This window comes from Dreissena polymorpha, chromosome 12 (assembly GCF_020536995.1).
Source record: "Dreissena polymorpha isolate Duluth1 chromosome 12, UMN_Dpol_1.0, whole genome shotgun sequence".
In the NCBI taxonomy this organism is placed as follows: Eukaryota; Metazoa; Mollusca; class Bivalvia; order Myida; family Dreissenidae; genus Dreissena; species Dreissena polymorpha.
The window spans coordinates 64,495,764-64,567,852 of NC_068366.1; the positions used below are offsets into that span (position 1 = coordinate 64,495,764).

The 72,089-nt window shown below is 33.5% G+C and overlaps 1 protein-coding gene across 1 annotated transcript; it reads left to right on the forward strand.

Moving 5' to 3' along the window:
• The first annotated feature begins 11,259 nt into the window (after positions 1–11,259).
• LOC127852935 (heat shock 70 kDa protein 12A-like) lies at positions 11,260–41,639 on the forward strand. Its single transcript, XM_052387015.1, has 6 exons — positions 11,260–11,633; positions 11,973–12,091; positions 12,241–12,340; positions 12,586–12,757; positions 40,104–40,238; positions 40,335–41,639. Exons 1-6 carry the CDS (start codon positions 11,292–11,294, stop codon positions 41,252–41,254), a joined length of 1,788 nt encoding a protein of 595 aa, XP_052242975.1. The 5' UTR covers positions 11,260–11,291; the 3' UTR covers positions 41,255–41,639.
• Positions 41,640–72,089: the final 30,450 nt, after the last annotated feature.

Here is a 72,089-nt window from a genome sequence, read left to right on the forward strand (position 1 = left end):
GCATTTGGTTATGTAATATCCCATATTTCTACAAATTCACTGATGGTATTGACACAACTTACATGTAACTGTAACAATAATAAATATTAATAATAATTATAATGCGAAAAAGTTTCCATCGTTGATTTTCATTTACAAGTAATTGATCGCCTGATAATAAAGGCCAATTTGGTGCAGTCACACCAGCAACAAGTATTTGATTTCCATTCTGGGACCAGGGTCCATGTAAATTGTTTCGGAGGTAACAATACAATATAGGTGGAGCTAAAATTAGGTACTCTGGTTGATCCACATGGCACATGACCATGTCAACTTTAAAATATGTTTTTCAGTGAGTCAGAGATTAATGCATAGAATTAAGCTCTTAATATTGAAAATTCTTCCCACATTTTGAGTCTTAACTGCAGGAGCTCCAGGTCAACACATTGTCATAAGCATGATAATACATATTCATCATCACACACTGTCATGTAATTATTCAGGTGAGGAAGGAACTAAGAAATAAAATATATGCACACATGCACACATTTGTTCACAACCTGTGGCTTTCAAGCCTAAAAGATGCAGCAGACGTAAACATCCTCAGGTGTGAAAAAATGATGTTCAATAAATTAAAAATAATCTACAGTAGATACACTTGATTAACCACACAGACGAAATCTACAGTACTGTAACGACACTTAAGCATGTGAATAATTTCATCATTGTTCAATTAATGGATTTTTTTCAACATTTGACCAACAAAATTTTTGTTGTAGTAAATACATTCAATACCAACAACAAAAAAATCAATTATAAAAGTGGATAACATTCATTAACCCTTTCAGTGCGGGAAAAGAATTTTAAAGGCCTATGCAAAACGTGGCGTCTCATCAGGATCCAAACTGTTTGCTATTCTGATAGTATTCTTTGAAAAAAATCAAAGAAAATCCTAATATTAGAAATTCAGCAGACGACGTTTTAGCAGACAACAAATTTCCCAGCATGCAAAAGGTTAAGGGGGCAGGGGATATATTTTTGCCCAAATTTCAAGTTCCGAAAGGCAGCAAACAGTCAAATCCATTTCATCAAAACAGAAAGTGACACAAGAACGCCTATTTGTGTCAGTGTCATAACATAGCGCTAAGGCAACATGCATTGAAAATAAAACCAAAGAAAAGGCCAGCTTCTTCACTTGTGAAACTATTGCCCTTGATCTTCCCCCTGGAAGCGAGACAATTCACCCCCAAGACAATTGACATGACGCCTTATCTATGATCGCTCCGCCCACTAGAATTGATCCACCAATCATCGATCGATTAATCGGGCGCACTCGTTAGCAACGACCTGTCCGCCATTTTCTAGACTAGCTACATGTTTAGGTTCACTTTTATTCCAACGAGTTTCTTTTGTTTTCCTTTTAAAAAAAACGATTAAAAATGGTTAAACGGTGTCAATGGGGATTATGTAACTCGGACAATCGATATCCTGACAGATTAGTTGGTGACATTGAATTTATTTCGTTTCCAAAGCGGAAATTTCCAACGAGGCAATGCGGTCTTGACAAGAGCGAGTGGAAGCTTCAAGAATTACCGAGATCCCCTTTATAGAACATTAATTTATTTCACAAACTTGAAATGTCATATAAGCAATAACTAAGCATTATTAAGTATGTATTATGTCACGTGTGCATGTAAAATAATTGAGAATTTTGGTACCCAATTCGTGTTACTTTACTACCAAATCCCCGTTAAAAATCGCGTTTCTGTGTGTGTCAGAAACAAGTGAAAACCATTTTGTTATTATTTTAATAAAGACGTATCGATAAATGCTATTGTAAAAGAGTTATTATTACTGATATTAGTTAACCAATAAATGAGGTAACTTCGGGGAAGTCGGTACCTGCGCGAGCGTCTGATATTGGTAGCCTTATTAATTTATAATAGCCTGACCGTATTCCATTTCGTACAACGCTAATTTTATATCAGACAATGTCCAAACTTACTGTGTTGTTTTTGCGCTTTAAATTATACTGATTGATAAATGTCCCATAAGCAATGTTTAATATGATTAATATCACTTTATACGCAATAACATGTGGGATTGAGGTACCCACCTGGCGTCAGAAAGCGCATAAAAACTTCACCAAATTCCCAGTTATAAAGCGCTATTTCGTGTCAAATACACGGGTAGGGGGGAATATTTCAGTAAAAATTTTGTTAATAACACGGGTAAATACCGGTGAAGTGTTAATTTATTGCAAATTCCACCATTACACGTAATAACGGGTTCGATTTCGGTAAGCGTGCAAGTGTTTGGGAACGTGTTTAATGTACCGATTTACCCATTATAAATAGCTGATGTTCTCTTTAATCGTATATTTTTTTGCATTTGCAGAATAACTAAATTGCATCAACCCCTTTACAAGTGTAATATGGTGTTAAACAAGTCCATAAAATCATCCGGAATATCGCGTAAATCTATATGCAGTCTATAGGCAAAGAAGCCATTTTGGTGAAAGCTTGTCTAGGTTTTCTTCCCGCTGAGCCACGTGATTAAGTGGGCGGAGCAATCACTGATAAGGCGTCATGTCAATTCACCCCTAGGAGACAATTCACCCCCTAGACAATTCACCCCTGCTCCTGGACAATTTTTTTTATCTTTTGCTGTTTGTTTAGGATTTAGTAATTACAAATATCTTTTTTCTTAGGATAGTTATTTGTATTCTTTTTTATTTTTATGAAGTTCTAATAAAAGCATATTAAGATGTTCTCAGAATTTCTTTCTTTTTTTCATAAAATTACTTGCAATTGAAACATAACTGTGCTTTTATCTATTGATGTTTGTTTTTGTTATTAACAATATCTTATTATTAACAATATCTTATTATTGTTTTTATGTCATTAAATAATTTATTATGTGTTTATGTTTTATTTAAGATTGATTTTATTCATTAAAACAGTTTATATTTGTAAAAAGTGTATAAATAAATAATAATGGTATTGGATACATTATTTGGAAATAATCTAATTGTTTTATTTGATAAGTTATGCAAGATTTCGAAATTTTTATAAAATTACTATATTTATTTTTAAATGGGAAATATAATATAAAATATTTGTCACATAATCAGTCAACAAAGTAACAACACCTAAAAAACAACCTTTTTCACACCCATAAAGGTATCAATAAACAGATAATCTGTCAGGCATTTAGAGCTGATGAGGGTACTGATTATCTAATGGTAGATAAGGCTATTACTGATTGGGGTTGCTTAGAGATAAGGCTGTAGTATGGAATGAGTTAACATACTGTATGATTGAAGTGGACTTGAATTGAGTACAATTTTTGTAAAAAGTTCATTACATTTCAAAACATTTTTAAGAGGAGCATACTAGCGGTATTATAGTAGATTTAATAAATCATGAGGTATTGGTGTATAAGTAGCATTTAAAAAAATTATAACATAAAATGGTGTGAATTTGATACTGGCTTTGAAAAGAATACTGATAATTGCAGACTAAAATATGTTTCAATACACAACATTACCAAACACAACTTCTATCACTAATCCTTCAATGAGAGAAAATCCAACAACTTAATGGATAATAAGAATAAAAATATTAATTTTTTTAATGAAACACTTTTGTTTATAGGCAGTTAAATAAAAATAATAACCAAAATATCAGATGAACAACAATGGAATTTTTTAATACAATACCAGGTCTTAGAATTGCCCAGTCCAACATAATTATTTGTCAATGTGTGTAACTGAAGTCTTTGTTTATCTGTGTTGACACTTTGATAAAGCCTTGTCAGGTGTGTGAATGCTTGATTGTAATACCCATTAATAGCACGCTTCCAACCAGATTAAATTTCCTTTCTTTAATTAAGGTTTTCTTATCAATTAAACCATAATATTTTATTAAATTAATTATCCCATCTAACATGAATAAATAAGTAATTGTCATAATGTAAAATTCTAAGAATTAAATGAAACTAATTAATCTACTTCAATATTTGACAAAGTTCTCAAATAATAAAATAGCAGTTAACCTAATAATATTATTTCAGTCTTCATGATAGTTCATTTTATCCACTAGCCATTCGGGCTACTGGAATGGTAAAGACAAGTAGCCCAGCAGCAAAATTACTAGCCCAAAGTAAATTTGTTAAAATATACACCCTGTTAAAGGGTTTCATCTTTCAATAGCAGTTAATCTATTAAAAGTAAAATTGTATCCAGGGTATGTTAACTGTAAAGCCTATTGCAAAAACAATTGCAACACAATATAACAAGTCAATGTAATTATGTCCTTTATTAATTATAAGTATTTAACATGTGATAAACAACTTCTTCGTTCATCTAATCATCACTGCAATTGACATGACGCCTTATCTATGATCGCTCCGCCCACTAGAATTGATCCACCAATCAGTGATCGATTAATCGGGCGCACTCGTTAGCAACGACCTGTCCGCCATTTTCTAGACAAGCTACATGTTAAGGTTCACTTTTATTCCAATGAGTTTCTTTTGTTTTCCTCTTAAAAAAAAACGATTAAAAATGGTTAAACGGTGTCAATGGGGATTATGTAACTCGGACAATCGATATCCTGAAAGATTAGTTGTCGACATTTAATTTATATCGTTTCCAAAGCCGAAAAGAGATCTTGAGAACTGTAAGAGTTGTATAAATACATGCGGTCGTCACCACAAACAACTGAACGTCAACACTGTCAAAGACAATTATAATATATTTTTATCGGATATACTACCAGATTTAAATAGTTTATGTTATCGATCTGATTATCACATAATATTTCACTTTTTTTAAATAGTTTTATCAGTTACTAGGTCAGAAGCGAGGTTCATCTGAGAATGAAAGAGAAATAAAACCCACCATGAAGCCTAATTCATGCTGTGTTTTATTACTCTGATAGTAATGCACTTAATTGACATCATACATGTTATTTGAAGGTGACATGTGATTTATTATCTTATTAACGGTATCTACACATTTGCGCTCATGTGGTGTCACCAATAAACGCTTTTAATCCACACTAGGAGCTCGAATGCCTAGATCTCATTTTTTAAACAAGTTTCTATATTTTGTTCGGATTAAAAAACGGAAATGAAATATGGCAAAAACGGTGTAAAAAGGGTTAATGCAACTCTGACATTTGGTATCCAGAAAGATAAGTTAGATGAATTAAATTTATACCATTTCCAACGCGGAAATGGGGTCTTGACAAGAGCGAGTGGAAGCTTAAAAAATTATTGAGATCCCCTTTAAAAAACATTTATTTATTTCACAAACTTGAAATGTCATATAAGCAATAACTAAGCATTATTAAGTATGTATTATGTGTGCATGTAAAATAATTGAGAATTTTGGTACCCAATTCGTGTAACTTTACGAAATCCCCGTTAAAAATCGCGTTTCTGTGTGTGTCAGAAAAAAGTGAAAACCATTTTGTTATTATTTTAATAAATACGTATCGATAAATGCTATTGTAAAAGAGTTATTATTACAGATATTAGTTAAACAATAAATGCGGTAACTTCGCGGAAGTTGGTACCTATAGTGATTGATAAATGTCCCATAAGCAATGTTTAATATGATTAATATCACTTTTATACACAATAACATGTGGGATTGAGGTACCCACCCGGCGTCAGAAAGCGCGTAAAACTTCACCGAATTCCCAGTTATAAAGCGCTATTTCGTGTCAAATACACGGGTAGGGGGGAATGTTTCTGTAATAATTTTGTTAATAACACGGGTAAATACCGGTGAAGTGTTAATTTATTGCAAATACCACCATTACACGTAATAACGGGTTCGATTTCGGGAAGCGCGCAAGCGTTTGAGAGCGTGTTTAATGTACCGATTTACCCGTTATAAATAGCTGATGTTCTCTTTAATCTTATATTTTTTGCATTTGCAGAATAACTAAATGGCATCAACCCCTTTACACGTGTAATATGGTGTTAAACAAGTCCATAAAATCATCCGGAATATCGATTAAATCTATATGCAGTCTATAGGCAAAGAAGCCATTTTGGTGTTAGCTTGTCTAGGTTTTCTTCATGCTGAGCCACATGATTAAGTGGGCGGAGCGATCACTGATAAGGCGTCATGTCAATCCTGGAGATTCTCTTAGTCAGAAACCATATCCTGTAAAACAAGCAACCTGATAGTTATTTTCCAGAAGTTTACTTGACAAGTGAAGGCATACTTTTATCATACATTTTGACTTTTTTCTTATGCTGTGTTTTTAAGGGTAGCTTATTAAACTCTGTCTTACAGAAGTAGCTTCTCCTTCATCACTGATTTTTTACCACTTTTCTTGAAATTCACGTTTCCGTGATTTTTCATAGTCATTTGTTGACTTACGATCAGAAGTGGGCAGTTTCTTGCCTGGCTTCGCTCCAGCTACGTATTTAAGCATTATGCAGCCTTATGCGCGTAGGGACTTACAACTTTGGAAATAAACACACAAACAAGGTTACAAAGTAAAACGATGTTTATTCTGGAAATGCAAGCCGCGTACGTTGATAAGTTTACTTCAGCAGAAAACACATTAGCATAACGTGTGCCAATAGTAAATAACCAGTCTAAATTGTTCACCACGTGGCCTGTGTTAAGACTCGAAAATGACCGTTGAATGTATGGACCAATCGGAACGCGTTTAAATCTCGTATTTTAGGCGAAGATGAACGAAGTTCTGTCGGAAATCTTCGCAAAGTACTCACAAAATAATGACTTTTATCACACTTAAAAATGAAACAATATTGATACACGGAATTTCTACTGGTCCGACGGGCGTACAATATGGCAATTTTAATAGGCCAGAGCTATAATTTACACGCCTAGGCCAACGGGAGTGCGCTTATTTCGCAGTCTGTTATTTAAATCCAATGCACAAATATTATAAATACAAAATACTTAATTTGTTTCAATTTTATATGTTGTTACACAGTTTATAGAAAAAAAAGCATTGGTTGGATTGCATTTGACAAAAAACACTATTTCATCTTTCATTTACATACGACATTTATTATCTTCACATCAAAATTATGCTACAAAGTCAAAATTATAACCCCAAACATCTGTTCACAACTTATTTTAAAATATGACAAAAGCAAATGACAATACAATATCATATAAAAAATATGGCAGTGAATTGTCTTGGGGGTGTATTGTCCAAGGAAATCAAATTCTGGAGTGAATTGTCCAGGGGATGAATTGTCTTGGGGGTGAATTGTCTGAGTCTCTGACACCCTTTCCCCCACCCACCTACTTTTTAATGAAAAATTGAGAAATTTACCCATTTCATGGCATGCAAAGTACATTCAAACAGAATGCAATTCTAGTTTTGGCTACATTACTCATTAATTTCAACCATGTGCTGTGCTTATTTACCTAGAAGTCTTTAGATTTTTCACAATTTACCTTCTAAGTTCTGTTCTGTTTCTGCAGCGTGAAATATTGACATTCGCAAAAACCTCCTTTTTGGAGATCCAAAATATCCTTGCAAGGGAGCTGTCGCTAGTTTCAATTTTCAATGTTTTTTTTACAATATTTTGAGACATTCTTTCTTAAACCTAACACAAGAAATACCTTTTATAAATTCCTAATCGATTTTTAAAGACCATAGGTTACCCATACCTTAAAGATATGTAATTTTTCCCCCTTTCACTGATATGTGCTCGGTACGACTAAAGAGCGTATATTACTATATTCGCGAAAGGGGCGAATATTAACAAATATCGGCTGTTTTAAAATGGTTTTCTAACATTTTTGATATGGAAATTCTTCTATGAATATAATTCTTCCTGATGTATTTATTCTGTTAAGATCGAGTGAACATTTAAGTGGTTTTTCTTGACATTTGTGAAATGTCTATGTAGTCTTTGTAGAGCTCTTTTTCAGCGTTCATGTTTTGTTTTTGTTAATTATTTGTATTCTAATTTCTATTTAATTGTTATAAATTTTATATAAGCTGATATGTTTTACTTTTTTAATAAGCTATGACAGATTTTGAAATGTTCATACGTTAGTATGTTAAAGTGATATTATAGGAATATTACAGTTTATAGGTGTCTATCGCAACCGTTGTTTATTTTTGGTGTTTTCACTTCATATACACTTATATGTGTTAATGCAGCATCAACATACTACAACAATATCCCGGAAAGAGAAAAATAATGCATTTGAATATCAACCGTAGTTTCGTTTTGACAACTGACGACACACAAGATTTGATTTACGAAGTGAATCTAAATCTAGTTTTAGTGCAGATTCGTTCATATACGACACAAATACACTATTTTGTTTTACGGATCATTTCGGCTTAGAGGACTGGGTGAGTCATGTAAAATATCGACTATAATATATACTTTTTATAAACAACTGGCAGCAAGATTAGTTGCAGATAATTCGTCAGTAACCACATTTAAACTAACTCTTTTGACCTGTTAATTATGTTCAGCTCAATTCAACAGTGAAACATGCCCATACTATCACTTTAATTGTTAATTTGGAATTGTAATAATAAACCATATGTCACCTAATCAGTCAAGAAAGTAACAATACCTGAAAACACCATATCCTATTTCCCACCCCTAAAATTACAATAAACAGATAATCTGTCAGTCATTCAGAGCTGATGAGGGTACTGATAATCGAGGGGTAGATAAGGCTATTACTGATAGGGGTTGCCTAGAAATAAGGCTGTAGTATGGAATACTTAAATAAATATTTTAATTTGTCATGCTTTACAATTTAATATTTAATTAATTAATGTAGAACTGTAACTCATGTTCAAATTTTAATAATGCTGGGCAATTTTATTAAATTATTAATTAAATACACATTTGATTCTGTAAAATTGTATTATGACTGATTATTATTGTAAAGTTAATAATCTTTGCGTACAAAAATGTTTCAATACATGTAGGTATGATAATCATATATACTCGGTTTATATGATACTAAGCTAAACGTATTTGTACTCACGTTAACATTATTGTTATACGTTTTTTACTTATAATTGTGTGCGCAATAAGTTTTCCATAGGTAACGGGATCTTCATTAATAGTTTTATGACAAATATTAAATTCTTAATAATTCATATTTCTATCAGTCTTTATGTCCTATTCATTAAATTACAATATTAGTGTACATATTGTAAATCTTTGATAATGTGTGTAAATATTGAAATAAATATTAAAATAAAAGTATATAGATGTATGTCTACTTGTGTACATATTGTACAGCTTTGATACTGTATGTAAATATTGAAATAAATATTAAAATAAAAGTATATAGATGAATGTCTACTTGTGTACATGATAAAGCTTTGACAATGTGTGTTTCAAATATTTTAATAAAAATAATAGTTTAAAAAATATATTTTAAAAAGTACGTTTACTGTCTGTTATAATGTGCCGATAATGTAACCTGGTGTAAACACAATTTGTTAAAAAAATGTGTTATTTTGTGAAAATATTGCAATAAAAAGTATTGAACTAAACTCTGAAAGTATTTCTCATTGTGTTTATGCATAAATAACTCATTCAGAACCCATCAACACATCAATAGTTTCACTACCGTGCGAGTTGACTTTTAGGTACGAGTTGACTGTAAACCTGTGGAGTCGTCGTGGTTATTGTATAGCCTAAAAACAATGTTCATATTCGCGAACATGACTTTAGAGTTCGAAACATGATAATGGCTAGAGAATTGCTCTATTTATGTTAACAGTCTTAATTGTATTTTAAATTAAACTGTAATTTGTTGATAAAAACATTGCAGAAAAAGCATCAATATTGCAAATATTCGATCATATTCGTTCGTTTCGTTCATATTCGCGAAAATGAGTCATATACGCATTATAGACGGACTCAAAATTTCGAGCAAAAAACTTCAAAAACTGTTTAAGGGGAATAAACAACACAATAATACAATTCCGAATGGCAATAAGTATGTTTCCAATGTTATTGTCTTTCTGGATTGTATTTATCATCACAGAAATGGATAAAAGCAACGTTTGGATTATCAAAAGGTAAATGTAATATATTTTCGAGATAAGTCACTATATTATTTATACAGTCTTTCAAAATTATGGAACGTTTTAAATTCATCTTTCCAGAAATAGCAATATGTGGGTCTAATCTCTTTCAAAAAGACATTTTATTCAACGTAACGTACCGAGTTAAGAAAATTCAAAAATTATAAATTGATTTTGACACCTTAAAAAGAAAACATCAATTATTTAATAAAGTTTGGTGTCTTTTACTCTTTATACAATGGAATATATTGCAATGGGTATAAACTGTTTATTGAAGTCTGATCCCCCCCCCCTCCCTTCTCTGGTCAAACTCCCATTGGAGTTCTTTATAAATTGGAGTTAAACGGGGATCCCCCGTCAAACATCCATTGGGGTTTAATTTAAATGGGGGATTGACGGGGTCCCCCGTGAAAACCCCGTTGGAATTTAATGGATATGGGAGATGGACGGGATCCCCCGTCAAAACCCCACGGGGGAAGAAAATCTACAAACACTTTATTTTCTTATTAAAGTACATATTTCTTACAATTATAACTTAAACATGTGTATTTGTAAACATTGAAACAGAAAACAAAGCATTATATTTAAATTACATTTTTTGTAAAATATAGGTAAAATTCTCCCGTCTGGAAAAAAAACCCGTTGGAGAATTGCAATTCTTAACGTGGGAGCCAAAACCCCGTTGGGATCCAACGGGGGATGGCAACTTTATCATCAAATAACTCTACTTTCCAAAAACATTTTAACTCTTTTTTTTCAATTATATGTATGTACTCAATGCCCCCTACAAATATGCAAAATTTCATAACAATTGTTCAATAAATACAAAAAATAGGTTTGCAAATAATCTGGATTTGCAAACTTAATCTGGATACTGTTATTTGCCACATAGGGATATTTTCCACAATCTCGCATTTCCCGGTATAAACACGCGTGTTGCGCATGCTCGGTGTAGCATGTTATTCAATTTGCATTCTCACAATTCTTTCAACAGATGATAACATTTAAGTGTTTGTGATAATAGAAACGATAAATATTTAAACACATTCATATTTGTACACACGAGTTTTCGTCTATTTTAACTACCGGTAATCCCTACATATTCCAGCTCATCATTTAACAACGATCAAAATAGGTGTTAAATTAGCGAATGCCCTTCTTATATATATCTTAACAATTTAAGTTATAGTTTGTAAAGACTTTTTTGCGATCTTTTATTTCTATATTTAGAGGATGGCTGGCGCTCGAGCACATGCTCATGGCTCAATCAAATCAAAGTCGAAAAAGTTGGTGGTGGCGGCGATAGACTTTGGCACTACCTTCTCTGGGTATGCCTGGGCATCTAAACATGACTTCGAAACAGATCCTCCAAAGATCCACGCATTTTCGAATTGGGTAGGAGGGGGCAACTTAATATCTTGCAAAACCCCTACCGTGCTCCTTTTAAATGAGAAGCAACAGTTTGAGGCATTTGGGTTCGAAGCTGAAGACAAATATTCAGAATTAGCTGCTGAAGAGGATCATAAAAAATACTTTTATTTCCGGCGATTCAAGATGAGACTATACCAGCAAAAAGTAAGATTTTAATAACAGATTTTTACGTTTAGACTTAGACTATATCACAACAAAAATGAAAAATAAACACAAACCAATTTTAACTTCTTCAATGTACTTATTGGCATTTGTTTGACTATGTATGACTACAATTAAAATTTCATCACAATACAGTATTTCTCTGATTTGATACAGTGTGAATGAGTCAATCATAATTAATGAAAGCACACATTCCAACAAACTAATGGTTGACTTTAGGGAAGAAGTTTTAGGAAACTGGTCGCTTGCATTTAATTAAACCATGTGACTTGCAAACTAGAATTTTTCTCATAATATTGGTAGTAATTTCATTATTTTCAGAACCTGAAACGAGATACCGTGATAGAAGACGAACAAAACAAGAAGATGAATGCAATCAAAGTGTTTAGCATATGCATAAAATTTCTGGTTGACCATTGCTGGACTTTTATTCGACGCAGGTGTGCATTTTCACTCGCGCGTATGCTAACAATAATTTCTGTTCTGATTATGTTTCTTGAGTGTTGTGGATAAATAATATTTTATAAACATGTGAATGTACAACAAACTTGTCATTCATTATCACTTAACGTGTTTCCATCTTGTTTAGATCAAGCGAAATAAAGGAAAGTGACATTGAGTGGGTATTGACAGTTCCAGCGATATGGAGTGATAGTTCGAAACAGTTTATGAGAGAAGCAGCTAAAGCGGTAACTTTTTAATAAGCATTTACCTTAGTATTTAAATTAGTTTTAAGACATTCGAGCTAAATACATTTCGCTAAAATTGAATTACTTATTTGATCTCAGTTTATTTGAAAATCAACTGTGTTACTTTTCTTTATTCTATGTCAGTAAATATTCACACATTGTACAAATCAATGACAATCTGATTACTGAATAAAGAACGAAATCGATTGTGACAAGTTGATGATATATAAATGATTATGTCTTAGGCTGGGCTCAGGATGGATGCGTTGACCATTGCACTTGAACCCGAGGCTGCCTCGCTGTTTTGTATGCATCTTCCGATAGAGAACCTGGTCGTCAGCGGCGCGAAACAGACAGATGTACAACATATTTCTCCCTTTTCCGTTGGACAACGATACATGGTTGTTGACATTGGCGGTAGGTATTTGAGATTGAACAGTATCCAGATTAAGTTTGCAAATCCAGATTATTTGCAAACTTATTTTTTTTATTTATTGAACAAATGTAATGAAATTTAGCATATTTGTAGGAGGCAATTAGTACATACATATAATTAAAAAAAGAGTTAAAATGTTTTTGGAAAGTAGAGTTATTTGATGATAAAGTTGTCATCCCCCGTGGGATCCCAACGGGGTATTGTCTCCCCCGTTAAGAATTGCAATTCTCCAACGGGAATTTTTTTCCAGACTGGAGAATTTTACCTATATTTTACAAAAAATGTAATTTAAATATTATGTTTTGTTTTCTCTTTCAATGTTTACAAATACACATGTTTAAGTTATAATTGTAAGAAATATGTACTTTAATAAGAAAATAAAGTCTTTGTAGATTTTCTTCCACCCCGTGGGATTTTGACGGGAGATCCCGTCAATCTCCCATATCCATTAAACTCAAACGGGGTTTTCACGGGAGACCCCGTCAATCCCCCATTTAAAATAAACCCCAATGGGAGTTTGACGGGGGCCCCCCGTCTAACTCCAATTTATAAAGAACTCCAGTTTATAAAGAACTCTAGAAGGGAGGGGGGATCAGACTTCAATAAACAGTTTATGCCCATTGCAATATATTCCATTGTATGAAGAGTAAAAGACACCAAACTTTATTAAATAATTGATGTTTTCTTTTTAAGGTGTCAAAATCAATTTATAATTATGGAATTTTCTTAACTCAGTACGGTGCGTTGAATAAAATGTCTTTTTGTAAGAGATTAAACCCACATATTGATATTTCTGGAAAGATGAATTTAAAACGCTCCATAATTTTAAAGACTCAATGTATAAATAATAAAGTGACTTATCTCGAAAATATATTACATTTACCTTTTGATAATCCAAACGTTGCTTTTATCAATTACTGTGATGATAAATACAATCCAGAAAGACAATAACATTGGAAGCATACTTATTGTCATTCGGAATTGTATTTCTTTTGTTGTTTACTCCCGTGTAACAGTTTTGGAGGTTTTTTTCCTAGAAATTTAGCTTGCAAACATTTTCGGTGCACTGTCGTACCTTAGTGTACCGGTTACACTCCACAAGTTTTTGTTACACAAAGTGCCTGAATAGGGCAGTGTGTTAGGTTCATTGTTTTGTTATTGTAGTTGTTGGTTTTTTATCTTTAACAACACCGTGCACTAGTAGCGTTATTAGCAGAGACATGCGGGAGTCTTCTTGAAACAACTGTACTGGCTAGTTTCAATTATGGGACACAACACCACTTCTCCAATAGAATGGATGATGTTTAAATACATTTGAGTTATATTTGCAGTTTCAGTTATTAACTGTTTTGTTTTCTGATAAGGATATGATATCCCAGACGTTAGTTCCTGTGCTGTCTTTTTCCCTCTAAACGAACAGACATATTACATCAAGGACTTATACTTTATACAAAATACCACCCACAACTGAAATATTTGATATAACCCATATAAGCAGCATGATTTCCTTTCTAAATGTAATAAAAACTTAATTTTCAATCATAAACTAGTAGTTTCAGGAAAACTGGAAACCAAGAAAAAATGTGAAACCAACAAAGGCATAGAATTGTGAAATATGCAAGCCAAGGTTCTCGACTTATGATTGTTAAACGCTGCACTTCTATACACCACAACCTACCTTTGTTCGAAGTTTGATGTCAATGGGCCTTATTGTAATTACGTTATGACCCGGACAATAATAAAGTGAGATAAATAAAGTAATGCAGGGGCTATAGCTATAGTTCCTGAGATATTAACTCCATGATTCTATATTCTTAAATCTTTTCTATAAAGAAGGAATGTAGTTGACAATTGTTCATAGTTTTATTTGATCGTTCGTCAAAAAGTTGTAATTCTGTTACTATTGTATCTTTAATGCAATTGAGTAATTAAATAGTAATTAAATTGAATGCGTTTTAATTGCCTTTTATTATTGTTTAATTTGAGTTACAATGCTATGACGTTAAATTTTATTTACACTTAAATGTATTATGAATATTGCTGGGCCAATTGTGAGGTTGAGCGCTCTATAACCAGGTTTAAACCCCCAATGCTTTGCATTGACCGTTTCAAGGCGGTGACCCCAGCTTTATTCATATTTTGTGTTTATGTTGGTTTGTATTGTGCTGCATTGTGCTGTTTTGCACTGTTTGGGCAATCGGTCACTTGCCTTAAATAAAGGACCAACTAATTGTTTTTAATGAAAATTCAATACTGCTCCAGCAGCTGGAGTTTCACTTCTTTATATTATATTGTGCACTGAACTTCTCATCAGTGAGATCTATCCATATATGAAGTTTCATGTGAATAGGTGTTATAGTTAAAGACTTATACTCCGGACAAAGTACTGGAAGCTGCCCGACCCCAGGCATGACATAGGTAATCCCTTAATATGCCCTGTATTTGACAGACATATAAAAAAGACAAATGGAAAGGATGAAAAAACAACACAGCAGTAATTAGTTTTATCAGAGACGTAGATAACAGAGATAGGCAGCTCGCCAAATATCGGCAAACTCTCGCACTTCCAGTGGTTTTTGCGAGATAGGTTTAAACGCGCAACTGTTTGACGGTTGCAACAGTAGTAAACACGCTTATCAACATTTTTAAAGCACGCTTTCGCATTCCAGTTTTTGTGATTTGAAACAAATATGTTATGTATTATTAAAATGAGAATGTATGCGGTATTTTCACTCAACGGTAATGTGTCAATTAAAATAAATCCCATGCCGCATTGTTTTATTAAGCGATTTTATCTGGCTCCAGTTTGATAAAAACAATGATTACCGGTATATAAAGATGGCCTTTGTAATGAGATAAAGGAGCGATACGAATCTTACGACAAACAACTAATAATAGGTTGTTTTAATTAGATTTTTGTTTTTCATTTTAATTGCATTGTTCAAATTTGAATAATCCGAATGCCATTTACCTGTAGTATAATTTGAATAAAGCTCTGAACAAGTTTTTCTTCTTATGGAGAGAATCTGTTCATGGTCTGCTCTAATCTGCTGTTTGTGTTCTTTGCTCTCTTAAATTACCGCTAAATTCAATGCACAATTTTACCAATAATAAATAACATTACCACCTAGAGTATATGTATATAAATCTTCCGACCCGTATACTGTGCCATTCTCCGATATTTAGCATATCGATCAAGTTATTAAGTGACTTTTCTGTGTTTCTTCAACATGTCTTAGGCGGATTTTGTATCATGGGATGACGAGGATGAACATTGTGATAGTGATTTTGTTTAGGACATTAATCAGTCAGTTGTGTATGAGTGCCCAGAATGCAAAAAGTTAATGAAAAGAACATATGGATTCCATGTGTTGTTAAAAAGCACAATCTAAACTTTAAAAGTATGTCCCCTTATGTACATAATGATAAACTAAATGAAATGTGTTCCGGTTTCTACAGGGGAGCTTATGCAACCATTTATGTGATACAGTCTCTAAATAAACCTCTGTAGTAACAATTTTAGTCAGTGCAATAAAAGAATGCATAGTTTTTGCAATTTAATGATATTTCATCAAAACTTCATCATTCATGAACACATATCAATACACCTGGCATAAAAAATAAGCAATTTATTACACGTATTAAGCAAGTTGTTGATATTACAAAATTTATAACATATTGGGAGAAAACAGCTAATATTCTGCAGTTATTCAGGCAACAAACATTTAAGCATAAGGGCCATTATCGTATGGGGCAGGGTATTAATGTTGCTGAAGAAAAATCATAATCACATAAGAATTTTTCATCATGGAGATTGGACTATAAATGCGAATGAGAGTGTTCACATGTTTTTACCATAGTCATTTAAGGGGAAAAAAGCCCCGCCGCTTGGTGGCCATGTTTTTCATGATATCATTGGGACACTCTATAGAGTGTTAAAAAGGTTTTCTATAGCTATATATAGACATATAAGGAAAAATGCCCCGCCCCCTGGTGCCCATGTTTTTGAACCAACCGGAACCATTTTTGAAACTTGCCCAAGATATCATTGGGACAAATCTTCTGACCAAGTTTCATGATGACGGACAATAAACCGGAACAATTTTTTAACTTGTCCAAGATTTCATTTGGAAAAATGTTCTGACCAAATTTCATGAAGTTTGGACTATTAATGTGGCCTCAAGATTGTTTACAAGGCAAATGTTGACGTCACACAACACACACCGCACGACTGACAAAAGGCGATCAAAAAAGCTCACCATTAGCACATTGTGCTCAGGTGAGCTAAAGGGCAAAAAGATAATCACTAGAAATTTGTTCCCATAAAAAATGGGGCTGGGCAACTTCCTAACCATGAACATATTCAGTAGTGTGTCCTGCTTCATTAACACATACTTTCATCCTGAAATATGTTTTGCCATGCTTTGATCTGAATGTAAACAGCGACTGTCCAGATCTCTAGCGTGCGTATTGACAATACATGGCTTTGGATCACTTTGTTCAGTATGTAACACTCAACCCTGATAGGCACAGTGATCTCAACTTGACAGTCTCCAACGTCAGCTGAGTCTGGTTCTGTTGTTGACGATGACTAACCACACTGAGTTGCTTTGTATTGATACAATGCAGTGTTGAGAGAAGTATCATCCTCAGTTCTCAGTGATGGATTCATCCTCATCGAGCAGGAAACCATCGTCAAGCGCTGTTGGGGATGATTCATCATATCGAGATGGCTTGTGCTTCTTCTGCAACCCATAACTCAGTCACTCCCTCCTGGGCATGGCAAAACTGAAAATACAAATGAGCATATCAGATGAACACCAAATAATATGAAATGTATTATATGCTATTCTAAATTTAGATAAAACAAGAGATGTGTTCATCAGAAACACAATGCCCCCTACTGCGCCGCAATTTGACCTTTGACCTTGAAGGATGACCTTGACCTTGAACTTCCACCACTCAAAATGTGCGGATTCATGAGATACACATGCATGCCAAATATCAAGTTGCTATCTTCAATATTGCAAAAGTTACGGCCAACGTTAATTTTTTTTTCGAACGGACGACTAGACTGACATACTGACAGACAGTTAAACTGCTATATGCCACCCTACCGGGGGCATAAAATATAAAGGCCTCATGGAATTTATAAAGAAGGCACATAAGCATGCAATTTATAATGTTTCATATGTGAATTCTTTTTCTTTCTATCAGCACTTTAACCATTTTAACCCAACAACATTCAGGCTGTTGAGTTGACTTGTTACTGCATATTGTAATAATGGCAATTCCTCCATAAGATATAATAACAGACTACTGCAGTTGACGGCCAGTTACCTTTAAAATAGTATTTATGTGTGTTACATGAATATTGTAACTTAAAAACTCTTTCATTATACAAAATTCCTTTTCTTGTAATAGAATGAGCTTCATTTTTATAAATTCATTGTCATATTTCAGCAAATGAACACCGAAAGACAATAAACAACCAATCCACCATTTACACCACAAAATAATTATCTTCCTATATTATAAATTGATCAACAAGCACCTGTTTTAAATTAAATTCTTAGATTTAATATTCCTTGATCAATGGATTAAAATTAAATTATTAATTAAATTCTTATCTTAATTATTAAATGACTCTTGTTTCAAAACTAAATTTATAAATTAAATCATATATTAAATGATCAATTTATTAAAACTTTCCTTAACTTATAAAACTGAAGCACTTTTTTTTAATTAAGCACATTCTTCGATGGTTTTAACTACACAAAATAAACAAACCATTATTTATACTAATTTACACAAAGTAAGATTGTGGATGAGAATGAAGTCAAATTATAAATGTTTAAATTATTATAAAAAGTTGATTTAATTGGGGAGGGCTAATATCTTATCTGGCACCATACTGTGTCTGCCATTATAAATTTGAGAAACATCAACTGATAAAGCGCATCTCAACACCCGTATGCCCATAAACTAGATGACAAAATTGGCAGTTCTGTATGAAATGTTTCACAACATAAGTAACTGTTATTAATTTGACTTCTTTCTTTGGTGGTTTTATGGATATTAGGGACAGTAAAAAAAAGGAGAAATCCATCTCTGTATTGAATCCAGATACTGAGATATGCTCAGTTGTTCATTGTTTAAAAAATCAATACTTATGAACCATAATCATACTATACTTAAAATTACTTTACTGTAATTAACATTCACAGGTGGAATTTGAGCTTTAATTCCATTGAAATACTAGCCATAACACGTGTCAACTGTAATTTCCTATAATCTCTCTCCGTGTCTTTCCAGCCTGAGTCCATTTCTGTGTAACAAATTTATTTTTTATTCATTTTTGTATAATTTCAATCATCTTGAGATATAATTATTTATAAAAAATCAAGTTTATCGCATTCTTTCAGTTATGATTGCCATTTGCTCTTATTCATGCATCTGCCAATTAGGATAAAAAGTATATAGTACATTTCTTCTGTTAGATAGGAATTTTACTAAGCAAATGTGAGCAAAATACAATAAAATTCGCACTTTAGAGAAAAAGGTTATGATGATTCAAGCACCATTTGTATAGCTTTAATCACTCTAAATAGGAAGGTTTTTTCGAAAGTAAAAATGGCTGATAGCAAGTATGTGCAAAATGGAGTAAATCTTGTACAATTTGATTGTTTCAAGGAACATCATTATAAAATAAAACATGCATGCCCCACCCTATATGGGCTGTCAGTTGTAATGGCAGCCATTGTGTTAATACGTTTTTTGTCACTGTGACCTTCACCTTTTGACCCAGTGACCTGAAAATCAATAGGGGTCATCTGCGAGTCATGATCAATGTACCTATGAAGTTTCATGATCCTAGGCGTAAGCGTTCTCGAGTTATCATCCGGAAATTATTTTACTGGTTCGAGTCACCGAGACCTTGACATTTGACCTAGTGACCTGAAAATCAATAGGCAGAGCTCCAGATAAGGGTCGTATTTTCGTAATTACGAAAGTCCGTTACGTATTTATTTTAGAATCTTGTCGTACCATTAAGAATTACAAAATCAATTTACGAAAATTATTTTTACATCGGTTCGTATCGATTTTTTTAGAGAATTTCGCGTATTCAAGATCTTTTCGGTGCTTATATAGAATAGTTATCGGGTTTGTTTAACGCATTTTTCCCAATAAAAGCGGCGTGTACAGTCTCTCTGTCAAAAACAATGGCGGCGCCCAGAGAGCGTCTTAAAAAACTGCAAAGCGTGCAAAAACACGCTTTAACATATTGTACGCAAAGTGAGCCCAAGTTGAATGTTAAGAAAGACATTATAGAAAAGATCTTATAGTTATACGATGTTGTATGTTCAGTTGCCGACACAGTCGGAAAAAGCCTAAAAAAACGCGACACGACGGGTCAAGACTTAAACAAAAAAACATTGAACGAGTGGAAGGGACAATTCCCGTGGCTAATTGTTGAAAAGATTGATAAGGGGGACCCGTTTTAATTGTGAAATATGTAACAATTCATCGAAGGCATGCAATCTTAGCACAGTTTGGGCATATGAAGGTATTTGAAAAATAAAATTGTATAATATACTGACTAGACACTATTGAACTCGTATAAATAAAGTTGCTAGTATGTTTATTTTGATTTTTTGCATGAAAATAACCATTATTATTTATTTTTAGGTCATTTAGAAAAGTAAAGAATTTTTTTCCAAAACTTAGTAGTAACGTTAAGAATAAAATTTCAGAGTTAAGAATTATTTTTGAAGATCTGGTAGTAACGTTAAGAATTTCACAAAACCTTATCTGGAGCTCTGAATAGGGGTCATCTGCGAGTCATGATCAATGTACCTATGACGTTTCATGATCCTAGGCATAAGCGTTCTTGAACTATCATCCAGAAACCGTTCGGTGGACGGACGGACCGACCGACCGACGGACCGACCGACATATACAAAACAATATGCCCACTCTTCTTCGAAGGGGGCATAAATATGGGAAACCATAAAACACAATCAGCACATAAAATAATACTATTTATTTTTTGATTTTTTTTATTCAATAAAAGACATAAAATGTGTACATGTACATGTATATGATCATAAGACAAAATGATACCATGCATCAGCCATTATGTTCAACCATGTTATACAATATATGCTAATATATACTTTTTTGTTTTTGTGGTTTCTTTTTGATAAAAAAAAGATTAATATGTATTTATTATTTTTTTGTTGGTTGTAAAGAAAAACAGAATAGTTATGAATAAGGATGAGTTGCATAAACTGGGTAGAAAGCATACTGGACTTGTTTATGAAAGTTTAATGTGTTTCAATTGTTGTTCAAATATATGAAGTGTATCATTGTTTAGGGCAATTTCCTTTTCAATTTGAATCTTCAGTTTTAAATAATTGATGAAAAAGTTCATTATAGGTTTTTGTTTTCTGTATTTCATGCTGAATATAAAATATTTCATTAATATAATTATGTTATTCACAGCATTATTAATCTCTTGTAATTTGAAGGTATTTACCCCTAAACTGATGTCTAAGAGGGATAGTTTAACATTTAATTGTTGTTTCTCTAGAAAGGTTGTCAATTGATTCCATAGAGATTGAATATGTTTACACTCCCAGAAAAGGTGTTCTATTGTTTAATATGTTCACTACACATATCACATAGATTTGTGTTAGATAGGTTGTTTATTTGTAGCTATGATTCTCTGGATGTATTTATATTGAAAGTTTCTCAGTGTGCTATCAGTAGTTGATTTATATGGCATGACAAATATTTGTTTCCAATTATATCCTTTTTCTCCAAGAAGGTTTTGCCATTTAATTTGAGCTTTAGAGATTTCGAAAGGTTTTTTAATTTGAAGTGTGTAAAATATTTTGTTCGTTTTGTTTTGTTTCGCAATTATGTTTTCTACGAATGTTTTTTGAGTACATGGTGTGTTATTTGTATTGGTTACAGATTTAATATGTATGGGTATACTTTTGATCAATGTGTAGTACATCAGGAAATTATTTGTAGGTATTCCGAATATGTAGCATAAGTTATCAAACGAATAGAAGTCGTTTATTCTGTAGTCGTACAATTGATCTACATATTTTATGTTTCGTTCGAACCAATGTTTATAGAAAAACGTTTTATTGTTTGTAGTTATGTCTTTATTGTTCCATAGAATGATTTTACTGTTTATTTTGGTTTCTAAATTATGAGTACCTTTACACCATGCCGATAGAACATTCGATAGAAATAAGTTTTTGGTTGATATTTCATCTAGGATATAATTGTCGATATAACATTCAAAAAGTAAGGAGTCACCATATGTTTAAAGAATTTTCTGGTAGAATAATTTCCATTTACTCGTATTGTTATTACATAAATATATTTTAACCCAACTGCATTTGATTGCATTCAGGAAAGAATCTATATCCGTTAGTCTGATACCTCCATATTCTACTGATTGAATTAATTGAGTTCGTTTAATTTTATCAGGTTTACCGTCCAATATGAAATAAAATATATCTGATTTTATATCTTCAATAATATCATTTGGTCAAATTTGACCCCAGGGGCATAATTTGAACAAAGTAGAGAACTATTAAATGTCACTACATACCAAATGTGGTAGCACTAGGCCAAATTGTTATGGGCAGAAATATTTTTAAACTTTGCACAAAATAGGCTTTATATAAGCATATGTTCAATTTATTGACCCCTGAGGCGGGGTCAAATTTGACCCCAGGGGCATAATTTGAACAAATTGGAAAGAGGTTCACCCCAGGAACATTTGTGAGAAGTTTTATCAGAATTTGACTTGTAGTATAGGAGATGATGTTTAAAGAAAAAGTTAACGCAGGCACGCACGCACGACGGACACAGGATCATGACATAAGCCCCGCTGGTGTCTGGCCAGTGGAGCTAAAAAGGATGCATTGCATCATTGATGCAATTCATCCTTTTTTAGCTTAAGTCACTCAAAATATGCTTTTTTTGGGAGAAAATAAAAATGGCTGAATGCAAATATCTGAAAAACTGTAAAAGTTAAAACTTGCATAATTTCATAATTTAAAGGAATATCACAATGTAAATAAGGGCAGCCATAAAACTCAATTTGCACTTTTAAATAATACCAGTAATGATACAAGCCATTGTATATGTTTTCAGTTTTAGTCAGTACAACTATGAAGAATTTAGATGAAAGCTTCTTTTTGGCTTTAACATGTACCTGCAATATGGGCTGTATAACATATTGTGTAATTTTCTTAAGCAAATGAATATCACTATGAAACTGTGGAGCTAAATGAAGTACAATGAGCACTTTAGAAACATATCAGTTATTACCGGTATATGATGTATTATGCACCCTTCTATTAGCTTTGGTCACTCAAAATATGCAAGGTTTTTGCGGAAAATCAAAACGGATGAATGCAAATATCTGAAATACAGGATAAATTAAAACTCGCATACTTTCATTATTTAAAGGAATATCAAAATTAAAATATTGGCAGCCTTTAAACTCAATTGGCACTTTGAATGCTACCATATGTGATACAATCCATAGTTTATATTCGAAGTTCAATAATAAGTCGCTACAACTATTAAGAATTTGAATTGTTTAACTCTTCATAGTTGTAGCGACTTATACTTCAAATATAAACTTTGGCTTAAAGAATCACCTGCAAAAGGGGGTAAATGCAATCTGTTGTTATTTTCTTATGCAAAGGAATATCACAATGAAAATGTTTGACTAAATAATTTACAATTACCACTTTATGATACTTTTTTTCTTTTGTAGCTTTGGTCATTCAAAATATATTAAGCTTTAATGTCCCGGGGGGGGATAACTTCCTATATACGGGTATATAGGGGTGTGCCGATTTTATGGGGTGTGTTTTTCGACTAAAATTATAGATAGGGGTATGGTTTTGAGCATCTAAATATAGATATGGGTATTGAAATCAGAAATTTGCTTATATATAAATGCATATAGATTTGAAAGTATCAGTATCAAAATGGGTATGATAAATGTCATTCTTGTATATATGAATGGGTATCAAAAAGTAAATTTCAGTAGCGGGAAATATATAATAGCAAATTCAATAAGTATACTGTATTGATATGACAGAAATGAAAATTCTAGTATGAAATGTGTCCACTTTATCAAATTTTAGTATTTAAATGGGTCCAGTTTATAAAACTTCTTGTATTGAAATGGGTCCACGTTCTCAATGGTATCGTATACAAATGGGTATGCATTAAAAAAATCTTGTATCAAAATGGGTCTACTTTATCAGAGTTCTGGTATAAAAATGGGTCACATTTCGCAAGTCTCAGCGGGACACCTCTACCCTAAAATGTGGGAAGTTACCCCCCCCCCCTGGGTTTAATGTCCAGGTGTTTTTACCCCTCACAGCAATTGCTAGGGAGGGGAGGGGGCTATAATATAGTAGTCATTTTGTCAGGACCATAGCTATGTCATTCATTGTGTGATTTTACATCTGGTCTGGTCTTGTATATATCTTGTTCGGATTTTTAATAATGTTTAAGTGGTAAGCCATACAAATTATGTATCCTATAATGACAAACAGTGTCAAATGTGTTATTTTCTATTGATGCAAAGAAATACTAAAATTACTTCCCAAAATGTATTATATATTATAATATTATTATTTTCTTGCAAGCATTCCCCACAAATTTGGCAATGTCAATATAGTGAAATAATTCTTGTTAAAATAATCAAAAATAATATTTTTCATGATATTGTTGAAAACACAATAAGAATGTTTTATTGACATACCATATATATATCGCTCAAATCAGCCAATGGAATAAATGAAGTGTCTTTATTTGTGTCTAGCCGCAGGAAATTTTATTGGACAGTCTGTCTTACAAAGGTCAGGTAAGGTGAAAAGCTGGCTTGGACAGCTTCCACGAGAAAGTACAATTGAAACATATACATGTAACTGTTGAGCATGTGCTAATTATAGCAAAACACAAAACCTGCATATTTAATTGGCTCTGGAGATAATCTGTCTACTGGGGCAGGTGTTGTCCCCAATAGCTTATCTTATCAGTTAATTTATAAACTGCAGTGTGATAGCTCTTATAATGAAATGAAGCAAAAGGTCTATGTCACAAAATAATGTTACTCTCAGTTGCAACTGGGCAGACATGTGGTCAATAACTCGAAAAAAAATCAATGAAATTAATGATTTTAACTTATTTTTCAGCATGATTAATGTTTTTTTTCATTGATACATTATTAATTTGTAATCTCAACCAAAGTGACCAAATTGATTACAAATGTATTAATTCATCCATTTAATAATATTTGGGCTTCTGGACCCTTTATCAACCATTGTTTATCTATAAAAAAATCCTATTCTTATTAAGAGTGTCACGATACGCCCCCCTTACGATACTATACGTATCGCGGTACAGTGTGTACGATACAATACGTACCGCGATACGTATTGTCAGATGGAAACAACATACACACCATTTTAAACCATTTTTCAATTTTATTTAAAGACCTCTACATACATCATTTCTTTAATTTGTAAAAAAATGTAATTTTATTTTAAATTCATGATTACAAAATTTGTCATTTAAAAATGTGATATGAGATGATATTGGGAGAATTTCCGTTAACATTGATCCAATTACTGTGTCACATATTTTATTGATTGCGCCAATAGAATCTTTCTTGCCGCGTATTGTTACAACATCCAAACATTGAAAATTTACTTGGCGCGTAGGCGCATATGAAAAATGCCGTACCGTACCATACGCACTCGGAGGCGTATCGTGCACCGTACTTAGGGGAGACTATTACGATATACCGTCCCACAGAGTACCGTGACACCCTTAATTCTTATCCTATTAATTTTCACAAACAAAATATGTATCGTACTGCATGATAATTACATTTGATGTTCATGGGCATTTGAAAAGTGCGGTCACTCATTCAACTTCTATCAGGAAGGAAAGAAAATGCCAGAGTCTCTCCACTGGTGCAGAAGTTGCATGAATTGCTTTTTCACAAAGTAACTTTTATACATGGGTTAACACGGTTCACTAAAATTCTCATGAAATCAATTATTTGACTGATTACTCAACTGTTCCCACACCTAATTAAGCCCCAACACTTATTTTTTTGCATAAATGCAGATCATCAATGCAATAGACTGTATTCGGAACTCCACTAATCGTTAGGTACAATAAACCGTTTACCATTATGACCCTAGTGTCATATGAATATTTGAGTACCGTACTTACTTAGTTTGAACAAGACTATTTCCAAGCAATATAAGTCCAATACCGATGAAACTCCACCATTTTCAGCAATATTTCTAGTCTATTTGTTTCCATACCAATCAGAATTATTGACATTGGAACACAATGAAATGACATGCATAATCTCCATGTTGACTTCTATCCATGTTTCAAGTTTCATGAAAAAATATGTAGAACTTTTAAAATTATCGCAGGATCCACTATTTTCAGCAATATTTCTAATCTAGTTGTTGCCATAGCAACCAGAATTCTTGACGTAGAAACAAAATGAAATGACGTGCATATTCTCCATATTGCCATCTATCCATATTTTCAAGTTTCATGAAAAAATATGAAGAACTTTTAAAGTTATCACAGGATCCAGAAAAGTGTGACTGACTGACTGACTGACTGACTGACTGACTGACTGACTGACTGACTGACAGACAGAGCGAAAACCATAAGTCCCCTCCATTTGCACCTGTAGGGGGAATAACAATACGCATTCCCGTGGATCTATGTCAATTTTATTTGTACCTCATGTAAATTAGCGGAAAAACCAGTTGTAGGCAAGTTCCAAATAAGAAATATTGTTCAGACTTAATCACTTGAAATACCCCTCGGGCCGAGAGCTATCAGAGATCTACACCACTTGAGTAATTAACTACATGATAAGTTGGCAAGTATCTGATGTTGTTAATGTGTCATTTGTCTTCATGAATTGAAATTGAATCTGCTTTTTGGTCAAAAGTAATCATAATCATAAAACAAGGACTGTTTGTAAAACATGCATGTCCCCCATATGGGCTGTCAGTTGTAGTGGCAGCCATTGTGTGAATAAGTTTTTTGTCACTGTGACCTTGACCTTTGACCTAATGTAAGTTATCATCCGGAAACCATTGTACTAATTCGAATCACTGTGACCTTGACCTTTGACCAAGTGACCTGAAAATCAATAGGGGTCATCTGCCAGTCATGATCAAGGGGGGACTGACAGGGGGGTATAATGTAAGGTGTGGTAATTTATAAATTAAAAAAATATATAAAAATATTGGGGTGGGGGTGGGGGGGTGTGGGGTAAGAGGGGGGGTATAATGTGGGGTGTTGTAATTTATAAGATTGTTTAAAAAAAATTGGGAGGGGGTGGGGGTTGGGGAGTGAGAGGGGGGTACTCAATGTGGGGTGTGGTCCTTCCTCCGACTCTTCCCCGACCCCTGGGGGGGGGGTTTGGGGGCGTTGGGGGGCCGGGGCTCGGGTGGTGTCGAGGGAGTGTTCATGGTGGGGTGCGGGTTCTTACATCCGCTGTTCCTTCCCCCCCACTTGGGGGGTTGGGGGTGGGGGGTGCGGGGGTAGGGGGTCTGGGGGGGGGGTGGGAGGGGGGGGTTATAATGTGGGGGGGTGTGTTATTTATAAGATGTTTAAAAAAATTTTTTTTGGGGGGACGGGGGGGTAGGGGGGCTGGGGGGTGAGAGGGGGTGGGTAATAATGTGGGTGGGGGCTTTTCTTAGATGTTTTATAAAAATAAATAGGGGGGTGGGGGGGGTGAGGGGGGAGGGGGGGAGGGGGTATAATGTGAGGTGTGGTAATTTATAGATATTAAAAAAAATGGGGGTGTTGAGAGGGGGTGGTATAATGTGGGGTGGGGTGGGGTTAATTTATTAGATGTTTAAAAATATAAATATTTTTTTTTGGGGGGTGGGGGGTAGGGGGTGTGGGGGGGGTGCAGGGGGATGAGAGGGTGTATAAGTGGGGGTGTGGTAATTTATAAGATGTTTAAAAAAAAAAAATTGGGGGGGTGGGGGGGGTGGGGGGATGGGGGTTAGGGGGTGAGGTGGGGTTTAATGTGGGGTGTGGTAATTAAAGATGTTTAAAAAAAATTGGGAGGGTGGGTGGATGGTGGGTTAGGGGGGTGGGGGGGTAGGCGAGGCGGTGGGTGTGGGGGATGAGAGGGGGTAAGTAAATGTGGGGGTGGGTAATTTTATTAGCTGTTTAAAAAAAAATAATATTTTTTTTGGGGGGAGGTAGTGGGGGGTAGGGGGGGTGGGGAGTGAGAGGGGGTATTATGTGGGGTGTGGTAATTATAAACTGTTAAAAAAAAATAAATTGGGGGGATGGTGCTCGGTAGGGGGTTTTAGGGGTGAGAGGGGGTAAGAATGTGGGGTGGGGTAATTTTATTAGATGTTAAAGAAAAAAAATTGGGGGGGTGGAGGTGCGAGGGTGGGGGGGTAGGGGGAGTGACAGGGGGGTAGGTATCATGTAAGGTGTGGTAATTTTATGAGATGTTTAAAAAAATGGGGGGGTGGTGGGTAGGGGGGGTTAGGGGGAGTGAGAGGGGAGTTATATGTGGGTGGGGTTATTTATTAGATGTTTAAATAAAATGGGGGGTGGGGGTGGGGGGTAGGGGGGTGGGGGGTGAGAGGGGGGTGAGAAGGGGGTTTAATGTGGGGTGTGGTAATTTATTAGATGATGTTTAAAAAAAAATTGGGGGGGCTGATATCCTCTATTCATTAAACATGAAATTTAAACTTATTGCATTTATTTCCCCTGTATATAAGAAAGATATAATAGTGTATTACCTCCCTTGTCCTGCTTATATTTATATAAATCAACAAAATTAAACATTAACACAATTTTTAATATACAAAATATACAAAAAATCTCATATTCTGATAATATGTTTACTGATCCACTGTATTTTACTCAAAGGATGATGTTTCATTGGACTGATAATTATAGATTTAGGATTACAGACCAGTTGCTTCAGTAATATTGTTCAGAGTTTGCCCTGTTGGCCGCGTATGTATTCTTGAGTTATCATTCAAAAACCATTCTACTATTTCGGGTCACCGTGACATTGACCTTTGACCTAGTGACCTCAAAATCAATAGGGGTCATCTGCGAGTCATGATCAATGAACCTATGAAGTTTCATGATCCTAGCCCCAAGCGTTCTTGAGTTATCATCTGACAACCACCTGGTGGACGGACCGACAGACCGACAGACCGACCGAAAGACCGACATGAGCAAAGCAATATACCCCCTCTTCTTCGAAGGGGGGCATAATAATAATGAGTAATGACCTCTTGTAGAGGTAATCTATAAAATTATTATTTAAGTAATACAAAAACTATAATTAATGATCAATCCATGATTAATGAAAAAAGTAATCAATTAATAATCATGATGATAACAGATTAACAATTATGATTACCCCATGTCTGCAACTGGCAACTTATTGAAAATATAACCCCATTTCTCAGGTAAAAAGTTTTATCAACTAATCAAATAATTATGTAATGATATTCGTACTAAATACTTCAGGTAAAAATGAAAGTTAGATTTAAAATTTGACATTTGCACAACAGTAGATAGCAACTTGTGCTTCAGTGATGTGAGACACAAAGAAACTATTATCAAGCATGTGCAATACCCTTTATGTTTTGAAGCATATTTAATTTGCATGAAATGTACAACTCTTTTATCTTGAAATAATTAATGAGAAAATCAGAGCTTCCCTTGACATACTTTTTTGTATCTTCATCACACCCTAGGGTGAATTAAAAAGAGACAAAACAAAAACACAATTTATGATAGAATATTGGAAATAGTGTCACAAAGCATTTGGAGAGAATGTTCAAAAGAAATTGTAAATACATTTTAAATGTTTATTTATGGATGATGATGAACAATTTAATGATCAATATAAAAAGTGCTTATGAAATGCTGGGAACAAATTAAAATGAATGTTGCCTGATTGAAATCTCATTGTGGTTTTTCCAGAGACTGTTTATCATCTTTGATGTGAGGTGTGAGCATTTAGAAGCCCTTATATCAATTGTAAGTCTGTCACATTGAATCTTAAATTATGAGTCTGAATATTGAATTGTGTTAAAGGTCTCTTTTTGGGCTGGACTAAATGACTGCCAACTTATGACATTGAACAACAAGTTTTACTGTAAAGTGTCAAATGAGCAGTACAACAATTGGCCCAGTGACACCCCATTTGCACAAATATTTGTTTGGTACCTCTTCAATCACTTTTTGACCCTAGCATTATAACTCCTTAGTAACCTCCTAACAACAAGTATCGTTGAAAACAATGGATGCTCCCCGATGATGCGCTTTGTCAATCTATGTGTTAATAACCACCTAAAAAAATCTATTATTAGCCTCGGTGACCTTAACCCCAAATGACATCAAGCGTCATCAAAAGGTAGAGGTCTATGTAAGGTACCTACATGCCAAATATGTAAGAGATCAGTAAAATATTGAAGGCGCTATGAAAAAACTGTAACAAAAGTGTGACGGAAAAATATATTATAAGCCTCGGTGACCTTGACCTTTAACCCAGTGACCTCAAACCTCATCAAAAGGTAGAGGTCCATGCAAGGTACCTACATGCCAAATATGAAAGAGAACGGTAAAGTAGTGAAGGCCCTATGAGAAACTGTAACAAAAGCGTGACGGAAAATCTATTATTAGCCTCGGTGACCTTGACCTTGAACCCAGTGACCTCAAACCTCATCAAAAGGTAGAGGTCCATGCAAGGTACCCACATGCCAAATATGAAAGAGATCAGTAAAGTAGTGAAGGCCCTATGAGAAACTGTAACAAAAGCGTGACAGAAAATATATTATTAGGCCTCGGTGACCTTAACTTTGAACCCAGTGACCTCAAACCTCATCAAAGGTAGAGGTCCATGCAAGGTACCTACATGCCAAATATGAAAGAGATCCGTAAAGTAGTGAAGGCCCTATGATAAACTGTAACACAAGCGTGACGGAAAATCTATTATTAGCCTAGGTGAACTTGACCTTGAACCCAGTGACCTCAAACCTCATCAAAAGGTAGAGGTCCATGCAAGGTACCTACATGTTAAATATGAAAGAGATCGGTAAAGTATTGAAGGCGCTATGAGAAACCGTAACAAAAGTGTGACGGAAAGAAGTAAGGAAGGAACGAAGGAAGGAATGACAAACTGGCCACTATATGCTCCGCCAAAATTTTATTTCGGGAAGCATAAAAATATAACACTTGTTTAACCCTTTCCCACACAAAAGCAAAGTGGAAGTGGCTTTGTGCAAACAGCATAAATTCAGAACAGCCTGTGAGTAACACGCAGGCTGTTCAGGTTTTATGCTGTTTGCTGCTCATCAGTATCTAAGGGTTGGAAATGAAGCCTTTAAAACTTGGATCTAGTAAGAAAGGTCTTGAATTAAATATAACTTTCTAAGGGACTTCAAATGCGTCAAAATACGTATCTAAGGGGTAAAGGGATAAACAAAAAGTAAGGATTTGTAGAAAAAAACTAAGAAGATTGCCAGTAGTATTACAAACAATAAAACTATGTATTTAAAACTGATAATATTGTCTTTGTGAAATTAATCTGCAGATTTATTAGCCCATCATTCTCAATAATTAAATCAAATACAACTGATAGATTTACCATGCCAACACATTGTTTAAAACAATTATTATAATACTTGATTTCCTCAATAAAAAACAACTTATTTCGTATTCATTTAAAATTAATAAGAAAATCCTCAAATCTCAAGATATGACATGGAGATAATAAGATATTTGTGTGGAGTGTGTCCTTCAGCTTATCAGTTACTGTGTTACTGATTGTAATCTAATAAACCGTGGGTGACTGTGCTCTCTAGGGGTCTCAGGTGACAAAATAAGATAAGACTGGATGCATGTATTTAAGAGGGCATAAGGCACTATTTGGATTTTTTATATATTAATAAATGACATTAAATAAAAATGGAAACTAACAAACTAACAGCTCATAGATTATGGGCATTCAATAGTGGTGATATTATATTGTTAGTAAAAAACAACTGCATTAATTTAGCAAAAAGAAACTCAACACATAAAATTGTCTATTTGGTATCTGAAAAATCTTTTCTTGCTGAAATTGTGATGTACACACCATCAGTGCATTCGGTTACGTAATATCCCATATTTCTACGAATTCACTGATGGTATTTACACAACTTACATGTAACGGTAACAATAATAAATATTAATAATAATTATAATGCGAAAAAGTTTCCACCGTAGATTTTCATTTACAAGTAATTGATCGCCTTATAATAAAGGCCAATTTGGTGCAGTCACACCAGCAACCCGTATTCGATACCATTCTGGGACCAGGGTCCATGTAAATTGTTTCGGTGGTGACAATACAATATAGGTGGAGCTTAAATTAGGTACTCCGGTTGACCTACATGGCACAAGACCATGTCAACTTATGTTTTTCAGTAAGTCAGAGATTAATGCATAGGATTAAGCTCTTAATATTGAAAATTCTTCCCACATTTTCAGTCTTAACTGCAGGAGCTCCAGGTCAACACATTGTCATAAGCATGAAAATACATATTCATCATCACACACTGTCATGTAATTATTCAGGTGAGGAAGGAACTAAGAAATAAAATATATGCACACATGCACACAATTGTGCACAACCTGTGGCTTTCAACCCTAAAAGGTGCAGCAGACGTAAACCTCCTCAGGTGTGAAAAAATGATGTTCCATAAATTTAAAATAATCTACAGTAGATATACTTGATTAACCACACAGACGAGATCTACAGTACTGTAACGACACTGAATTGCACTTAAGTATGTGAATACTTTTATCATTGTTCAATTAATGGATTTTTTTTAAACATTTGACCAAAAAAAAAATTGTTGTAGAAAATACATACAATACCAACAACAAAAAATCGATTATAAAAGTGGATAACATTCATTAAGGGCGCAGAGGATATATTTTTGCCGAAATTTCAAGTTCCGAAAGGCCGCAAACCATTTCATCAAAACAGAAAGTGACACAAGAACGCCTATTTGTGTCAGTGTCATAACATAGCCCTAAGGCAACATGCATTGAAAATACAACCAAAGACAAGGCCGGCTTCTTCACTTGTGAAACTATTGCCCTTGATCTTACCCCGGAAGCGAGACAATTCGTCCCAAGACAATTCACCCCCAGGAGACAATTCACCCCCTAGACAATTCACCCCTGCTCCCTAGACAATTTTTTTGTTGTTTTGCTGTTTGTTTAGGATTTAGTAATTACAAATATCTGTTTTCTAAGGATAGTTATTTGTATTCTTTTTTTTATTTTTATGAAGTTCTAATAAAAGCATATTAAGATGTTCTCATAATTTCTTTCTTTTGTCATAAAATTACTTGCAATTGAAACACAACTGTGCTTTTTATCTATTGATGTTTGTTTTTATTATTCACAATATCTTATTATTAACAATATCTTATTATTGTTTTTATGTCATTAAATAATTAATTATGTGTTTTTGTTTTATTTAAGATTGTTTTTATTCATTAAAACAGTTTATATTTGTAAAAAGTTTATAAATAAATAATAATGGTATTGGATACATTATTTGGAAATAATCTTATGTTTTTTATTTTATAAGTTATGCAAGATTTCGAAATTTTCATAAAATTACTATATTTATTTTTAAATGGGAAATATAATAATCAAATATTTGTCACATAATCAGTCAACAAAGTAACAACACCTAAAAACAACCTTTTTCACACCCATAAAGGTATCAATAAACAGATATTCTGTCAGGCATTTAGAGCTGATGAGGGTACTGATTATCTAGTGGTAGATAAAGCTATTACTGATTGGGGTTGATTAGAGATAAGGCTGTAGTATGGAATGAGTTAACATACTGTATGATTGAAGTGGACTTGAATTGAGTACAATTTTTGTAAAAAGTACATTACCTTTCAAAACATTTTTAAGAGGAGCATACTAGCGGTATAAAAGTAGATTTAATAAATCATGAGGTATTAGTGCATAAGTAGCATTTTACAAATTATAACATAAAATGGTGTGAATTACTGGAATTGAAATGAATACTGATAATTGCAGACTAAAATATGTTTCAATACACAACATTACAAAACACAACTTCTATCACTAATCCTTCAATGAGAGAAAATCCAACAACTTAATGGATAATAAGAATACAAATAATACTTTTTTAAATGAATTTTATGTTTATAGGCAGTTAAATAAAAATAATAATCAAAATATCAGGTGAACAAAAATGGAATTTTTTAATACAAAACCAGGTCTTAGAATTACCCAGCCCAACATAATTATTTGTCAATGTGTGTAACTGAAGTCTTTGTTTATCTGTTTTGACACTTTGATAAAGCCTTGTCAGGGATTTGAATGCTTGATTGTAATACCAATAAATAGAACGCTTCCAACCAGATTAACTTTCCTTTCTTTAATTAAGGTTTTCTTATCAATTAAACCATTATATTTTATTAAATTAATTTTCCCATCTAACATGAATAAATAAGTAAATGTCATAATGTAAAATTCTAAGAATTAAATGAAACTAATTAATCAACTTCAATACTTGACAAAGTACTTAAATAATAAAATAGTAACCTAATAATATTATTTAAATCCAATGCACAAATATTATAAATACAAAATACTTAATCTGTTTCAATTTTATATGTTGTAACATAGTTTATAGAAAAAAAACATTGGTTGGATTGCATTTGACAAAAAACACTATGTCATCTTTCGTTTACATACTACATTTATCATCGTCACATCAAAATTGTGCTACAAAGTCAAAATTATAACCCCAAACATCTGTTCACAACTTATGTTAAAATATGACAAAGCAAATGACAATACAATCTCATATAAAAATATGGGGGTGAATTGTCTTGGGGGTGAATTGTCCAAGGAAATCAAATCCTGGAGTGAATTGTCCAGGGGATGAATTGTCTTGGGGGTGAATTGTCTGACACCCTTTCCCCCACCCACCTAATTTTTATTGAAAAATTGAGAAATTTGACCCATTTTATCAGCTATTTTAAGATGTATATTTGCATCACTTCAGAGAGGCATGGGAGTAATGGCATGCAGAGTACATTCAAACAGAATGCAATTCTAGTTTCGGCTACATTACTCATTAATTTCAACCATGTGCTGTGTTTATTTAACTAAAGTCTTTAAATTTTTCATAATTTACCTTCAAAGTTCTGTTCTGTTTCTGCAGCGTGAAATATTGACCTTCGCAAAAAGTGAAAACCTCCTTTTTGAAGATCCAAAATATCCTTGCAAGGGAGCTGTCGCTAGTTCCAATGTGTTTTTTACAATATTTTGATACATTCTTTCTTAAACCTGACACAAGAAATACCTTTTATAAATTCCTAATCGATTTTTAAAGACCATAGGTTACCCATACCCTAAAGATATGTAATTTTCCCCCCTTTCACTGATATGTGCCCGGTACGACTAAAGTGCGTATATTACTCATATTCGCGAAAGGGGCGAATATCAACAGATATCGGCTGTTTTAAAATGGTTTTTTAACATTTTTGATATGGAAATTCTTCTATGAATATAATTCTTCCTAATGTATTTATTCTGTTAAGATCGAGTGAACATTTAAGTGGTTTTTCGTGACATTTGTGAAATGTCTATGTAGTCTTTGTAGAGCTCTTTTTCCGCGTTCATGTTTAGTTTTTGTTAATTATTTGTATTCTAATTTCTAATTTCTATTTAATTGTTATACATTTTATATAAGCTTACATTTTTTACTTTTTTAATAAGCTATGAAAGATTTTGAAATGTTCATACGTTAGTATGTTAAAGTGATATTATAGGAATATTACAGTTTATAGGTGTCTATCGCAACCGTTGTTTATTTTTGGTGTTTTCACTTCATATACACTTATATTTATTAATGCAGCATCAACATACTAAAACAATATCCCGGAAAGAGAAAAATAATGCATTTGAATATCAACCGTAGTTTCGTTTTGACAACTGACGCCACACAAGATTCGATTTACGATGTGAATCTAAATCTAGTTTTAGTGCAGATTTGTTCATACGACACAAATACACTATTTTTTTACGGATCATTTCGGCTTAGAGGACTAGGTGAGCCATGTAAAATATTGATTATAATATATACTTTTTATAAACAACTGGTAGCAAGATGAGTTGCAGATAATTGGTCTGTAACCACATTTAAACTAACTCTTTTGACCTGTTAATTATGTTCAGCTCAATTCAACAGTGAAACATGCCCATAATATCACTTTAATTGTTAATTTTGAATTGTAATAATAAACCATATATCACCTAATCAGTCAACAAAGTAACAATACCTGAAAACACCATATCCTATTTCCCACCCCTAAAATTACAATAAACAGCTAATCTGTCAGTCATTCAGAGCTGACGAGGGTATTGACTATCGAGGGGTAGATAAGGCTATTACTGATAGGGTTGCCTAGGAATAAGGCTGTAGTATGGAATACTAAAATGAATATTTTAATTTGTCATGCTTTACAATTTAATATTTAATTAATAATGAAGAACCGTAACTCATGTTCAAATTTTAATAATGTTGGGCAATTTTATTAAATTATTGATTAAATACACATTTGATTATGTAAAATTGTATTATGACTGATTATTATTGTAAAATTAATAATCTTTTCGTACAACAATGTTTACATACATGTAGGTATGATAATCATATATACGCGGTTTTTATGATACTAAGCTATACGTATTTGTACTCACGTTAACATTATTGTTATACGTTTTTTAATTATAATTTTGTGCGCAATAAGTTTTCCATAGGTAACGGGATCTTCATTAATTGTTTTATGACAAATTATTAAATTCTTAATAATTCATAGTTTTATCAGTCTTAATGTCCTATTCATTAAATTACAATATTAGTGTACATATTGTAAAGCTTTGATAATGTGTGTAAATATTGAAATAAATATTAAAATAAAAGTATATAGATGTATGTCTACTTGTGTACATATTGTAAAGCTTTGATACTGTATGTAAATATTGAAATAAATATTAGAATACACGTATTTCGATGAATATCTACTTGTATACATGATAAAGCTTTTATAATGTGTGTTAATATTTTAATTAAAATTAAAATAATAGTTAAAAAAATATATTTTCAAAAGTACTTTTACTGTCTGTTATAATGTGCCGATAATGTAACCTGGTGTAAACACTATTTGTTAAAAAAATGTGTTATTTTGTGAAAATATTGCAATAAAAAGTATTGAACTAAACTCTGAAAGTATTTCTCATTTGTGTTTATGCATAAATAACTCATTTAGAACCCATTAACACATCAATAGTTTCACTACCGTGCGAGTTGACTTAGGCACGAGTTGACTTCCGTGCGAGTTGACCAAACAACGTGCGAGTTGACTACCGTGCGAGTTGACCTAGGTACGAGTTGACTGTAAACCTTGTATTGTGATGTCGTCGTGGTTATGTTGTTGGTCGTGTATAGCCTAAAAACAATGTTCATATTCTCGAACATGACTTTAGAGTTCGAAACATGATAATGGCTAGAAAATTGCTCTATTTATGTTAACAGTCTTAATTATATTTTACATTAAACTGTAATTTGTTGATAAAAACATTGCAGAAAAAAGCATCAATATTGCCAATATTCGATCATATTCGCTCGTTTCGTTCATATTCGCGAATATGAGTCATATACGCATTATAGACGGACCCAAACTTTCGAGCAAAAAACTTCAAAAACTGTTAAACGGGAATAAACAACACAATAATACAATTCCGAAAGAAAATAAGTATGTTTCCAATGCTATTGTTTTTCTGGATTGTATTTATCATCACAGTAATGGATAAAAGCAACGCTTGGATTATCAAAAGGTAAATGTAATATATTTTTGAGATAAGTCACTTTATTATTTATACATTGAGTCTTTAAAATTATTTAACGTTTTAAATTCATCTTTCCAGAAATATCAATATGTGGGTCTAATCTCTTACAAAAAGACATTTTATTCAACGTAACGTACTGAGTTAAGAAAATTCAATAATTATAAATTGATTTTGACACCTTAAAAAGAAAACATCAATTATTTAATTAAGTTTGGTGTCTGTTACTCTTTATACAATGGAATATATTGCAATGGGTATAAACTGTTTATTGAAGTCTGATCCCCCCCTCCCTTCTCCGGTCAAACTCCCATGGAGGTTCTTTATAAATTGGAGTTAGACGGGAGGCTTCCGTCAAACTCCCATTGGGATTTATTTTAAATGAGAGTTTGACGGGGTCTCCCGTGAACACCCCGTTTGAGTTTAATGGATATGGGAGATTGACGGGATCTCCCGTCAAAATCCCACGGGGTAAGAAAATCTGCAAACACTTTATTTTCTTATTAAAGTACATATTTCTTACAATTATAACTTAAACATGTGTATTTGTAAACATTGAAACAGAAAACAAAACATAATATTTAAATTACATTTTTTTGTAAAATATAGGTGAAATTCTCCCGTCTGGAAAAAAAATTCCCGTTGGAGAATTCTTAACGGGGGATGACAACTTTATCATCAAATAACTCTACTTTCCATAAACATTTTAACTCTTTTTTTTTCAATTATATGTATGTACTCATTGCCTCCTACAAATATGCACAATTTCATAACAATTGTTCAATAAATAAAAAAAATAAGTTTGCAAATAATCTGGATTTGCAAACTTAATCTGGATACTGTTATTTGTTTATTTTGTTTCAAGTAATGAGTATTGCTTTACATTTATTAATAACAGGGTGCATGATAAATGGATATAAACACACCGGTGAATGTTGCTCGTTTTTTTTCAAATAATTTTTTAAAACAATTTTTCTGGAGAAATTAAACTTGTGCATATAACAAAGTTTTTTATGTGGCTTATAACAGCGTGAACAACATCAGAATTACTTTATTTAAAGTTACATCAAAATCAACAAATATTTCGTACAGTATTTCGAAACAATAACGTTAACACATACACAATTATTGTTTCGTATAGCAGTAGCCAAAATTTCAACGCCAGATATGGTCTGGTAACATTTAAAGATTTAAAGAGATCCAAAATGCTCGTTTTTATTTTTGTGTGGCGCGCTTTATTTCATTTTAATTTACCGCATCGATATCTATTCATACGACACACGAACACTAACTTGATACATTAAAATGTGTTAAATATACTGTTTCGCAAAAAGAGCATTTTGTTTCTTGTTAAATCTATGTTACCAGACCACATCTAACGTTGAAATGTTGGCTATTGCACGGAGCGTATATTGACGTAGAGTCCGTGGCTATTGCTAAAAGGAACATCGATTTTTTATGTGTTAACTTTATATTATAGCTATGTTCAACCTTTTTTTCCATAGAAGTCAGCAGTCGGGTATTTAGTGTGATAACTTGAACAAATCGTACACTTACGCATACAATTACACTGGATGCGATCACGAATTTAAATATACATCTTAAAATTATGACTTGATTATGCATGACCTTTTGTTCTGCAGACTCAATATTAATATCAGTTGCCTTTTACCAATACTAGAATTACACTTAATACAGATATAACTACGAATAAAAATAAACGTTTATAAAAAACATTACATACTAATGCATGTGGCGTTAATGCCAACATTGTTTCACAAGGGGTCATATGTCTGATTATGTTTAAACACAAATCAAAATGTCCTGTTACACCAAAAGGCCATTTAAGTGATAATGACACATTCTCGGACTCCTTGCAGAGGTTGCAGAGGTTTCAAGTACGAGGATTAACCCATAATGAAGCTTAAAAGTCACATTAAGTGATAATGTAATTGTAATTGTTTATCATCAGAGTTGGAGTTATTCCTCAACGAAATCATAATAGCATTAACCAGTCAACTATCTAATAGTTTAAATACATGTTCTCAATGTTTTGTTCGACATTTATATCCACACTTTCTCGAATTGTAACAATTTCTTGGACACCATAACGCAAAATTTTCTTGAAACGTTATCTTCTCTTCAACCAATGAGCAAATTTGATGTTCATTATTCGAAATGTTACATTTGGTTGTCATTTGCTAAATTTTATCAAATGCCCCGATCCATTTGGAAATTTTTACGTGTGCGTTTAGATTGGGACTAAGTAAAAATTCATTGTAGGGGGTACAGTTGACATCACTGTGCACGAGGTTGTTGCAAAAAGAAAACTGAAAGAACTGAACCACGCCAGCGGAGATGCTTGGGGTGGAACTAGAGTTTATGCAGCCTTCGAAGAGTTCCTACATAAAATTGTTGGTAAGCACAGTGTGACAGTTTCTGAATACATTGAATGGATACATCTATATCATCGTTACCAATAACGGTCTATTTAAGTGCACTTTTGTATTGCAGGAAAAGATGTTTTTGAGCAATTCCAATCAACATATGTTGAGGATTGGGTGGGACTTCAGCGCCAGTTTGATTTGAAGAAACGAAGCATCGAGCCAGGCAAAGACGGAAAAGAGACCTTACAAGTTCCAGTATCTCTTTCGGAGGCGTATATGGCCATAAAAAACGCTGATATGCAAACTGCTATTGAGAAAGGTCCATATGCTGGAAAGATTACATACACTGCTGGAAAGATTCGCGTTCCGAGGGACATTATGCGGGGTTGGTTTGAAGAATCATGTGAAAATACAGTTAAGCACGTGAAGGATCTTTTCAAACAAGTTTCATGCAAAGCAACGTCCAACATACTGATAGTAGGTGGATTTTCAGAGTCCATCATGCTGCAGAGAGTTTTAACTGACGCGTTTCCTGACAAACGAATTGTAGTCCCTGAAGAAGCAGGGTTGGCTGTTTTAAAAGGAGCTGTGTTGTATGGCCATGACCCTATCACCATTACGTCTAGAGTCGCTAAATGCTCTTACGGAATACGCGTGTATCGCGATTTTGTTCAGGGCACTCACCCAAACGATAAGAAGGAGAAATTTGGTGATAGAGTCAAATGCAAAGATGTTTTTGCCAAACATGTCACAAAAGGTCAAGAGTTGGTTGTAGGCGAACCTCAGTCAAAACAAAGATATACACCGTTGGAGGCCGACCAGTTGTCGCTTGTCTTTGACGTCTATATATCGTTGGATCCGGACCCGAAGTTCGTTACAAATGAAGGATGCTCGCACATAGGTAAGCTAGAGGTCGAAGTTCCTGACAGCGGTAGAGATAGGGGCGTGTGGGTGAATATGATTTTCGGTGGGAATGAGGTCGCTGTGGAAGCTACAGAAGAAAAAACAGGCAAGAAATCCAAAGCCACGTTTGATTTCCTTCAATAGTCATTAATGAATTTTAAACAAAATCATTTGAAACTACAATTTATTGATTTTTATTTGACATGAACATTTATAGAAACAAAATAAATTGATTTATTTTACAATAATTTATATATTAAATACTGTGTAATATTTCATTCGAGTGCCGGTGTGATGTTTTATGTATGAATAATGCATATAAAGCATGTACATGTACACTATGTTTACCCATTATTAAAGTTTTAGTTAATGTAGCAAAACGATATTTAAATATGTATCTTGATACTTTAAATAATTGGTTAATATAAGAACTTTTGAAAAATTATATCGTTCGAAACGATAGAATATAATACATACGGAATATTAAAGTAAGCGTATTCGAATGTTCTAATAAAAATATAAAACTGTGCGTGTGTCTTTCTTAAGTATACACATGTAGACATTTATTTAGTTTTAACCTATTTATTTAAGCTCGATTGCATCGAAAGCCTTGGGCTTACAGAAACGCTCTCGAGTACGTTTCCTGGGCTTGGTGTCTTTGGGGAAGATCTAGAGAACGCTTCCCGAGTGGGGATCGAACCCGTGATCTCCCGATCGCTAGGCGGACACCTTATCCATTACGCCAATGAGACATTTATTTACATGTTAGACCAAACAAGGAAAACACAAAATATGCCTTTCTCTGGCAATAACGTATTTGCCCAATTACAAATGTCATGTGAATATTAAAATATAATTATTTTTATATTGTATATGTTGTATATTATTACTATAACTTTAATAGTGGTTTGTTGTATGAATATACACATGCAATTCTAACATGATTGAATCATAAAACAAAAAGGGGTCCAACTAAACCCAACATGACACTCAAGTGTATGATACAATATTATACAATATATAATCCTTCACAAGACATAATATTTAAATAGACCAAGTACTACAACGTAAAGGCTTTCCGACTAGCGCGGTGGTTGAAATATGAGCTTTTCACTTCTGAGACCCGGGTCCGATTCCCGTTCTCAGCGAATGTGAGTTTGGTATGTGATCACCGTACGAAACGAGTGTATTTCCTTCGGGCACTCCGATTTTCCCACACAGCATTAGACTTCTCCAGAATTGAATATAATTCGAAATAAGTCCAAACTTTCGTGAGTCTAGAAAGCAAATTTGGTAGGAGTCCTGGGACAAACTCCGGGTCTTCACATAAATCGGTCTCTGGCCCGGAAGGATATATAAACTTCGAAAAACACACACGCTGTAGTATGAATTTCCCAAATTAAATTGACAAAGAGGGGAGCATTCAAATCCAAAACACCGATGGCAGAACACGAATCTGCGCACATGGATGCGGTGAAATCGCACTTCATGCTGCCAATGTACGCAGGTGGTAAGTACTCAAAAGTACACTGAGTTCAGAGTTGCTTTTTAAAATAACAGTTAATATGAGATAGCAATATAAGGTCAATTTTAGCTCGACTTTTACTTGCACCATCGCCTATGTCCCAGCTAGGTTTAAGTTATTCGTTGATCTAGTTTATCATGAAATTTATTGAGTTGATTTACACGTAAAACATTCATACCCAACATTACATGAACTCGTGGACATTGTTCGGAAAATTTGTTAAAAGTAATAGCCTTTGGACAGGCACAAATTAATTTGCAAATACGTGTACGCTGATTTCATAGAAATTGCTTGAGGTATTTCATCCAATCTAAAACATGCCTTCTTCATATTGAAATGAAAGAGTTGGATACATGTGGTATTTTTTTTTGTAAATGTGTCAAATGATGATCCTTTTACACTTACAAATGTTCACTTTAAAGGGGCCTGTTCACGTTAAGTAAATTTGACAAAAAATGTTTCAGATTTGCAAAGTTTTGTTGTAGTTATGATATGTGTGAGGAAGTAATACTGAACATTTACCATGCTCTAACATATCTGTTATACTCGCATGCATCTTTTGACGAATTGAAAACCTGAAAATTAAAAAGCGTTGCAACGATAAACGATTTAAAGCGGGTATATACGATTTTTTATATGTGTTTAATTGTAATATATTGATAAAATATGTTACAATAACACAAAATAGGCAGGACAAATTATACATTAAAGCCGAATTTCATAAAATGCAGCAAAGACAAATTAGCGCCCCGAGCCGATAGTGACGTACATATTTTCCTACAATAACCGAAGCATTCGTCTTTGTATTATAAACCGTTAAACTACTCCAGGGGTCAGTGGTTCGAGTCCAGTTGAGGCTTACGTTTTTTCTTTCTTTAATTTTATTCTTGTGTTTTACTTGAGCTTGTTAGATCCAATGTTAACATTTATCAATATAAAGCATTTTTTCACAAACTTCAATACATGCCACAATCTGTGAAAAGGTCCCTTAAAGACAGGTTAATGCTTTTGTCTAGCTAGTCTCTACTTATAAGCTATGAATTTAAATCAATCTTTTAGACATTCATTAGTATTATTCAATAGAATGATTTTTTATATACTTTTATCGACAATCAGCGTTTTGTTTACATAACAATTCGTGCAAATGCCTGGTAGGAGTCACGACATGGAACTACTAAAAACTGACCAACAATCTAAAAATGTGTCACCTGAGAACATCACCTGTCTACAACGGTCTTTTTGGCCATTTCAATTGTATGACTGCTGTTTAAAGATTGGCCTGTATATATGTGTGTTACCTGATATATCTCAGGCTGGTCGTTTAACGGATTTCTTGCATTATAGCAATAGAATAAAAGTCTTGCTTGATGAACACAAGCAAAGTATTTCTTAGGTCCATGATATTGCTAAGATGTGTTTACAAAATGTTTAGGCAATCTTTTTTAAAACACGTTTACTATTTAACTATATTATATTGAAACATATATGTAAGTTTATAGTTGTTTGACACGCAGGCTTTACCAGGTTTAAATCCCAATGCCTTTCATTGACCGTTATAATGCGTTGACCTCATCTTTAATCCTCCATCTCACCGTCGTCGTGCGTCGCAACATTTTGGCTCGCTTACCATGTAGAAGCCATTTTTATTACTCAATCTTTGTGAAACGTGGTCAAAGTGTTAAGCTTGAAAATATTTAGGCAAAAATCGAATTTGGGTCAAGTTTGGTCGAACATTAGGTAATGAGGTCACACATTGTGAAAACGATGTATTACTCAATTTTGATGAAAGTTGATTAGATTATGAATTAGATTATGACTCTCTACGATATCTTGTCAAATTTCAAAACTGGTCACGTAGATCAAACACTTGGCAACATCTTAGAAAATCCATGATAACACTATACGCTGCATGTATGACTCAATATGGATGACACATGGTCACGGTTATTTTCTTGAAAACATCTAAGCCAAGGTTAAATATGGTTCAGGTGAGTTCAACAACTAGATCGCCGGGGCATATCTTGTTTCCGCTGTGGATGCAATTATTAAGTCTTGTCGGAACTTTTTTCATTAAAAAACAACACTTCATGCGTCATTTCTGACCTCAATACGAGAAAACTTACTATAATAGTCTGAGTATTTTTTAACCCTGTTTTGGGTCAATTGATAAACTGAATCACGTGAAGAAAGAAACAAGGTCGTTAGGTCAAACAAATCATTAACAATTGTGATCCGAGTCGAACATAGATTAGCGCGTTTGGGTCATTATGGTCCTCTTGTTAGTTTAAGTGGTGTGGTGTATGTTATTACATGAGTTATATTAGCAACAAATCGATTGCCTTAAATAAAAGACTTGCGAATGCGAATTAGTATTTATTTTCCGTTATTTTTTATGGAGTTTATTCGTATACTTGATGCATACGCACCTGTTTAGAATATATAAGTAATAAAAATGGTTTGTACTCTCTGAAAAAATTACATTTTAAATAAATCAACTGATAATCCTTTTTTTCCTATAATATTCATAGTGTAATAACAACGGCAGTAAATATATTTACAAACAAGATGTGTTTGTGAAACACTATAGCCCCCCCCCCTATATATTTGACCTTTGACCTTGAAGAATGACCTTGACCTTTCACCACTCAAAATGTGCAGCTCCATGAGATACACATAAATGCCAAATACCAAGTTACTATCTTCAATATTGCAAAAGCTATGGCCAATGTTAAAGTTTGACGCAAACCAACAAACAGACAGGGCAAAACAATATGTACCCCAGTATAGACTGGGGGACATACAAAAACAGAAGAAGTAGTGTCTGCAGAAATAAACTTTACATAACATTTTATTTTAATCATTCGTATTTCAATTAGTGAATTATAAAGATTAATAAAACAATACTTCAGTTAAAACATATAGTTTTGTAATAATAAACACCGGATACGGTTAAACCCCTGTGCGTTACAATATATCGATTGCTTAAGAAATCAATTTGAATCAATGTATAAGCCTTTACCTTAACTGTAACGGAAGTTATTTAGTATGTACAAATCAATTGAAATGATAAACGTAATATACGCATACGGGAAATTTAAATTTGGCTATTAGTACAGCAGTATAAAATTTGAGACATTGGTATCTTAAATTTGGTATTTGTATAATGGTAAACAAACCGTTTAGGTATTTTTTATTTCTTTTATTAAGAGACGTATTGTGTGTTACTGCTCTGTGGTTACAATATAGAACACAAATCATACTCAAAACAAAGAACGAAAACATAAGATAATCGCAAGTGACATGCAGTATCTCCGAAACGAGTGGGCCTGAAAGGCCCAAAGTCGCTCACCTGAGATAACAAGATATTATTGGGACAAATCTTCTGACCAAGTTTCATGAAGATCGGAAAATAAATGTGACCTCTAGAGTGTTAACAAAGTTTAACTATAGACATATAAGGAAAAATGCCCCGCCCCCAAGGTGGCCATGTTTTTCAACCAATCGGCATCATTTTTTAACTCTTCCAAGATAATATCGGGATGAATCTTCTGACCAAGTTTCATGAAGATGGGACAGTAAATGTGGCCTCTAGAGTGTTTAAAAGATTTTACTATAGCCATATAAGGAAAAATGCCCCGCCCCTTGTAAGCCATGTTTTTCAAGCAAACATAATTAGTTTCGAACTCATGATGATTGGACAAAAAAATGTGGCCTCTAGAGTGTAAACAAGGTTTTACTAAAGCCGTATATAGCCATATAACGAAAAATGCCCCGCCCCTGGTGGCCATGTTTTAAAAGCATCCAAAACCATTTTCAAACTCATCCAAGGTATCATTGTGACAAATCTTCTGACCAAGTTTGATGATGATCGGAAAATAAAAGTGACCTCTAGAGTGTTAACAAAGTTTAACTATAGCCATATTAGGAAAAAAGGCCCCGCCCCCAAGGTGGCAATGTTTTTCAACCTACCGGCATCATTTTTTTAACTCGTCCAAGATATCTGACCGAGTTTCATGAAGATCGGACTATACATGTGACCTCTAGAGTGTTAACATTATTTTACTATAGCCATATATAGCCATGTAAAGAAAAATGCCCCGCCTCTTGGCAACCATGTTTTTCAAGCAAACATAATTAATTTCGAACTCATCCATGATGTCAATAAGGCAAATCTTCTGACCATATTTCATGAAGATTGGACAATAAATGTGGCCTCTAGAGTGTTAAAAAGGTTTTACTATAGCCATATAAGGAAAAATGCCCCTGGCGGCCATGTTTTTCAACCAAAGGGCATCATTTCTGAACACGTCTACTATATTATTGGGATGAATCTTCTGACCTAGTTTCATGAAGATTGGACAATTAATGTGGCCTCTAGAGTGTTAACATGATTTTACTATAGCCATATAAGGAAATATGCCCCTTCCCTTGGGAGCCATGTTTTTCAAGCAAAGGTTACCATTTTCAAACTCATCCAAGATGTCATTGGGACAAATCGTCTGACCAAGTTTCATGAAGATCGGAAAATAAATGTGGCCTCTAAAGTGTTAACAAGGTTTTACTATAGCCATATAAGGAAAAATGTCCCGCCCCTTGGCGGCCATGTTTTTCAACCAACCGGCATCATTTTCGAACTCGTCCAAGATATTATTGGGATAAATTTTCTGACCAAGTTTCATGAAGATCAGACAATAAATGTGGCCTCTAGACTGTTAACAAGATTTTACTATAGCCAAATAAGGATAAATGCCCCGCCCCTTGGCAGCCATGTTTTTCAAGCAAAGGTAACCATTTTCAATCTCATCCAAGATATCATTAAGACTAATCTTCAGACAAAATTTCACGACGATTGGACAATACATGTAAGAGAGTTAACAAGGCAAATGTTGACGGCGCACGACGGACGACGCACGACGGACAAAAGCGATCACAAAAGCTCACCATGAGCACGTACATGTTCTGAACAAATTTCATGAAGATTGTACCAAAAATGTGACTTCTAGAGTGTTCACATGTTTCACTAAATACATATAGAGAAACTGCCCCGCCCCCTGGCGGCCATGTTGTTTCACCGATTTGGACCATTTTCAAAGTCGCCTGAGATATCAATGAAACCAATGTTTTGCCCAAGTTTCATGATGATTGGGCAAAAATTGTGTGTTGTAGAATGTTCACAAGGTTTCTCTATAGCCATATAAGGAATACTGTCCCGCCCCTTCGCGGCCATGTGTTGCAACGGACCGGAACCATTTTTCAACCAACATATAATTTAGACAAACATTTTGACAACGTTACATGAAGATTGGTCATCAAATGAGACTACTACTGTGTTCACAAGTTTTTTCTTTGTTTGACCTAGTGACCTAGTTTTTGACCCAGCATAACCCAATTTCGAACTCAGCCGAGGTATAAATGGGACAAATATTCTGACCAAAGTTCATGACTATCAGACAATAAATGTGGCCTCTAGAGTGTTCGCAAGGCAAAATGTTGACGCCGCACGACGCACGACGGACGACGGACAAACGGCGATCACAAAAGCTCTCCATGAGCACGTTGTGCTCAGGTGAGATAAAAAACATGGGGCATAAAACATTTGTTAAATTGCTCGTACGTTTCATAATCAATACCTGATACACATGTATTGACAATGTTTTAATTTTCGCCTTATTAGACATAAACAAAAGAAAATAATTTGGTGTAGACCGTAGTAATATCAATTGTGTCTTGTTCTGTAAAAATTGGGCATAATGCATGTGCGTAAATTGTCGTCCCAGAAAAGCCTGTGTAGTCTGCACAGGCTTATCAGGGACGACACTTTCCGCTTATGACATTTTTCGTTTAAATGAAGTCTCTTCTTAGCAAAAATCCAATTCAGACGGAAATTGTCGTCCTTGATTAGCCTGTGCGGACTGCACAGGCTAATCTGGGACGACACTTGACGCACATGCATTTTGCCCAGTTTTTTCAGAACACGACTCAATTGATTAAGATGTATTAAAGATTCTATACCACGTCAGATTTATAACCACGATAGAAATAAGTACACATTTAACTTATGTATGTTGTTTGTTATTTTAAATTGGCCTGCTTAAAACTGTTAGACTTTGAAGAAGGCATACTGTCAATTGTTTATATGAGTTATTCTTGATATCTGCAATTATTTATGGACAGTTTAGTTGCATTAAATAATATACTTGTACATGATTCGCAGTGATTTTTTAAATCCAAAATAATAACGTCTTTTCATGGGTCCATTTAAATGAGTAAATGCTTAACGAAAGGAATCACATATTATCGAGTGTAGTAAGCAATTAAAATAAGGCATGTGTTGACATTCAATGACAAAAAGTGAAAGTATGAAGGTAAAAGTTTTGTTTGTGTGGTTGTTTTACTTTCGTTTCTATATATTTGCTTTGCGTTGTAATCAATCAAACTCCGCGCATTCGATTATGCTGGGAACAAAACAAAACAAAACCATGCGCAGATTAAGGTAATCAATATGAACGTTTCTGTCTGTTCATAGTTGCGATGATATTTTTATTTATCACCCATTCGCTTAATGACATAAGATTAATCTCCATGTGTCTGTTTTCGTATTATACATTTTATACTACGCAGTAGTGGTTCATATGTGAGTTTGTCTTGTTCTACGTTCGAATTTGTAGTACATGTATTTGCATGTCCGTGGCACGTTGTATATTTTATATTTCAAAAACAAACATATCATTTACTCATAAAAATTAATATTTACTTCTTAACGTGTTATTTTTTTATTAAACATTTTGAATACGTGAACATTTTTTAACGAAATATGTTGGTTTATTTACTGATGCCTTCCGCTGTCTTCAATAAAACCCTCCTCACTTTAAATATTCTGGCTACGATTGCCTACTAAAACTACCGCTGTATTGGTAGAGACTTACTCCAAAATTTGCTATTGTTTTGAGACAAACAAGACCTTAATAGGAATTAGCAAACCATTACAAAATCCTTTCAACCGTTATTAACCGATATTATGTAAAAGTAAATATTATTGATGGATAAGATGGGACTGCGTTTTTAGCATTAAAGGATTTAAGGGGTTTTCGAAGGTTATGAAATTCGCTCAGATTGCACCGTCCCCTGTATAATATTTGCAAATTTTATTTAAGATCTATAAGTAACTTTCCTAAACTGACAATACAATTAAACAAGTTCATTCAATTTATATAACAAATCATCAGAGGTTTGTGAAACAGTATGAACATGCTGTTGTCAACAATCATCATCATTGCTTAGGATAAGATGCATTGACATCCTCATAAATTTAAATTACGTCTGCAGTAACTCCATATCTGACGGTACACGCCACTTAAAATACTATCTTATAAACCTATAAAATAGATCGATTTCCAAATTAAGAAACAAGCAAATCAAAAACGCTTCGACACCAAAACAAGACTTTATTTAGAGGTCTTCCGATGATAGCAGCACATTTTGAGAAACCCTAAATATTTATCTTTGAAACAAAGATATTTTGTTTGGCGGATACAATAAACTGGATGTTAAAGGTTTGCTTGTTTTATTGTACAAATAACATTATAACAAACGCGCCACTAGCATGGACATGTTTCATCTATGGCTATGCTTTGAAGGAGGTTTTTATACGTATTTCTTATCTTAAGGACACAATTATCATGCATGAATATGAATCACGTTCAGTGGGGGAATAAAAGGACGATGTGAATATTTGATCCAAACTGTTTTATTACGACTTGATTAATTCGTCAAATATATACACAGATGTGCATGCACACTCGATGATAACAACACATATGAATAAGAAAGTTTTTTTATATAAATGGAATAACAAAAGCAAATACACTTTTATTAAAACAGTATATGCATACGGATTTGACATTTGGGCGCTTCTATTGATTTTAAACATGGGCAATGCTAAATTACCAGATAGTCAAAATAAGACTATACTATTTTAAAAATTGGACACAATGTCCAAAGACCTATAGAATACACTTATTTTATAGGTCTTTGCAATGTCCAAATAAGTTTACCCATATAACTGATGAAATAATTACGTCAATCGTAAATAGGAGATATGTCGCTGTTTTCTTTTCTTCAAAATAGCATGAAAACAAATTAATCCAATATTGAACATATTGAAAAACTACTTTTACTTCTGTTTCAATACAATCAGAGACGAAGATACATGTAACAGAGATAGGCAGCTCGCGAAATATCGGCAAACTCTTAAACGTCGCGGGTTTCGACGAGATGAGCTCGCAACTGTTTGTCGGTTGCCATGGTAGTTAACACGCTTATCAACATTTCTGAATCACGCTTTCGTGTTTCGGTTTTTTTATTTGAAACAAATAAACTGTTATGTAGTATAAAAATGAGAATGTATGCGGTATTATCACACAATTGTTATGTGTCAGGTAAAATACATCACATGCCGTATTGTTTCATTTAGCGATTTTATCCGGCTCCAGTTTGAAAAAAGCAACAATGATTACCGGTATTTAAAGATGGCCTTTGAAATACGATAAAGTATTCAAATAAAAAAGCGATCAGAATCTTGCGACAAACAACTAATAATTGGTTGTTTTAATTAGATTTTTGTTTTTCATTTTAATTGCAGTGTTTAAATTTGATTAATCCGAATGCCATTTACATGTAGTATAATTTGAATAACGCTCTGAACAGTTTTTTCTTCTTATGGAGAGCATCTTTTCTTGGTCAGCTCTAATCGACTGTTTGCGTCCATCGTTCTCTTTAATTACCGCTAAATCAGATGCACGATGTTACCAATTATAACATTACCACCTAGAGTATATGTATAGAAATCTTCAGACCCCTATACTGTTCCATTCTCCGATATTTAGCATATCGAACAAGTTATTTAGACTTTTTTCTTTGTTTCTTCACCATGTCTTAGACGGATTTTGTGTCATGGGATGACGAGGATTTAAATCTGGTTTTAATTCTAGGTGTAACGATTATGATGAACATTGTGATAGTGAATTTGTTCAGGACATTACTCAGTCAGTTGTGTATGAGTCTAAGAATTCAAAAAGTTAATGAAAAGAACATATGGATTCCGTATGCTGTAAAAAAGCATCATCTAAACTTAAAAAGTATGTCCTCTTATGTACATTATGATAAAGTTAATGAAATGTGTTCCGGCTTCTACACGGGGGAGCCTATGCAACCATTTATGTGATACAGTCTCTTCATAAACCTCTGTAGTAACAATTTTAGTCTGTGCAATAAAATAATGCATGAACATAGCTTTTACAGTTTAATGATATTTTATCAAAACTCCATAATTCATAAATATATATCAATAAACATGGCATAACAAAAATAAGCAATTTATCAAACATTACACATATTAAGCAAGTTGTTGATATAACAAATAACATATTGGAAGAAAACAGCTAATATTCTACAGTTATGCAGGAAACACTTGTCAATAATACCCACAAGGGGAGTTAGACAGTATAGATAGATAGATAGATAGAACAAACATGTAAGCATAAGTACCATTATCGTATGAGGCAGGGTATTAATGTTGCTGAAGAAAAATCATAATCACATAAGAATTTGTTATCATGGAGATTCGACTATAAATGTGACTAAGAGTGTAAACATATTTTTACCATAGCCTTATAAGGAAAAATGCCCCGCTTCCTGGCTATGTTTTTAAACCAACCGGAACCATTTTCGAACTTGTCCGAGATATCATTGGGACACATGTTTGACGAGGTTTCATGAAGACGAGACAATAAATGTGACCTCTAGAGTGTTAAAAAGAATTTTATATAGCCATATATAGACATATAAGGAAAAATGTCCCACCCCCTGGTGCCAATGTTTTTCAACCAATCGGTACCATTTTTTAACTTGCCCAAGATACCATGGGGACACATCTTCTGACCAAGTTTCATGATGACGGACAATAAACCGGAACCATTGTTTAACTTGTCCAATATATAATTGGGACAAATGTGCTGACCAAAATTCATGAAGATTGGACAATTAATGTTGCCTCTAGAGTGTTAACAGGGCAAATATTGACGCCACACAACACACACCGCACGACGGACAAAAGGCGAACACAAAAGCTCACCATAAGCCCATTGTGCTCAGGTGAGCTAAAGGGCAAAAAGATATTCACTAGACATTTTTTTCCCACCAAATCTGGTTCTGGGCAACTTCCTTACCATGAACATACACAGTCGTGTGTTCTGCTTCATTAACGCATACTTTCATACTTAAATATGTTTTGTCATTACTTTGATCTGAATGTAAACAGAGCATGTCCAGGTCTCTTGCGTATTGACAATATGACTTTGGATCACTTCGTTCAGTATGTAACACTCAACCCTGATAGGCACAGTAAAATTTTAAAAGATCTTTTCACCAACCATACAACACTTAAAAGTGTTATATGTGTATGTTATTTACATAAATATACATTTTATCAAAGGTAAATAGCACGATACCATCTAGCAACATAGGTATAAACGTAAAAAAAATTGGAGGGGGAAAGTTTTAGCTGAAATAGGGGAAAAAGTTTACTATTTAAAGGGGGAAATGGGGCCGAATTACGGTCATATAAACGGCCAAACGAGGGCCCTGGCTTATAAGCATGCATTTTATAATGTTTCATTGGTAAATTCTTTTTCTTTCTATCAGCAACCCGACAACATTCAGGCTGTTCAATTGACTTGTTACTGTATATTGTAATAATGGCAATTTCTCCATAAGATATACCAGACTACTGCAGTTGACGTAACCAAAAGCCAGTTACCTTTAAAAAAGGATTTACGTGTGTTACATGAATGTTACAATGTAACCGTAAAACCCTTCCATAATACAGAATTCCTTTTCTTGTAATAGAATCAGCTTCATTTTTATAAATTCATTGTCATATTTCAGCAAATGAACAACGAAAGACAATAAACAACCAATCCACCATTTACACCACACAATACCTGGTAATAAGACAAAGTTGTGTCTTATTACTAGGGAAAGTGTGGTATTTAATATAACCTGAGCTAAAACACCCAATTAAATTACCTTCCTATATTATAAATTGATCAACAAGCACATGTTTTAAATTAAATTCTTAGGTTAATTAAATTTTTTTATTAATTATTTAATGAGTCTTGTATCAAAACTAAATTTATAAATTAAATCATATATTAAATGGTCAATTAATTAAAACCTTCCTTAACGTATAAAACTGAAGCACTTTTTAATTAAGCACATTCTTCAACGATTTTAACTACACAAAATAAACAAACGAGTAATTTTACTAATTTACACAAAGTATGATTGCGAATGAGAATGAAGTTCAATTATAAATGTTTATTATAAAAAGTTGATTAAATTGGGTTGGGCTAATCTCTTATCTGGTACCATACTGTGTTGCCATACTACATTTGAGATATATCCACTGATAAGGAACATTTTAACACCCATATAGCCATTAACTTGATGACAAAATTGGCAAGTCTGTATGGAATATTACACAACCTAAGTTACTGGTGTCAATTTGACGTCTTTATGGGTGGTTTTATGGATATTAGGGAAAGTTAAAAAAGGAGGAAATGAATCCATCTCTGTGTGCACTTAAATTGAATCCAGATACTGATATATGCTCAGTTGTTGATTGTTTAAGAAATAAATACTTATTAAGCATTTAACCATTATCATATTATACTTAAAATAACTTTACTGTAATTAACCTGCACAGGTTGAATTTGAGCTTTAATTCCATTTAAATACTAGCCATAACCCTTGTCAACTGTAATCTCCCATAATCTCCCCCCTTGTATTGCCACTCTGAATCCATTTCTGTGTAACAAATTTATTTTTCATTCATTTTTGTATAATTTCAATCATCTTGAATTACAAGTATTTATATAAAAAAGCAAGTTTATCACATTATTTCAGTTATATTGCCATTTGCCCTTATTCAGGCACCTGCTAATTAGGGTAAAAAGTATGTAGTTCATTTCTTATTTTAAGGAATTTTACTAAGCAAATGTGAGCAAAATACAATAATATCCACACTTTAGAGAAAAGGGTTATGATGAGTAAACGCACCATTTATATAGCTTTAGTCACTCAAAATATGGAAGTTTTTTTTCGAAAGTAAAAATGGCTGATAGTAGGTATGTGAAAATGGGGTAAATAAAAACTTGTAAAATTTGATTGTTTCAAGGAACATCATTATGAAAATATGGAAAACCATAAAACTCAACCAGAACATAAAATAATACTATTTATGATATCAATCATGGTACATGTATATGTTTTCAGTTTAAGTCGCTTGGCTACAACAATAAGGAGTTTGATGGAAAACAAAATTATCTTAAAACATGCACTTACAAGATGGGGTTACTAAAATCTGGTATAATTTTCTTATGCAAAAGAATATCACAATGAAAATGTTAGAATAAATACCGTACAATCAGAACTATATAAAAAAATATAAAATATCATATTATGATGCAATGCATCCTTTGGTAGCTTTGGTCATTTAAAATATGCAAGTTTTTTGCAGACAATGAAAATGGCTGAATGCAAATATCTGAAAAACTAGATAAGTTAAAATGTTCATAATTTCATTATTTTAAGGAATATCACAATGAAAATATGGGCAGCTTTAAAACTCAGTCTGCACTTTAAAATGATACCATTGATGATATGATCTATAGTACATGTTTTCAGTTTTACTCGCTACAACCATGACGATTTTGGAGGGAAACTAATTTTGGCTTAAAGCATACCCCACACAATGGGGTAAATACAGTCTGGTATAATTTTCTTGTGCGAATGAATATCACAATGAAAATGTGGGACTTAATTATTTACAATTAGCACGTTAAAAAATGTATGTTATGATATGATACAATGCACCCTTTTTTAGCTTTGATCACTCAAAATATTCAAGGTTTTTGCGGAAAATCAAAACGACTGAATGCAAATATCTGAAAAAACAGGATAAATTAAAACTTGGATGAGTTAATTATTGAAAGGAATATAAAAATGAAAAGATGGGCAGCCTTTAAATTTAGTCTGCACTTTAAAATGATACCATTGATGATATGATCTATAGTACATGTTTTCAGTTTTACTAGCTACAACTATGAAGATTTTGGAGGGAAACAAATTTCGGCTTAAAGCATGCACCCACAAATTGGGGAAAATAAAATCAGGTGTAATTTTTTTATGTAAAGGGATACCAATATGAAAATATGTGCAACAAATACAATAAAATTAGTACTTTAAACAAATATAAGTTATGATATGATGCAACGCACCCTTTTTTAGCTTATGTCACTCGAAATATGCATGTTTTTTATGGAAAACCAAAATGGCTGAAAGCAAGTATGTGAAAAATAGGTAAAAATTTCAACATGCACAACTTCACTATTTAATGGAATACCACAATGAAAATATGGGTAGACATAAAACTAAATCTGATGTGATTCATAGTTTATATTCGAAGTTTAATTCCCTAAAACTATGAAGAGCTTAAATGGAAAATCAAATGCATCGGCAAAATGGGGTAAATAAAATCTGGTTTAATTTTATTATCTAATAGAATATCACTATACAAAAGTGGGCAGCCATTAAACTGAATCAGTACTTTATTAAAAATTTCAAATTTAATAATATCCAGGGCATGTTTTCTTAGTAAAATTTGTCACAAGTTTACTGACATTGGAGCAAAACGTGTCGCTTCCGAGAATAGCGTAAACATGCAGTAATGTTTGTAACGATTCTTAGAGTAACCTCCAATGATGTCGCTTGTTTGGTCTGGTGAAAATACTCCCCAGCAGTTGAAAAAAAACATATTTAATCAATGTCAACAATGAGCTGGCTCTAAATTCGCTCTTAAGTTTGTTGCTTTTACCCGCTTCGGAAATCAAAATGGCGTCGTCTAAATTTTTATTCAGGTCTCGCTAAATCCCGTTACGGGTGAGAACTCGGCAAGCTGGGATATATTGATATTCTATATTGTATTGTTATTATACCACAACAAACGGGTGAATAACGTGTAAGTATAAATCGATCATAAATAAACGTATGTCGGTTTCAATAGAAATATATCATGTTGTTCTTGTTAAAAAACTCATAATACTTGTAAGCTCATCACACTGTAAGTGTTAATTAAACATGAAGTGAAGAAAGTAGTTAAACTCTATTTAAACGCATTTAATATTAACTACAAACGTCGGTGTTTAAACTTTCTTATGTTGTAACAATTATTATTATTCCTCGGCAATGAATTAACATGTACTATTAAAGCTATGTTTCTGGTTAAGTGATTTAGAAATATATTGTTTCTTTTATTGGGCGTAGCTCTTTAACATCGCGTTTGACGTAGATACTTGCATATGCTCCTACGCAGCAGGATAATTTAATACTAATCGAATAAGAATTTTTTTTTGCACAAAACATAGGTGATAAATATTAAAATAAAACACATATAATCGAGATTGCAGTTACACAGTCGTGTTATATGCGCCACAAAAGTCCGTATGGCATTGGGTTATTGTGTGTTTTTTTTTGCAAAAAGTGTTCATAAATATGGTTATGTTAAATGCATCAAAGTACTAAAGAGCATAAATTTACATGCTGAAAATGTGTATACAAAGTAACATCCCTCTAGCAAAACTACTTTTCGAGTTACGTGGTACGCAGTTTTACAGCCCTTTTTGCTTAATATGGGCCATAACTGTGCATACGAAAAAATAAACAAAAATATCTAGACACGCAAGTGTACATGCTGGTTATTATATGTTATATATTGCCAGCATCATTACGTATCGTATTCCAATTGCATGTTTACTAAACATGGGTCATATCTTTGAAAAAATACATTTTGCATTTATCTTGATTTCAAAAATTAAAGTTTAAACTTTACTTTTCTATATATTTAAATTTATGACAAAGGTGTAATTGTTGTGTTTTTTGTTTCATTTGTTAGTTGCTTATCCATCACATTCATATGAACTTTTATATCTCAATGAGGTTTGTAAATGAAAACAAATGTAGCCACGATACTTAAGATTGAAAATGGACTGGTAGGCTGTCTTAAAAACTGAAGACGGGCAAATGTACGCAATCCTGATATTACGGAATCCGGATAGTGACATCTATAATATCGCCATTCTTTCATCAAAGGCGACACTAGACACACAAAGCGATACACGATATTTTTCGCGATAGTCGCGGCGACGCACGATATTTTCAAGACAGTCGCGGCGATGCACGATATTTTTCGCGACAGTCGCGGCGAAGCACGATAGTTTGCGCGACAGTCGCGGCGACGCACGATATATTTAACACGATTATATTTAACATTGCGACAGACGCGCAAATTATCGTGCGTCGCCGCGACTGTCGCGAAAAATATCGTGAGGCGCCGCGACTGTCGCGAAAAATATCGTGTATCGCTTCGTGTGTCTAGTGTCGCCCTTGATGAAAGAAGGGCGAAATTAAAGATGGCACTATCCGGATTCCGTATGATATGGATATTGCATATGAACGGGTTGTTGTTAAACGCAATACTCGATAGTACTACGATGAAAACGCGCATTCACGATGATGGTAGTTCGATTACGATAACAAAAAACGCGGAACTACGACAGTACGATGACGATAATGCTATATAACTTCATGTTGTCAATATTGTACTGTCGCATTTTCACCATCATAATGGCGTTATGTCGTGTGTGCCGTTTTCATTATCTAACTGTCGCGTAATCAGTATCGTATTGCCGTGATATCGTGTTATCATTATTGTACTGTCACGTTATCATCGTCATTCTGTCGGTTATCGCCATCGTACTGGCGCCATCCGGTGTTGACGGTTACAATAACAAAACCGTCTTACTATCGAGTATAACGTATAAAATAAACCCATTCATAAGGGATGGAACTAACAGGATTTCGTACAAATGTCGGATGCCTATTCTAGCTTTCAGGGGCGATTTCCAGTAAGAAAGGCATTGACTTTACCAATCAATAAGCTCAACTGTATCCATAACTTTTTGGGTTGAATAAATGCTTCAAAGAAGTCATATATTTGTATGCCTCCGAAAAAGTGCATATAGTGGTCGCACCGTCCGTCTGTCCGTCCGTCCGTCTGTCCGTGTCTCTGTCCGTCCGTCTGTCCGTCACACTTTGCGTTTAAGTTTCGAAGAAAAATGCTCATAACTTCTATTTCGCTTCAGATGTCACATTCATATTTGGTATGCATGTGTATATGGACAAGGCCTTTCAATAGGCACACATATTTTGATCCCTTTGACTTTGACCTTAAACTTAGGGTCCGCATTAAGGTTTCGAAATATGCGTTTAGGTTTCGAAAAATGCTCATTACTTCTATCAAAGCGTTTATCGGGGGCATATGTCATCCCATGGAGACTGCTCTTGTTAAAAGTACAAAAGGCGTTAGTACGACTTTTGAGCGTTTGATCGCCTTTGAAATTGGTATTCTTACCTTTTTTTAGCGTTTGTACGACTTAGAGTTTGCGTTATTATACATTTTTAGCATGTGTTCGCCTTTAAGTTTGGTGTTATTACGCCTTTTTGGCGTGTGCGGTTTTCAAGCGTTATTATGCCTGTTAAAACTTTTGTTCGTCTTTACGTTTAGCGCTATTACGCTTGTTTAGCGTCTGTTCCCCCTTTTAGTTCGCGTTTTAACGCCTTTTTTAGCGTTCGCATGCGTTTAAGTGTGGCATTATTAAGCATTTTAAGCGTTTTTACGCCGTTTTGAGCGTTTGAACGCCTTAAAGTTAGGTGTTATTACACCTTTTTAGCGTTGTTATGCGTTTTTAAAGGTGTTTAAACGTTTGTTTGCGTTATTTCGTGTTTATTTCGTTTAAACGCCTTTATATGCGTTCATACGACTTCGCAGTATTTTATTTAAATTTTCATTGGGCTTTTGTTAATTTTAAACATAAAACTGTTGTGACGATGTTGTTGTGTGTTTAATTGTCTGACTGTAAAGTTGATGATGCTACACCTTTCCAGTCTCTGTTTTGGTCATATTTGAGAAAAATAATGTATTGTTTTACCTTCAAGTCTGAGCTAGAAATATTGGTTTTGCGCTCTAGTATTACAATCTGCCTGATAAATAATATAAACCGGATAGGATAAGGTTTAGTCTATTTTGGGATAAAGAAACGGACGCACGGATGGACGGAGCTGATTGCTTAATGTCCCTTTTGTATAAGAATGACATTATTTCGTAGTGCTTTTTAAATGGAGAATACGTTTATCAATATAAGCAAGGCAGATTATTTGCTATACTTAATCCAAATTTCTGCATCAATTAAAACCCCGCAATTCGCAACATTAAGTTTCCGTGAATCAAGTAAATAGGAAATATTAACGAGAAAGCTCGCAAACCATTGTGATTCATTTGCTTGCAATTCCTATAAATTTTCTTGCACACGCAAAAACAAAGTCAAATTTTTCAAATCCGACGTAAATATGTTGTATTCGTGTTTGTATGTAACCTCAAGCGATTCGAAGTTATTAAATTGTGTACAACCGCTTACATGCTTTATGTTCGTATATTATTCACAGATGATAATACCATCGGCACCAGGAAATTAGGGACTTTTAACCATGAAATATCAATTCATTCGTAAACATCCATTGTTTTGCAGGTTACCGCTGAGGTGCCCTACATGTTGTTTCGACTTTGAGAAAAAAATCAAGATGATGATCAATGACCAGATGGTGCTTGAGGAAGACTATGATGAGAACTATGTGCCGCCAGAAACAGGTATACTGCCCATATACCATAGTAAATACCTACTTTTTTCGCAGAACATTCGTGTGTTTATAATGTGGGCTCGCGCTGCACTTAACATTCGGATAAAATAAATAGTGTGATGGATACAAATGCTATTTGGATAAAACACATTTTATTGGCGTTTTCCTGTCAACAATATAATCCTCATGGTTATGGACTGTATATTAAGTCATAGTTCTAAATGCAAGCAGTCACTATGATTTTTAAAAAGCTGATTGCTGTAATTGAGTATCAAAATGCTTTCAGATAGTTTTTCCTTATCAGACTTCCTAAAATATCAGCAGTAGGGTTCAAATGCTTATCTTTTGTTTAATTGTATATTAAAGAGCATATCCAGGAGTATTTATTATTTACGTTATGGATTTGAAACGTAGATTTACATATTTAACACACATTCGTTGTAAACATAACATTATATTATATTTTGAACGATATTTAGGGTTTTCAATAGGATTAAGATTCCTAGAGTCAAAACCATTTAGCTTTAAGAATCAATGGCACGATTTATATAAGCCATATATCGATTCATTACTATGCTATTGATACAGTTATTTCACTTTTCAATGAAAAAAACGTCGGTAGACTTACGAAATAGATATTAGATACGATCAATTAGTTAATTACTGATTACAATCTTTTGCGTTTTTTTTCTTCACTGTGACAGCTTTTAATGAAAATATGTGTTTACTTGTAGTTTATAATTTTCATCTTTTCCACATTAAATATGAAACGTTGATACCTGTTGGAAAGATATTAAGGGGTTTTAATATGATACATTCCACGTTTGATTACTATGCAGACTAAAATTGTAACCCAAGTTACTTTAGACAAAAAAAACGTTTATACAGGAATGACATGCAACCATTCCATAAAAACAAAAACTGCAGAACATTTTTTAATTGTTAGCGTTAGCTCACAACTATTGAATAGAGGCAGCTTTGCAAGTCAGTCTGCTTTAGCTACGCTAGGAACGATATCTGCAAGTCAGTCTGCTGTTAACTACGCTAGGAACGATAACCACTGCCTGTTTATACTTCACTGGTACACTGCAGCAGACAGCCTTTATGTAAACAATAGGTTGAAGAGCCTGTGCGACGATATTGGCCAGTCTAGTGTTTATATCAGCTTGTGCGACGACATTGGCCAGTTAATCATTAAAATCTGTACATATTGGCTGCTTTCAGGGAAAACGGAGCTTAATGTTGCATTAAAAGTCTTTCAAAAGGGCAAAATCGTTGCTCAATTATTTAAAGAAAATAGATAAAGTATTATATACACATAACACAACATATACATGCTTATAGGCTTGCTATTCTTTAGCAAGGCAACCAAAATTCTAAAGATGGTTTCCAACGCAGCAACCTATTATGAAAAAAGAGACAGAGTGTTGTTATTTTGTCTAAATTATCTCTATAACATAAATATGAGGATAAACAATGTATACACATCTCGACCTGTGCTTTAAGACACACTCTTTATAAATTTGAATGGGTTCTGTTCATTTGAAACTTGCGATATAAAAAGATAAAACATAATTTTGAAAACTGAGTTGCGTCTAAGATTATGCAATAGCGAACAACTTCAGAGCCTTCAGCGCTTTGATCATTTCAAAACAAAGTCCGCTTTCTTTTGAACATTAATAAGGCCAATTTTTAAACACATTTAACTACAAAATATCGTGCCATTATTTTAAAACGGATTTTAGGAGATTTTATTGTATTGATCGTGAAAACAAATAGTATGTTGCTGTGTTAGTATAGAATACGAATGCCTACTTTGATGTGATGCCATTCAAAGGTTAACATATAAATGCTTAAATATAAATGTATACATATCGTAATGAATCTATGTTTTATAGAAAAAAAATCCCATTTCTGAAATATATGTTTATTGAATGTCGAATTATATTGTTACGTTTGTTTTCGTCACTATAAAAAATATAAATAGAGTCAGCTAAACACAATATATTTTATTTGTAATTGCAGAGGTGGAAGAGTATGCACAATGCATTGGTATTGATCTAGAACAAAAAGGCATTTGATTTGTATTGCGCGGGAGGGAATAAATGCTACTTTGCCAGATAATTGGACTCCTTGGTAAACACATTCAAAGCAATAATTTTAAGGACCGTTTAGCTTAATCTTAAATTTAACTTTTCTATATGTGTTGTGTTATGTTCAAAATGTTTTAAATCAGTCGTATTAGTCATCATGTAAACATAGCAACTAGTATCTTACCTTGTGTTGATACCTTTTATAAAATGATGAATTATTATTATGATTTGATCCTAATACATTTTGGCCGTATTATTGTCTCTGCGTTTTTCATACATTTTAGTCAAGATCCAAATGGCGACATCTATTATTTTAATTTTACCACCGGCGACAGTATATGGGACCACCCTTCGGATGAGTTCTACAAGCAAATGGTCGTAGAGGAAAGACAAAAGTTTCAGCGTACATGTAAATCAGGTAAGAGAATAACTTTTCACTATGTATACTTGTGTTTGCTGGAAACATTGATATTTGTTTACGTGTATAAGTGAGTGTGGATTACCAATGATATTGACAAATTACATATTCAATTTGTCAATTTAAAATAACATTGGATTCATGTTATAAAATTGATAATATAATTATATATTAAAGAAAATGTTTATGTGTAAAACAATACCGTGTTTACATACTTTAAGTGATTAAACTTTCGTTCAGTTTATCTTTTATGAAACAGCGGAAAAAAAGACATCTTATACAGGCCAAACAAAGAACAAGATTTCTCCAGACAAGGTTAGAAAATTTTATTTCTTAGTTTCTTTGCTAAAATGTTATTACTTATGGATTTAATGACTTGATTATTGGAGTTTTTCATTATACAATATTTATTAAAAAACATTTGCGTTGTCATACTCAAAAAACTAACAGGTGAATATATCACATGCCAAAATAATTATGTGCATCCCTGCTCAAGAAAATTAACTGATTGAAAAGATAGGCATTGGTACAATCGTATGCTTTCAACATGTTTAAGACGTTAAAATATATGCATGTATTTTACAAAGTTTCTGGTAAATTTAAGAAGATACAGTTTATGCATTAATTTAAATAACGTCTGTTTTTTTATATTCAAACATGTGTATTATTTTTTCGCAATGTGATTGTATAAAGCACCAACATATGTTAGAGAAAAAACAAAACTGTTAATAGTTTTGTTCTATTAGTTTTTTAGTGTTTTTATGTGAATAACGGTTCTATCATAATGGATCCAATTTTTTACAGTGTTTTTAATACGCATTTTTATACGAGGTCTTTCTCGGCTTAATAAATGTTTTATTTGCAAGAAATGAGTATAATTTAGTTCATTTTTCTTGAACATGGAGGCATTCCCAAAACAGAAGATCTAAAGTTTCTATGCAAGACTGGCATAAATTGCACAGTGTCTTCTTTTGTTGAAATCCTTTCATAAACAACTTTTTGCTGGTAAATTTGTATGGAAAGCTACGCTTACCGAAAGCTTACTGTAATTAAAGCATTAATACATAGAGAAATACGTAAAAACTACTGAGAATATTTAGAATCTGCCATTTTTACTGGTGATACTGACAAATCAAGAGTGGATACAAAAGGTATTAGATATAGTTTTATCAAATCGTTTTGATATAGGTAATAATAACGTGTTTTATTCTATGCGTTTTAATGCATGTGCAATTTAGTATACAATTAAATGTTGTATTATAATTTGTTGGGCTGTTTTGTTTTTGTTTTTGTTAGTGCATTATAAATGGTTTCGTTTGACAGCTGTATATTCAAGTCCTTAATAGCCCTTATATCTAACACAATATCTTATTGTTACAGGTAAACATAAGGGTCTGAAACACCAAGACATTGCCTAAAGTGGCCTTTTTACAATATTCCACTCGATTGGAGTGTTTGTTTCTGCCGTCCGAATACTTGAGCGTCCGAATTCTGATCAGCTCATGCAACTTCCGGTTAAGTTGAGGACACCTCCTGTTTAGCTGTTGAGCCTTTAAAAAAAAAGTTAAATAAACATCCTATCTTCCCTTGCACACTTTTTATTTTATATACTAACACTGCTCATTGCTTTGTGTACCATTTTGTGCCCGTGGGCTGCAGCACTTGTCGGAAGATAACGATCATCTATGACTAACAAGCGTATTTGTGTTTTGTCTTACCGTTGTTTTTCCTTGTATCAAAATGAAACTTCTTATTATAGTCCAAATTGCTCTAATACTCTCAATTTACATATCAAAATTAGTTAATCAACATCAAGAAAACGAAAACGACAACTGGCACTCTGAGGTAGGCCTCCTAAAAACCAAATTTGTAAAAGTCCGGGCTATATCAGCAAGCCTTAGGTTGTTTATCCGCCCAAATAGCTTACTAGATAAACCAGTGAAATGCAAAACGACACTCTCATACTTATATCTCTTGAAAAATCAGTCATCAAATCCTGGATCCCAAGCGTTCCAATACCCTGTACACTCGGGTCCGATAAAGGCGAGAATTGCGACCAATAGTTTCATGCTGATTGTCAGGGCATTGGTGATGAGACATACAACCGCCTATCAAACTCTCTGCACATATGGGTCTGTACAAAATGTGGTCTGCCAAACGACGCATCTTCCTTGTCCGAATCCCTTGACTCCCTGTCCGATACAAATATCATTATTGCTTTGAACTCAGATTACATTAACAAATACACTGGAATATCGCTGGGTGCCAGTGTCTCAATCTTAAAGGGGCCTTTTCACAGATTTTGGCATTTTTTTAACTTATTCATTAAATGCTTTATATTGATAAATGTAAACATTGGATCGTAAAAGCTCCAGTAAAAAATCAGGAAAAAAAAAGAAAAAAAGAAAAAGAACATTGCCCGGAGCAGGTTTCGAACCAGTGACCCCTGGAGTCCTGCCAGAGTCCTGAAGTAAAAACGCTTTAGCCTACTGAGCTATTCCGCCGAGTATACATTCGTGACGTATTTTATACCTTATATAAGCAATCTTCGTAGTTTCACAAAAATTAACGACAAAAACAGAACTCTCCAAATTATTCAATCGTTTCGCGTTGCAACGCTTTATAATTTTTAGGTTTTAAAATCGTCAAAAGATGCATATAATGGCTATATTAGAGCATGGTTAATGTTCAGTATTACTGTTTCCTCACAAATATCATAACAAAAACGAAAACTTACGACTCTGAAACAACTTTTTTCAATTTTGTCAATTTACCAAAGCGTGAAAAGATCCCTTTAAATTAAGAAACACCTAATGCGAAGAAACTAAAACCTCAAGCTATTTCAACACCAAAACAAAAAACCGACAACACTAGTAATACTTAATTAAACAAAAACAAAAAAAATTGAAAGAATAACCAAACTCAATATAACTTTTAGAACAATAAACAATAAAATCCCGGAATTTCACCAAGTAATACATGAAACTAGGCCTGACATTATTGCTTGTACTGAGACCTGGCTAAAACCTGGAACTCTAACGTCGGAAATATTTGCAACAGACTCTAACTATATGGTGGTTCGTGATGACCGTACGTCAGGCAAAGGCGGCGGGGTACTTCTTGCCATTTCAAAAAGATTAATATGTGAGGAACAGCCCGACCTAAAAACTGACTGTAATATGACATGGGCAAAAATCAGCATAACATGTCTAAAATCTCTATATGTATCATCCTTTAATAAACCACATGAAAATGATGAAATTAGTCTCCATAATCTCTGGTCCTCAATAAATATGATCCCACAAAATAGCATAATGTGGGTCTTGGGCGATTTTAATATGCCAGATTTTGATTGGTCCAATGAGTCAATTAAGGATTCTTGCAAATTCAAAAAATATATATATAGATTTCCAAGAAAACATGAAAACTTTTTATCTGGAACAAACGGTAAAAATGCCAACAAGAGGAAATAATGTAATTTCTTAATTTACTTTTCACATACCAACCAAGTAAGATTCATTCTACCAAGACACTGCCTAGCCACGGCTAGTCCGACCATGATATCGTATTCCATGAGATAAATTAGCCAATAGGACGTCATTATCAACCAATACGAAATGTAAAACATTTTCGTAAAGCAGACTGGAAACAATTCAAGTCTGACTTAAAAAGAAATTTTGAAGACAAAGTCAAAACACAGCCTGATTTAGACCCCAATAACATGTGGCTCCAGTTTAAAGACATAATAGAAACTCTATCAAATAAATATATCCCAACAAAACAAACTAAACCAAAAAGTGATCTCCATTGGCTATCCAAAAATACCATTAGACTCATCCATAAACGTGACAGACTGTACAATAAAGTAAAGAATACTACCCGTACCAAAAATATGCACAATTAAAAACAAAACATACCGTAATTAAAGCATTAATACAAAGAGAAATACATACAAACTACTGAGAATATTTAGAATCTGCCATTTTTACTGGTGATGCTAAAAACAACAAAATCAAATTTTTTTACTCCTACATAAAACATAAACAAAATGAAAACTGTGGCATAGCCCCATTAAAAAGTAATGGAATAACGTATACTGACGCCACACAAAAAGCTAACATTCTCAATAAACAATTTGAATCCATGTTCTCCAAGCCTAAACCAATGAATCTTAGACAATAAACTGAAATACATCTGATAAAATCTGGAATTCATCCAACTACTTCAAGTCAAATGGATAACATAAACATAACCATTCTGGTGTAGAAAAAATGAAAAAAAAATCCAAGTAAAGCCTCTGGCCCAGACGAAATATCACCTCGTCTCTTAAAAGAACTTCATCATGAAATAGCGCCATATTTGACAAAAATCTTTTGTGCTTCAGTTGACACTGGCCCCGTCCCACTAGACTGGAGGTCTTAACCAAGCAAAACAAAAAATATGAACTGACGAAAGTATTAGTCAAAAGTATTGGCGAGATTATTTTTCTCATTTACTATATGATAATAACGCACCACTCACTTTATTAGACGATAAAGCAATAGATCCTACTCCTAATACAATTTCTTTTAATAAACCCATTGTTTTATCAGAAGTCGAAGATGCCAATAGAAAATTGACGAATGGTAAAAGTTGCGGTATAAACGCCATTCCTTCAGAATATTATAAATACACTATTGACATTTTAGCACCATATCTTGTTAAGATTTAGTTAACAACATTTTTTAAACCAAAAAATGCCCGAATTAAGGGGGCAAACATATTATCCGTCCTATTCATAAATCAGGACCAACACCTATGCCAAAGAACTATCGTGGAATATCACTTACAAATACAATGTATACAATTGTCAATTATAAACGATTGTACTTATGGGCAGATTCCAATAATTGGCGTCGCTCTGGAGAGCGGCGACTAGACTAGTATGTAATGCATTTTTGTCGCTTATAGGAGGAGAAGTAATTTTACGGATCAATGTATATATTTTTGTTTTAAGAATATCTTGCATAGTGGTGATTTTTTGTGTAAATTAGTGTAAATCAGTACTGCATTTGTGCCTTTTACATTTATTACAACATTTATTGCCAATAATGCCAAGCTAATTGTTTTAATTAATACCTGATCAACAACTGATAACAGGGGAAAGATCACAGGGACTGGGAAAATACGCGAAACTTTCTGGTTTTGTATAAAAACAAAACATAATCAAAATATATTTATTTTGTGTTTTTTCTAATTATTTAGTGGAGAATCAATGTAATACGATATTTGACGACCTATCGCGCAAGCAAGTTTATTGGATGGCGTAGTGGTACGAAAACGTACAATGTATTAGTTTATTAATGGACATATAATAAAGATCGCTATACACAACTTCACAAAATAGCAGTACATGAATGATGTCAGCCGGAATAGCTCAGTTGGGAGAGCGTTAGACTGAAGTTGTTTACGCAACAATCATCTCAAGGCCCCCGGTTCAATCCCGGGTTCCGGCACGAACGGAACAGTTCGGCGGCTGACATTTTTTTTCCAGTCAGGTAAATAAATATAATAAAGCTTTATTTTATGTAGACATTTTAAAATCCATTTTACTACAATTGGACATTTTTATTAAAATTAATGAATGCCGCGTGGTGACAACGTTAATTAAAATTTCTTACATCACTTAAATATCTTATAAAAAATACACGTGTTTTTATATAAACAAATAAATGCAAACAACACATCTATTATCAATGTATTTGTATAGTTGTCTATCATAGGCCCTAAGTACTATCCCTACCACATATAGAGCGCAAAGCGCGACACGTATTATTGATTGTACCAATGAGTTGCGATAAAGGAAGCAGCCGCTTATCAAGGAGGAGCTGTGTCACAGCAACCCGTTTCCCTTGAGTCAAGCACTCCTCGGAGTTTTTTTTTAAGAACCACATATAGAGCGCGAAGCGCGACACGTATTACTATCCAGGTGGTATGGCCCCTTTAGCATTAGCTGACCATTACGTCCATAGTTATCTTCCTTAGCATTCGATAAATTTTGAAATCGTTTTTCGAAGTCCAAAATTTTCATCCGATTGTTCCCAAACTTGCACAGGTTTTTTTTATCAATGCGGACCCAACCCAAACTCTATATGAGCCATATTGGACCATAAGTCCAGAATTATGTCTCTTTGAATATAAAAATAAAAGTGAAAAACTGCTTGGTTATGTGATTATGTCAACATTTTTCATCGGATTCTTTCCAAACTTACAGTGTCTTCATATCAATGAGCATTTTTACCTCATTTAAAATGAGAAAGATCGGGACAATAAGTCCAGAATTTTTTTCTATTAAATTTGACAAAATAAACAATTTAAACTTGTTTAAAAGATTTCACAACTTTCGTCTGAATCTTTCAAAACTTGTTAAGTGTTTTTATATCAGTATTACTCGAACCCTATTGAAAATGATGAATATCTGAGCAATAAATCTATTATGATCTTTTACTGAATTTCAAAGTATTGTGAAATGAAGCTTCTTTATGCAATTTACAGTTTTCATTCATTTTTTTTCAAACGTTTACAGTGTTTTTATGTCAATGAGTACTCAATCCCTATCGTAAATGAGCAACGTAAGAATAAGTTCAGAATCGTCTCCCTTCGAAGTTGATAAAAATATGAAATTACGCTTACAAGATGAAGCAGATTTTTTAAAACCTACACAGTTTTGTTCCATTAATGAAAACTGCAAACGGATGTCAGAAAAAAAACGAAAACCAATGTAAATATAATGAACTATGAAATATTTGGGGTTACAACACACAATCATAGATAATGGTTATTTGGGGGTTATAACACAACATCATAAATAATGGTTATCTGGGGGCTATAACACAAAATTATAGATAATGGTTATACCAGTATCTTTTTCTATTTTATTTAAAATAATCGGCCAATATATTAATATTTACAGTAGAAAAACAATCGTTCCATTTAACTTCATTGAGTGCCTTTTACACTGATATTCACGACGCCCTTTGATGCTTTGCATCAATACTTATCTTGTAAAATTGACGAATCACAGTCAGGTTTTCGTACTGGTTACTCAGCAATCGATAATATATTCTGTATACAAGCTATAGTTCAAAAACATCTGTCAAGAAAATGATAAACTGTTTATATATTGACTTCCGTAAAGCCTTCGATAAAATCAATCACCATGTTCTATTCCAATCCATACAAAGAAAATCGCTGTATTTGTGCGTTAAAATAAAAAATACTAAAATCCAACCCGACCGACAGACTGTATTATCACATGTTAGCATAACATAATTTTTAAAATGTAATATTTGAACCAGACAAGGTATTAAGACCACTCCGACGATTTTTACACTATTTATCGATGAATTATCTTCGATGTTACGAGATAAATGTGGATCTGATATATTCATAACCAATGAAATTCACGGCATTATATGTCAAATGTTCGCCGATGAAGCTATTTCTGCCGAAACATAAATTTAATTACAACAGCAACTTAACGTCATTGACGAATTGGGTGCCTTTACTGGAATGGAAATTGAATATCGAATAAATATTACCTCTATTTATAAATTGGAACATTAACTCATGATTGTTGTACTTACATTTGTATCACTGTTAAAGCAATGTGGATCTTCAATTAATGTAATCAAATTAGGTTTTGCATTGTATTCATGTCGATAATTAACATGTTTTCAACAAGTTGCATATGTATATTTTGTACCGTGTTTTACTCCTAACCAACAAAGTGAGGACACATTAACACATCACCTTCCTCAAAACTCTCACTGGAATACAATATATTAGATGTACTTAATGCCCCCGCCAAGAACATTGAACCCACTAAAATAACACCAGTTAAGTACTAAGATGAACAGCACTGAGAATGACTTGGTTTCTACACAGCAAATGTCTGTGTCAGCCTTAGCCTCTGAAGACTCATTAATATCAGGGACATGGGATAATATTTTAATAGTTCTAGATGTCCAGGTTGTTCAGTTTTGATCAATTTCTGAGACTTTGTCTTTTTGTTTTGTTCAAATTCATTTGCATGCATACGATTAACCTAACATCCTCTGGTATGCCATACTCTCTGGCAGTGGTTTAAATAGGGGTTCCTCTCAGCAACACCTTTCATAAGATTTGTTCATGGAAGTAGGTAAATAGCATATGTACTTCTTTCTGTACGTCTTATGTGGAACCTTCAAATAACAATAATTAAATGAAAATGAGTAATAAACATAACATGCAATTACAAACATAACTCTTGCTAGTTACAATTTTATTTAGCATATCCCCCAATAAATATCCAGACTTGAACTTAAATTTAACACATACACTTTTTTGTAGTAAAAAATAAATCTATTTATACGATGTTTTGTCTCATGAAAGGCACGTGACTTATGAATAAAAATAGTGAGCTTTTGTCGACAAAACCGATGTATTTTCCCACGGTCTTATTTGGAAAGATAATTGGATGTTTAGTGTTCAAAAGTTTTGCATTATGCAAAACACATACAAATACATAAATTGCAAACTAATCAACCATATCTTACCTTTGAACCAACTATTTTGCACATCAGGATCAACAACTTTAGTAAATTATGCGTAGCATACAATCAGTAATTGTATGACGTCAATGGATGTCGCTTGTGTATCAAACATAGGCAAACAAAAAAGTGTGTTGAATTAGGGCAGCGTCATTTTGGGTCACGATATGTTTATTTACTTTCATACAAACCAATAGATCTAAAAATACAGTCAGGACTTTTTATCGGGTCACTAAACGACTACCAACTTATTAATGTGTAAAACAAAATATGTAAATCATTCGATGAAAGAAAATCTAATTGTATAATATACTCTGAAATAAGTTAGGCCTGATGTTTCAGCATATTACAGTTGAAATATGTGGTAATATTATCAATCGAACAAAGAGTTATTTATAGATCAGGAATCAAAGGTTTATGTTGGCTCTTCCTTTTCGCGGCCACATACCATAAATGATGGTGTTCCTGAGGGCTCGTCCCTCTGACCTTCATTATTTTTAATTTATATTTATTATACATCCGACATTACATTAACCACAGCCAGACTTTTTGCCGATGACCA

Bases quoted from the DNA above. Each gene is read 5' to 3' on its own strand.
- LOC127852935 (XM_052387015.1), top strand. From the start codon at position 11,292: ATGGCTGGCGCTCGAGCACATGCTCATGGCTCAATCAAATCAAAGTCG. The intron at 12,092-12,240 runs GTGTGCATTTTC...CATCTTGTTTAG, and splicing joins TGGACTTTTATTCGACGCAG to ATCAAGCGAAATAAAGGAAA. The intron at 40,239-40,334 runs GTAAGCACAGTG...TTTGTATTGCAG, and splicing joins GTTCCTACATAAAATTGTTG to GAAAAGATGTTTTTGAGCAA.